This window comes from Chenopodium album, chromosome 9 (genome assembly GCF_948465745.1).
Source record: "Chenopodium album chromosome 9, dcCheAlbu1.1, whole genome shotgun sequence".
Taxonomy (NCBI): Eukaryota; Viridiplantae; Streptophyta; class Magnoliopsida; order Caryophyllales; family Amaranthaceae; genus Chenopodium; species Chenopodium album.
In genome coordinates, this window is record NC_137842.1 from 5,033,009 (window position 1) to 5,105,097 (window position 72,089).

The 72,089-nt window shown below is 34.6% G+C and overlaps 5 protein-coding genes, 1 long non-coding RNA gene and 1 other non-coding gene across 16 annotated transcripts; 3 read left to right on the forward strand and 4 right to left on the reverse strand.

Annotated features, from left to right (window-relative positions):
- The first annotated feature begins 4,454 nt into the window (after positions 1–4,454).
- On the forward strand, positions 4,455–11,033 carry LOC145558301 (F-box/kelch-repeat protein At3g23880-like). The gene is made up of 2 exons (XM_081619498.1): positions 4,455–7,969; positions 10,680–11,033. Coding segments are annotated over exons 1-2 (1,269 nt in total). The 5' UTR covers positions 4,455–6,702; the 3' UTR covers positions 10,682–11,033.
- A 2,237-nt stretch (positions 11,034–13,270) lies between these two features.
- Positions 13,271–17,930, reverse strand: LOC145559443 (pentatricopeptide repeat-containing protein At1g43980, mitochondrial-like). 8 transcript variants are annotated; one of them, XM_081620870.1, is made up of 5 exons: positions 17,802–17,930; positions 14,646–16,814; positions 14,436–14,468; positions 14,242–14,302; positions 13,271–13,629 (listed from the first exon to the last, which is right to left on the reverse strand). In XM_081620870.1, exon 2 carries the CDS (start codon positions 16,669–16,671, stop codon positions 14,734–14,736), a length of 1,938 nt encoding a protein of 645 aa, XP_081476996.1. In that variant the 5' UTR covers positions 16,672–16,814; positions 17,802–17,930; the 3' UTR covers positions 13,271–13,629; positions 14,242–14,302; positions 14,436–14,468; positions 14,646–14,733. The 8 variants fall into 8 exon arrangements, with proteins under 8 accessions (XP_081476996.1, XP_081476991.1, XP_081476994.1 ...); XM_081620865.1 differs by having other exon boundaries at positions 13,271–13,634; XM_081620868.1 differs by having other exon boundaries at positions 13,271–13,634; positions 14,242–14,351.
- A 2,945-nt stretch (positions 17,931–20,875) lies between these two features.
- On the forward strand, positions 20,876–26,895 carry LOC145559444 (heat shock protein 90-6, mitochondrial-like). Its single transcript, XM_081620871.1, has 19 exons — positions 20,876–21,038; positions 21,317–21,564; positions 22,146–22,271; positions 22,365–22,458; positions 22,548–22,631; positions 22,751–22,894; positions 22,988–23,101; positions 23,235–23,294; positions 23,421–23,495; positions 23,581–23,685; positions 23,831–23,971; positions 24,057–24,149; positions 24,263–24,340; positions 24,554–24,808; positions 24,936–25,038; positions 25,396–25,570; positions 25,662–25,767; positions 25,859–25,948; positions 26,470–26,895. The coding sequence occupies exons 1-19, from the start codon at positions 20,934–20,936 to the stop codon at positions 26,626–26,628; spliced, it is 2,355 nt and encodes a 784-aa protein (XP_081476997.1). The 5' UTR covers positions 20,876–20,933; the 3' UTR covers positions 26,629–26,895.
- Positions 26,896–31,432: 4,537 nt separating this feature from the next.
- Positions 31,433–32,095, reverse strand: LOC145557362 (uncharacterized). Its single transcript, XM_081618546.1, has one exon. It carries the CDS (start codon positions 32,093–32,095, stop codon positions 31,433–31,435), a length of 663 nt encoding a protein of 220 aa, XP_081474672.1.
- Positions 32,096–41,975: 9,880 nt separating this feature from the next.
- On the reverse strand, positions 41,976–42,082 carry LOC145560990 (small nucleolar RNA R71). Its single transcript, XR_014093576.1, has one exon. It is a non-coding gene; the product is annotated as a small nucleolar RNA R71 (small nucleolar RNA).
- An 8,183-nt stretch (positions 42,083–50,265) lies between these two features.
- LOC145558302 (OBERON-like protein) lies at positions 50,266–53,940 on the forward strand. Of its 3 annotated transcripts, XR_014092432.1 has the most exons (4): positions 50,266–50,499; positions 50,980–52,597; positions 53,062–53,748; positions 53,878–53,940. XR_014092432.1 is itself a non-coding variant. In XM_081619499.1 (3 exons), the coding sequence occupies exons 2-3, from the start codon at positions 51,109–51,111 to the stop codon at positions 53,670–53,672; spliced, it is 2,100 nt and encodes a 699-aa protein (XP_081475625.1). In that variant the 5' UTR covers positions 50,266–50,499; positions 50,980–51,108; the 3' UTR covers positions 53,673–53,940. The 3 variants fall into 3 exon arrangements, 2 of the variants coding, with proteins under 2 accessions (XP_081475625.1, XP_081475626.1); XM_081619499.1 differs by having other exon boundaries at positions 53,062–53,940; XM_081619500.1 differs by having other exon boundaries at positions 50,266–50,483; positions 53,062–53,940.
- Positions 53,941–66,172: 12,232 nt separating this feature from the next.
- Positions 66,173–67,392, reverse strand: LOC145559445 (uncharacterized). Its single transcript, XR_014092719.1, has 2 exons — positions 67,198–67,392; positions 66,173–66,428 (listed from the first exon to the last, which is right to left on the reverse strand). It is a non-coding gene; the product is annotated as an uncharacterized LOC145559445 (long non-coding RNA).
- Positions 67,393–72,089: the final 4,697 nt, after the last annotated feature.

Consider the following 72,089-nt stretch of genomic DNA (forward strand, 5'->3'; position numbering starts at 1 on the left):
GGGTTTTGGAAAAAACATTATGCCTATAGTATCCCCTTTCATATTTCTCATTCTTACTTTTCCAAATCTTTTATTCCTAACCATACCTACTTATATATTATCGTTGTGCCTAAAACATCGCGTACACTCTTATGGGGCACTTAAAAAACGAAGAGAGTGGCATTTTGGGGATATAGTGCGAGTGGGTCTACTATCATACTCCATATCATATTTTTTACTCCTACTGTTTTTTTTTTTTAATTTTATTTGCATCAATTTGACCAGCACATTTGTCGAGACACAACTTTGACCATTAATATCTTTAATTGTTAATTAGTAAAAATTATAACAAAAATATATTATGAAACTAGACATTATGACGAATCTAATGATATATTACATAATAGTCCATTTAGGAAAATTTGACATTTGCTACCAACGAAAACAACTTATTTACATTTACTATCGGTTTAATTTTTTATTTTATCTTATTACCATCCAAATCCCAAAGTTATAGTTATTACTACCCCTTAACGGAATCCATTAAGTGGACCATCACCTTCTCGGCTTCTCTTGTTCTTCACCCTTATTAATTCATTGATTTCATTCATCATAAAAATGCAACAACACTACCCATTAGTTGGGATTTATCCAGATGAATTTATCCAAAAATCCAATCCAGTATACCTACTGCATCTTAGGTAAATTAATGGGTGTCTTATAATTTTCTTTCAAAATTGCTTAACTATTTTTGAATTCTAATGGATTTTTACATTGCCATTTTCCAGATTATTAATCCCCTTTTGCTCCCACGAATTCAGAGACATGGAATTGCAGGTGCAGACAAAAGGGGTTTGTGTGTTTTGTGGTTTCCTTTGATATTCTGCAAATTTCTGAGTTTTTTATTATTTTTTTTATTTCTAAATTGGGACTTTATGAATTGGTTCAATACCCAAATCAAAAACTAGATTGGTTCAATACCCAAAAACATTTGTAAAGCAATACTCTTGTTTATATAATTGATCATAAGCTTTCATTTGTGTGTTTCGATTTTTTAATGGAGTGTTTTTGGAGGCGAAGCGAGGTTTGGCCAGTGACGAGGGCCAAATACTTTCAGCAAGTAATTAGTAATCACATAATAAGAAAGTTAATTAGAGTTTTGTATTATAATTGTATTGGTTAACAATTAAGAGTTGTAAAGTCTCGCCCCGAGTGTTCTAACCTGGTATTGCTTTCTTTGCAGTAGTAAACAGCTTGCTTGAATGTTGATTATTGACTAATTATACAAATTAAGAGAGACAAAAATAATCGCAATGGTTAATTGAATAAGCGAAGTGGTTTATTTATTACAACTAAGGGGATTGTAAGATAGTAGGAAATCCATAAATTCATTTATTCCATTTCCTGAAACATTAGTGCGACGTCTTCAATATGGAAGGTTAGCTAGTTAAAACATTTTCATTGTTTGACCTAGGGTTGTAATATGGAAGGTTAGCTAGTAAGAACATTTTCATGGTTTGACCTAGGGTTGTGGAAATCATATTTATGCTTTGCATTTATATCATGTTAAATGTCACTGAAAGAATCTTTGACTCTCGAGTATAATGGCTACTGTGTAGTTGCAGCATATTGTAATTTTAGAACTTGATTTTACTTGTTTAAGCATCAAGTGTGTTGTTTTTATTGAAGGTTAATCTGCCGGAGAAGTTGTTTCCAACCAGAACTGGAGTAGTTGATGATCAGTGGCAATCCACGAAGAGGTGCAGATGGCCTTGATTTCTTTTATGGAGATCATGGTAACCATTTTGTTAACAATGATGGATCAGATCTGCTACTACCTACTTGTGAGAAGTAGAGAGATCTCAGGCTTGGGTTTGATACTTCGATGAGCTGTTTGGTTACTCTTCTTAACCTGGAATATAATTGTAAGGTTTCGATACAAGGAATTGGAGGCGAAAACCAAATTTGAAGAGCTATTAAGGTACCCTACTTGTGATTAATTCAATTTGTGTGGTTTGTGTGCGTGTCTATTGTGATTGAAATTGGTGTAAATTCTTTTGTGTAGAATAATCAGTGTTGGTAATTTTCAGTATGGTAGTTAAATTTTGAACAATTTGTTTGTTAATTGTAACATTACCTGCATATGATTTGACTTATATGAGCTATGTCATTCCTCATCTCTTGGGTCCCTCTAATATTTCTTTCTTTTTCTCTTCTTGTTATATGATCTTCTTAATTATTGTACAACGCCTAACATTCTGCAATAATAAATAAATAAATACGTAAGTAAAGGTAGTAATATGTATCATAAATTTGTAATAGATAAGCTTATGAATGAATTTGGTTGCTTGTTTTGCACTTATATGTCAAGCTCTTTGAGTATGAGTTCACATATATTACCTAATTGTGAGTATAATTGTATTGCACAAGTTAAATTTCACACGTACTAGTATTAGATTCATGAGTTAGATTTTTTCCAATGAAATTGTTTATGGCAATTGGCAGCTGGAAATAACAATCTCATAAAAAGTATTAGAATAGGCCAATCAATGTAATCATCAAATCGGCTACCTCAATGTAATTAGGTTATCAAGCCACCTCAGTGAAAGTTTACTTATTGTTTATAATGAATTCAAATGCTTGGATTTAAGACGAAATATTTCTTTCATTCTTTTTATTTTCTTGAGTACTTGTGCTGATTGTTGTTTGGTCTACTGGGATTACTTTACAATTCTTGCCATCATTTCATGTTTAAACCAGGAAGCATTTAGTTAGAATTGTTTGATCGATTTCCTTAGTAGTCTGGCAACTTATCTCTCGTGCCAGAGAACATATTTTGCTGAAGTTGCTGAGTTAATGACATGTTTGATACTTGGACAAATGCATATGTTATATCTGAATTTACCCAATATAATATTCTGTATGTGTTATGGTTTATTTCTCTTTCCCTCCGTGTAGTTTCTTTTTGTTTGTTCAATTTTGTGGACTCATTGCTTGCCTTTTAACAAAGTCATTCATTTGTTATTCTTCTGTAAAATTTAGGAAATTCTGTTGTACTTATTTATTTATATTCATTCATCTATCTTACTTTTTTACATTTGTATTATGTGAGTGTTCCAGAAGAAGCGCTTTGTTTATGTTAGGAATATTTTGATGCGGTTAGTTGGTATGAAATGCTGTAAATTGACAGGATCAGGCCTTGTTTTTATCCTACCATGTTTGTTGGTGGTGCATTGTTCTACGCAAATCCAAGTGTTTTGGGATCTAGATGATCATAAGTAAAACCTTCTTTGGATTTGCCTAGGATCATTGGAATTTATTAATTACTTTTCAGGGTTGCTTGTTTTGTTTTTGGTGCATTTCATGTAACAAGCTTGTTTGGACCCGGAATGTAGGTATGAAAATCTTTATTAAATGATGTTTCAGATTCCAACCAACTCAATATGATGGATCCATTCGTAGCATCTGGATCAGAAATGCCTTTAGGGATTCCGGGACCTCTGAATATAGGTCCGTTTTCTGGAAACGCAAAGTAGCCCAATCTCTTTCGTGCTGCTTTCACAGCCCAAGAGAGAGCTCAGCAAGGCTATCATCTAAAGTATGACTTCCATGCTAAATACCATTAGCAATATCCTTGTTAAAAATTTTGTTAGATAAATAGATAATTGGAGGTTTTAATATCTTTTAGCTAAATGGGATGGGTTATAGGAGCTCTACTGAGCGTATTCCCCTTTAGGCTAAGCTGCAGGTTTCTATCATTACAGTAGTGATATTGAACAGATACGGTGGCTCTTTCTCCTGCTCTGACTAGACTTTGACGTATTTTAACATAAATTTTTCAGAAAAATATTATTATGTGGGATCTTGTTAGTTTCTTCTCAGTTTTAGTTTTCCAAATTTCTGCTTTATATTAGTTTTTTTTTCTTTTTTTCTTTTTTTAAAATTTTTTTTTTTTTTAATTTTACTGATACGCAATTAAAGATGTTTATAAATTAGATAATTGAAATAAGTTATGGCTTGGTGTGATATGCATCAGGTCTGGTCTAATGTGATTCGGTCTGATTCAAACATTAATAAGTAGCAAGCTCTTGAAATAAGGTAAATTTCTGAACCTCTGTGGGAGTTGTTCATTCCCAACTGTAATCATGCAGTTTTGGCCTCACCATCTCTGTTCATTAATCAACTTCTTACTTATGTATTGGTGCTGGGCTGGTGAAGGGTTTTAGATTTATCCAATCCCAAATTAAACAAACTATCACAAGTCTGCCAGCTCAACACTCAGCTCAGTGATTTTGTCTTAATTGATCTGATTTAGTTACCCGTTTAAATTCAAGCATAACTCAATACTATAATTTCATTGTTTTAAAAACCATTCATAAGTGTAGTATATGCTCTGAACAGGTCAGCAACAAAGACTATTATTACTTATTAAGGAGATGGGAAGGACAAAGGTGTGTAGCTGGCTTTATCTATCCATGTAATGCTAGATGTCTGCTTACATAAGCTCTTCAAGCAACTAAGTGTTCATATTTATTTGCGTCTTATTTGACTTATTCTTTCAGAACTTTGTTGTGGTGAAATAAATAAGCACATATTTAATTACAAAATGGCCTTGAAAATAAATGGAAGTGTAAATAGAGAATAAGGTTTAGGACTTTGTTACCTTTAGCTATTTTAAGATGTTTGTTTTAGAATTTGGAAAAATTGTAAAAAATAATACAACCTTTAAGCGGTCCGCCAAAAACAAGTCGACCTTTTGATTATTTCTGAATAATACTACCTTTATAGGGTATCCACTTAAAACAAGTTATGACCGGTTATTAACCTGACTAACAAGTTATGTGGGACACGTGTCATTAGTTTATTGGTATGAAATTAATTTAATTTTTATTTATTTAATTTTTAGTTTCATTATGATTTTTACTTTATTTTATTTATTTTTTAAAAAAAAAACCCCATCCCCACCCATTTTCCCCACCAGCCACCGCTGCCACCTTCTTCATTCCCAACGCCGGCCATGCCCATACCCCAGCGCTAACGGCGACGCCGACCCCGTTCCCCTTGTCGCGCGTACAACCAACCCCCTCCCCGATGCCCCCTTTCTCCCCCGACAAAACCTCCCCTGAAATCCATCCCCCAACCTCAAAAACCTTAACTGAAGCCGCCGTCGATGGTTGGGGAGGTCTGGTTTAGGTTTTTCGAGAGTGGGGGATGATTTTAGGGGGGTTTGTGGGTGAGGGAGAGGGGTTTCGGACTTTCGGGGAGGCAATTGGTGGGTAAGGGGAAGAGAGTGGTTAAGGGGAGGTCTGGTTTAGGTTTTTCGAGAGTGGGGGATGAATAAAGGTAGTATTATTCAGAAATAATCAAAAGGTCGACTTGTTTTTGGCGGACCTCTTAAAGGTTGTATTATTTTTGATAATTTTTCCTTAGAATTTTATATCTTTCTTAAAAAATTTGTCTTGAATAAGATTATGCATTTATACTTTTCTTGGAGTTTCCTCCTTGCATTAGTATTCAATATCATAATTTGTTATGGAGCGTTTTACCGTTTAGTTCGTAACAAGTACTTCCTCCGTTCTATTAATATTGCAACAAGGAGGAAATTACGCATCCCTATGCACATTTTATATGCTAAATATTTATAATTGTGTAAGAGTAAAAATTATAAAAAGTTGATATTGTGAAAGTATTTTATGAGACGAATCCAACAAGATCCCACATGACTATATTTTGCTTAACGAATGAATCATATTATATGGTCAAACTAGAGTGATGAATAGTGCAAAAAGTCCATTGTTGCAATATTAACAGAACGGAGGAAGTATATCATTAAGATCACATCGGCAAGGCCCTGTTCTTTTCACCTTTAAAGAAGTATATCATTAAGATTACATTTACAAGTATATCCAGTAAAAAATAATCTCAGTTTAGTAATAATGAGTTCAGGTCAGCAATAATAAGCTCAGCTCACATAATTTCAGTTCCGTAGAAATAAGTTTAGTTCAGTAAAAATAAGTTAAGATCAATAAAAATCAATCACTGTAAAGAATAATTTCAATTCAGCAAAAATATGGTGAAGTGAATAGGGTCTAGCTTTAAAGAAGAAATATAACAAAGAATTGATAAAAAAAAAATTAGTTTGGCAAAAATAATTTCAGCTCACTAAAATGAACTAAAAATAATTTAAGTTCGGCAAAAATAATTTCTCATCAGTAAAAATAATTTCAGTTAAGCAAAAATAAGGTGAAAAGTACAGGGCATAAAGTCAATTTTTTTCCACCTAATTAATATTTATTGCATATATATATTATGAAACCAATCTGATCATACCTGTGGTTTTGATATGGTAACATATCAATATGCTTTTATACTAGAAATGATTCATTCCCATTCTGACAAATTTATTAAATCAGTTAATATGAGCTGTATCATTTTGGATTCACTTTGATATGATTTAAAGTTTTTGGGGATGTTTTACTTAATGTAAATGGAGCCTTGATGACCTAAAGTCAAAAGGCATAGTGGACTAGGTTTTCAGGACACCCATTCTCTTCCAACTCCTTCATTTAGTTTCTGTGCCTTGGCTTATGCATAGCCCATCTTCATATTTTCTGTAGCCATTCTCTCACCTTTTTAAATCTGGTTTTGGATTCATCTACACCCCCATTCTCCTTGATCCCTGAAAATTAAAAAAAAATAAAAATAAAATTAAATATATAAAAAATGAGTGATATTCCAGAAGAATTGGTGCTGCAATTCCTGGTGAGATTGCCTACAAAGTCTCTGCTGCGATTCAGGTCTGTTTGCAAATCCTGGTTTTTGCTCATTAATAGTTCCAATTTCATTTCTTTACACAAACTTCACAACCATGCAATTGGTAACTATAATATTCTCTTTAGGCACTTCTGCAACACCCAAAAGAAAGAAATCTACTCTTTATATGATGAAAAGTGTAGTTTTAGTCCTTTTAGGACAATTGGGGAACTGGATTTTCCATTTGATAGGACTCAAGGGAGCTACTACACAATTGTAAGTTGTGTTAATGGCTTGATTTGCTTATGGGATGACACTAATGAACTCAACCCTGTGACTCTGTGGAACCCTGCCATCAGAAAGTCTTATCAGGTTCCATTTTATTGTAATGTGTCTGATAGTAGATCATCGGCTTGCCTAAAATTGTCTTTTGGGTTTGGCTTTGATGCTTTGGCTAATGACTATAAGATTTTGAGGATTGCCTTTTGCCTTTCTAGTTTCTCAGAAAGTAGGAGAGTTGACAGAAGGCCTTTGTCTTTTTTAACCAAACCTGTTGTATGCTCTGCTGACATTTTCTCACTGAATACTAAATCATGGAGATGTGTCAGTAATTTTGTGCCCTTGCAGCAACTAAGTGTTCCTGTTTTTGTTAATGGCGCTCTCCATTTCTTGACTCGCAAAGATGATAATCAGTGCTGTATCGTGTCATTTAGTCTGAATGCTGAGACTTTTTTGGAAATGGCATGTCCGCAGGGTGGGAAACTCAATATTGACTCAGATCATCGGATTGTGGGATCCTCTGGAACTATTTTCCTGCTCCACCAATTTCCTGGGTATCGATATGACATATGGGTCATGAAAGAGTATAATGTGGAAGAGTCGTGGACCAAACTACTCTCAATTGAGTTGGATATGCACCCTGTAATAGGATGGAAACACTTAATTAGCATCAATAGGAATGGAGGACTCATACTCTGTGGACCTGGTAGCTGGATTGGCTACCCGGTTGTGGAAGCTGTAGAAATAATGGATCTTCAGCCCCTGGGCTCATACTTTGCTCCACATGCAGAAGTCTATTCGGAAAGTCTGGTTCTATTGGGGGACGATAATTGTGTAACACATCTGCTACAAAATAATGGTGACAATATACAGGAGGAGCATAAAAAAGAAGAAACTGTGATTCGTCGTGTTCCTGGCAAGAGGAGGGGAAAGAGTGCACGATTGAATTCGATTATTTGTAAGCTTCTTTTTTCCTTGCTGGCTTTCTGGATTCTTGAACTTGCGTCAATTGGTAAAGTAATGTTTATGAGCTGATTGTCATAATCTGTGGTTTGTAATTTTGTACTACATGAAGTCTCTGCTCTAGTCATTCTATTCTGCTAGCATGTTGAGTCAATTTTTTTTTTTTTTTTTTTTTTTATATATGGACGAGTTAACTTGTTTTTCTTGATCATGTGTAGGTTTTTGCATTTACAGTCCCTATTTCTAGCAATTTTTAGTGCCTTTCTGACTGATATCCTTGCTTTATCCATATGTTTTGCTTATTTGCCATGTAAACTTGAAACATCTAGCTAGTTCTAATGTGCGTGACTGGTATTTGAGGTGTAATCTATTGTAAATTTCGAAACTGCATCTTCATTTATGCTTTTTCCAAATTGCTTGTCTTTGATATATAGTTGGTAATACTTTAGTAATCAGTGAAAATAGATTATTGCTTGAACATTTTTATTTTTTTGTCTGTATTAGAGCAGTAACTTTCTGAGTTGAAGTTATATATGACTGCTTTGTGAAAATATCGTAATTGAATATTAGAACACATATAAGTTAGTAACTCTAGTCTAGATTCCATTTGGGAAAGGTAAAAAAAAAAAGTTATTCTTGGAGGAAGGTGATTGAGAGTGATATGATTCATTGGGGTTCGAGGAAAATATGGTGTTGGACAGGGCAGAGTGGAGGGGAAAAGTTTAAGCAGAGGACATGAAACTCATTGTATACTCTTAATTTCTCTATGAATCTCCTTGTGTTTTGCAAAATTTTTTAATTCCTTTTGTAAGGCTTTCTCAAATCTCTTATGTGTTTTCCCTATCTTTTTATCTCCTCTTGGCCCTCTTTCATAAAACTTCACCAAGATATCTTTTGGGTTTCCAATTTACACTGCCTTTGCCTCTTGCTCTTCCACTTTCATTTAATCTTTTACTTTCTTTAACTTTCTTCATTACTTTTCTTGTTTCACTTTTGTGAACAGTTCCTTATGATGACTCATGTTAGCCAACCCCAAATCATTTGAGACTAATGCTTTATTTTTGTTATTAATGTCTGCGACCAACATATAACAATGCTAAAGAAAAATAGTCTTGGTAAGAAAATTTCTCATAAGAAAAGAGAAGAGATTGAATTTCTGTTGCTTTTAGGGCTTGAGTAATAGAATTGATTGACTAGGAGTGAGAAATTCAAATTATTTCACAGAATAAAATTCAATAAATTAACCTAAGCTGTCCTAAAAGGTATGTAATGAAAAAATTCCAGACTATTACACTTGCCCCTCTTATTCATTTATTTACTAATATATTTAATAATATCTATATACAATTGATGAATTGATCTAAACTTAGATCTGTTGTGCTCTTCTTTACCTAAGTTTATTTTGATGTTGATATCTTGAGATAAAGAGTTTTTCATGGATTCTTAAATAATTCAGCATCTCGGTTTCCCATTGTGGCTTTTGCAAAGCTGTAAGTAATAATTTGATTCACTGTTATTACTTACAAATCTTTATTCTTATTGTTGTATTGAAAGGCTGAACCTTATGCTCAAGTTTGAATTGCTAAAATACTTTTAATATTAAACTTAAATTAGAGGCAATAAATGGTCGGATAAAGTTCCTTTTTCAGTTGAAACAAATGAATTGCTGCCCGTGCATCATTAATAATTGAACTGCCTCTAAAGGAATTATTTTATTGTAAGATGATACCCTTGTTCACGTCACAGAAGATGAACAAAGGTCGCATACTCCCATTACTTGGCCGGTTTGCTCTGTACAGGTGCTCATATGTGTCTAATTAGCCTTGTAGTTTTCACAGTCTCTTAAATTTTGTTTTCTTGGATTCATGCAAGCTGTGGTTGGGTCAGTATTGTTGTCTACTGCCAGACCTATGACTACTATGTGGCCGTGTGCTGCAGCTGTTGTATTATTTCTACTATTACCGCAGCTATTGTATTATAAACTATGTCCACAGTGTTCCAGTGGGGCACAAGGGCTATATGGGTTAATTTCCTTACAACCTTACAATGAGTTATGAATGTATTTCTGAAATGATAATAAGAGAATTGACTAGTTTGTTACTGCTAGCTAAGGGTTTACTGGTAGCTTGGTAATGATTTGAAACTCTTGTATAATGAGGTTGCTTATGCTGTTGAACCAGATTCTCTTAGAAGTTAGATAGAAATCCTAAGAACAATGCTTTTGCAAGCTGCTTAGCCCTCACAACTTAGTAATAAGTTTGATCAATTTCAAAAGTTTATCTTCCCGTTTTAGTTTGTATTGTTATGGTATGATGGGCACTATATTTGTTTCCCATCAAGTGGTTTTCTAATCAGTATTTTACAGTTCTTTTCCAGTTTCCTTTCCAAGGGAACAGAAATAATTCAGGTGCCTAACTACATCTACGTTGTTACTAATGAGCATGTCTGGCATGCATGAGTCTATATAAAGATGTTGTAGCTTACTGGATACAGGAAGTTGTATGCTGGCTCTTTGCTGCTTGTTTATATATGTAGAAGTGTCTTCTTTTGTTATAGACTGTTTTTGTATCAAAATCTTCTTATCTGGTTGGATAAATTTATGGAAATATTGAATATTGTGTGTCATACCTAATAAAGTCAGCATAGTAAAGCAAAAAAATTGTGAAAGCCTGAAAGGTGCTCATGCTTTTCATGAAAATTCGCAGGAACTGAGATCGAGGCATGTTCATGGGGATATCAATCAGAGAGAAGGGTAATGGCATCAAATCTGGAGACTAGGATGTTGGTGTTGCCGCCGTAGTGGTTTATAACTGTTGTTACAGACTCTTTAGCAGCTTGTCATTTTCATTTGTTTTCAATAAGTTTTTTGCTTTAGTTCTCAGTACTCCAACCTCTACTGCAGCAGCCTTGGAGGTTTTAAACGTTGTTGCAAACTCTTAAGCAGCTTGTTATTTTCTTTTGTTGTGGTTTTGTTTTGTACTGTTGTTCTCGATACACTAATCGAGATTTTAGTATGAGTGAATGTTTTATTGGATTGCTTATCTAAATCAAATACTTTCCTGGTTTCCATTAGCATTTGAGTATCTGGTTTGTCAATTAGATGAAAATTTGCATTAAATTAAATCTGAAACACAACCAATATGCTGAGAGCTTTATAGGTCTTCACAAAAAATGAAAACTATAGCTTTACAATAGCATCTTATATAATATTTATTTTTATAATAGTGATTAATCAAAACTATTACCTACAAATAAGATGGATTTTAATGTTTTTACAAGTTATGCTTGTCATTGACTGGTGTGAAGGGCAAAATTTGTAGAACTGGTTGTGCTATGTGCATGCTAGTATGCTACAACTTAACTATTGTTTTGGCTCATTTGTTCATTTGGGAGAACTCCAAATGAGTATATATGTAAGTCAAATAATATTTTCTTGGAACCATGTGTATGTTACAATCACAAAATTGGTTTCTATAAGAGAGCAAATGGGTAATTAGTTCATTCATGGTCCTGTCAATAAAAAAAACTATAACCTATATATAGTATTGCTTTCAACGGCTATGCTGGTCAACTATGGGACTATGGACTAACAGTTGAGTTGATCTTTACAAAAACTATAACCTATATGGCTATATATAGCATTGCATCTGCAAGACTGCAACTCAACTGCCAATATATCTCAGGAAGGTTATGCCTGCCCATACAGTATTTTCCGCATTATGCTTGCTCCCGGCTATATATAGCATTGCATCTGCAAGACTGCAACTCAACTGCCAATATATCTCAGGAATGTTATGCCTGCCTATACAGTATTTGCCGCATTATGCTTGCTCCCCCCGCGGGCTGTCTCTTCTAAGGTTTGATCTAATTTCTCACTCTATAATGCTTTTCTGCTTGTAGAGTTTGACACAATGTAGTTCACCAAGGCACTCGTCTTGGCGGCCTTCATATACAATACTTTGACCAAATTCTGGAATTGCCGTTTGATAGTTGGCATTCTTGTCATGGATCTCACCATCCCCTACAATCTAGAGGGACAATAATGTTTTGTTTATTACTTGCAGTTTTAAATCATAATCCTCTAGATGGCTTAAATTGTTGGGAAGTAGAAAGCAAAATCATAGTTTTACTTGCATGAGTTGCATCCATTTAATGATTAATCTTTATTTTACACAAATTCATACCTTCTGATGATAAGCTGTGCTCTTCTGACACTATCTTCAGATGGAAATCCAACATCATCCCAATCCTGTAGTGTCTCATTTTTGCATATCATGATTGCTTGGAGGATTAGGGCACACGCGTCAATACTGATATAATTACAGGACGTTAGGTGTAGAGAAACATACAGACGACTATATACTAAACCAGGTGCATCTGACTTAACAGAGGGAAGCAAACATTTCAAAATGCAACATGCAGGGAGTGCAGTACCCAACTTTTTGCAGTCCCCTTTCACAACTCACTCTGATGTCTTTTACATTTATCAGACCTTAATGAAGCAATTGCCTTCCATTCACCTCACATGATTTGAACAGTCAATCCATTACCCAATAATGCAGTAAGGTATCTTGAGAAACGAATCTAGTTGAATAAGAAAATTTTATTCAAAAACATCTTTCCAACCAGCATTCCTTAATCAAGAATGTTTTAATGGTAGGGAGAACTAAGAGATTAGGCTCGCTCAACCAAGAATTAATTAAAGGTCATAACATTATTTCTCATAAGTACTAGTGCTAGATTGGGTGGTAGTCATGCAATTACTCAAGTGGCAAAGAAACTTAGTGAGGATTATTCATGTCATCTTACCTTTATAGGCTTATGTTGTTGAATTGCAGCTTTCAATGTTCTCGAGTGTTGTGAGATAAGCTTTAAATCACTTAGCTCTTCCTTTCTGGTCTCTAGGATTTTCCTGTGACCATTTTAAGTACGTACTTAACAACATCTCACAGGTTTTTTGAAGAGCATATTAACATTTCAAGGTATATTAGTAAGGGTACATTTGATACATAAGGAATTAATATCATCATATATGTTGTGATTGCTTCCATGATACGGAGTATGTTATATCTGATATTTGCTATATAAGAACTAAGACATTAAATCCTCTCCCACAAAGTAAAGATCACACGCCTGAATAATCTGATGAACGACAATACCAAGATAGAATCCAAGAAAAACTAGACATAAATGCATCAAGAAATGATCCAACCACGGCAATAGGCCAAAGGATAATGGCCAGATGCCCAGATCACCAAATGGAACACATACTGTCTCGAGAATAGCATTGATAAGATTATATAGAAACTGAGTCATATAAATCCAGTTACTTAATTGAAGATAGCAAATTGAAATTCCATTACATATTGTATATGTCAATCTGCTAGTGCAAGCACAAATTACAAAATAACTGAATGCCTTCTCATACTCTCCTCTCTAATTATATTTACATAATTTGCCTTCTTCTACATCTATCAATAGAGATTCTGATGGCACCCATTAAATGGTGTGGGAAACCTCAGTGTGTTGTGGCTGCTGCTCTGCTTGTTGCTGCTGCATTCTCTCAGTGTTTCCCTCTTGTGTTTTTCTTCTTTCATACATTAGAATCACAGGTGGCTTGGCTGGTACGGGTGGCTCGGTTGGCTCCATTAAATACTACACTATACACAACAAAAAGAGCTATAAGGTATCATAGATGTTGCTGAAAATTGAACTAACAAAAGGTATTAAGACAAAATCAGAACTCCAAAACATTTAACATGACAAACTGTAATTTCTGATAATGTGTAGCTTCTTAGAAAGCTAAATACTAATCACATGCATTCTCATAATAAAAACTAATAATCACATATTTTCTCCATTTTCTTTTAATTAACTCTCAAGGCACATTGTTTGAGGAAGAGATTCAATGCAAACGGAAATAATCAAGATAATTTTTACACATGGTACCTAACCCCTTCCCTACATTAAAATATTATGATAAAAGCACTCGCTTACCTTCTCTAACTACCTCCTAAAAGTACATACCTTGAGGTTGTGTAGCAAGTAAAAATGAAACAGAGGAAGTATAATATTTTTTTTTTTTTAAAAAAAAAAAAAGAAAAGGGCCTCATATTATCAAATTAGAAAAGGACGGATTCACATCAGGCCAAATGATCAAATCACATCCAGAATCAACATATTCGGTTGCCTGACTAGTCAACCCTCCAAAACCAAAAATCTCAACATCTAGAAAAGAGAAATGAAATAGCAAGCATCAAAACATACCTTACTAAATTACACATCATAAACCATTGAATAAAAGCCCTCAAATCATGAAGTTGAATAGCTGAGATTACAGAAATTTCGGACAATATTCAACATTAGCTGTGATGAATCTGATGATAGTAAACCAGAAAATGATTACCAAAAAAAATCAAAACTGGAAACACAAAATCGAGGAAGGCAAAAGTTACACTTACCAATACCTCAGCACTAAGCAGACCCAACAGTCCCTGTGCAAAAATCAGCAATGGTAGAAAGTACACACAAGAAAATATTTAAGCTTAATATGAATTAAAGAGAATAAACATACTGATACAAGGTCAAATTATTTAAAATTGGCAACAGATTTGCAGGGATTTTTTTATAATACCAGCATTGATACTAAAGAGGTCTATCACATGTCATACCAAGCATAGAATGCGTATTTGAATTCCCCGCGCAGTACGCCAGCCGCAAGTAGCATTGTTCTTTGTGGGATGAGCATATGAACACATCTCATAATACCATAACCATGTTTGCAATAGCATAAATATCTGTCTGATTAACTTCCATGATCATTGTTTCACCCTTCTCCCAAGTCATTAATCTGAGAATGGAGTAAATATCTCCGCCTGCATGTTGTTGCAGCTGTTCTCCTGTAAAGCTATATACATGATCTTTTATCACAATACAACTACATCCAACAACCTTCTCCGAGACAATCCTCTTCATGGCTTCCCTCACCCGAACTGCATCCTCCCACTGGCCCTTCATCTCATATACACGGCCTAAAACCACATAAGGTAGAGATAAATGTGGCTCCAACTCCATCAATCTCACAGCTACTTTCTCTGCAAGCCTCACATCTCCATGACTTACACAAGCATGAAGTAACAATTTCCAAATTGTTGAACTTGGTTCAAAAGGCATCAATTCAATAATTTCCATTGCATCATAGAGCCTACCATCTTGACACAACAGATCTACAAGGCAAGCATAATGCTCATTACAGGGTCTAACACCATAATACTCCTCCATTTTTGAAAATATAGCAATTCCTTCATTAACAAAACCTCCATAGCTACATGCTCGTAAAACACCAGTTAGCGATATTTGATCGGGCAATGGACCTCTTCTATGTAGTTCTTTGAAAGTGTTTATTGCCATAACTAATCTTCCATTAAGAGTCAAACCCATAATCATGGTATTCCAAGAAATCAAATCTGGCAAGGTCATACTCGCAAAAAATTTCATAGCACAATCGATCAACCCAAGTGTTGCATACATATGAATGAGTGAGCTACAAACAACACAATCAATCTCAAAACCTATTTTAACCACCAAAGAATGGATGTGAGTTCCTTGCACCACTTTCATACCACTAATGGAGGACAAAATACTGCTAAGGGTGAACTCTGTAGGCCTTATATCCTCCTTCAGCATGACCATGAGGAGTTGGATAGCACTCTCACTGATGTCATGAGATGTATAGCCTGATATCATGGAATTGCAATCTGCAGAATTGTGTCTGTCAAGCTCTTTGAAGAGTTGAACTGAATGCTCCAATCTGTTGCATTTCGAGAACAGGTCAATAATGGCACTTGAGATAATGGAATTGCTAAGAAAGCCAACCTTGATACAGAGAGCAAAAATCTGCTTACCCCTTTCTAAGTTTCGCAAATTCGTACAGCAAGTGATTACTGCAGAACATGTAAACTCATCAGGTGGAAACCCCAAGTATCTCATTGAAGAAAACTGATTAAGTGCTAATTCCCCAAATCCAGCTTTACAACAACCCACAATTAATGAATTCCAAGATATCAAATCCAAATGTTCCATACTCAAAAAAACACCAACAGCATAGTCAATTAGGCCAATCTTGCCATACATATCAATCAAAGAATTCCCTAGAACCAAGTTTGACCTGATTAAACCACTTCTAATCATCTTACCATGAAGCTCCTTGCCCAAGATGGCATCAAACACCAATGATGCGACAATTGAATAAGTATACCCGCTTGGCTTCACTCCCATATATTGCATTTCTCGGAATTTTTCCCACACACAATCACTATGTCCACATGAGGCATACCATGAAATCATAGTATTCCAACTAACAACATCTTGTTCAGGTATCCTCTCGAACAAGGACTGAGCGATCTCACTGTGGCCACAATTCAACAACCCCTTCAAGCAAATATTCCAAGATATAGTATTCTTCCTTGATATGTCACCAAATGCTTTAAGGATGTCATCAACAAATTGACACCGGGTATAAAGTTCAAGGCAGCGATTACCTAAAAATGTGTGACGATTAAATCCAACTTTTATTAACTGTCCATGGACCACTTTGGTTAAATTCAGTGACTTTGATGAGTGACAATGGTCAAGTAAGCGAGAGAAAAAGGTTAGTGTCCTGGGAATGGTATGTATCTGCTTTACCAAAGGGTACATACAAAACTCTCTCTTCAATTATAAACAACCATAGGGTCACTACATTTTCCTATATAGGCCCCTTGTATGTGGACAAGCAGTTTTTGAGATGCCATTACCAGAATAAAAACTAGCTGCAATCATCAACCACGTTACTTTCGGTGCTGTACACACAGAAACAACATTCCATAAGATTATCAATGTCAAATAATTTAAAGTTAAAGAATCGATTATTTTCAAGATAAATAAAACAACAGAGGTATCAGGAAAAATAAAAATATAAATCATATTGCAGCCAACTTTCTTAAAAACAGCAAAAAAGACCTTTCATAAAACAGAGAAAAAGCTTAATGACCAACATTCTTGGACTTGGAAACTCATAATAAACATGAATCCCTGTCAAAAAGGCAAGCATAGCTACTGACGAAAATTCTCATAATATTGGTCCAAAATGAAGAGTTGGGAGTGTCAATAATGAGGTAAAAATGTAAAATAAAGAGTTTGGGCAACATAGTTCATGACTTACATTAACCTTCAGTACAACAATTTCTACTAAAATTAGATAAACTCATGCTCATGAACTAATGACATATACCGTTCCATTACAATGGCACGCATTCCGTTACATATGGGGGTTTAAATGAGTTAAGAAACAAGAAAATTGAGACAAATACTTTACACCAGCCCCCTTCCAGTAAGACCAACGCCTACTCAATCTACACCAAAACCCCACCAAGCCAGCACCCTTAATATACCATACTCCGACCCGACTCTGAGCAATGGCAGGAGGGGCGGCCGCCCTAGGCCCAGCGACAAAATGTCCAATATCATATTTCCATTCTAGTATTATAGGATTCCACAAACACATTAGCAACCAAACTTGATTCAATTATCAAAATTAAGCTAAAAATTCGCATGATTTTAGGTAGAAAAAGGTCCAATTTCATAGTTCCATCCTAAAATTATAGGCAAATTTTCTTCTCTGACAACAAATTTGGTCGTTATGATCTTCCATAAGCTTAGTAATTACTTATAACTAATAGTTCACTAATCGACTTCAAATAGACTATAGTGACAATATAAAAAATGAAAGATGAACCCTAGTTTGTGAAATAAACATTCAATGAATACAAAAGGAAATAAGAGTTAACCTCAGAAGCTGCTTCAATGGAGGATAGAGATGTTCAGAAGTCGCCAAGTGAAGTGCGCTTCAAGACAGAGCGGGAAAATGAAGACAGATAGGTCTACGGTTCATCAGTTTTTGTTTACTTGTATACCCCCTATTCTCGGAGCTTTATCGATTTTGCATGAAAAAAGGTGTTATCTTGAACTAAGACATGACTCTACTGGTGAGAGATAGAGTAAGTAATAGCTCAAGTGGTTAGAACTTTTCTCCCGATTTCAGTTGATCTTGGGATCGATTCTCACCCCCACCCTTGTGGCTCTTTGGAAAATTCATCCACTATATGCCAAAGGTGTGCAACCTTGGTCGGATCCGGACAGTGGCGGATCCAGGATTTTTAAGGTGCTGGGTCACTGTCACCTATATCGATCATCACTCATCGACCGCATACCGGAGGTGGATGAATTTTGTGATAGACGATGAGTTTGTGGAGGAGGATGCTTGGGACTAAAGAAACTTGTTATATCATATGTTTTTTATGAAAATTAAGTCACAATTTCAATTTAATTACAAAATCCAATATTGTCAAAAATAGATTAATTCAATCTTTTTGCAACTTATCTATTCTACCCAAGTGGTTTTAGAATATTATAGCCAATTAAGTCACAATACCCAATTTAATTATACAAACATAATATATACAACACAAATTAGAAAAACAACTTAATGTAATGTCTCAACAACACAAAACATAACAACATTGAAGGATAATCAAATTAATCACATGATAATCAAATATCATAAGTTCATTATCATTTCAAAAGGAAAACCAAAAAAAAAAAAAAAAAATTCTATTTCTAGCTAATGCTACTACAATGAATTAAATGAAAAAAGAAGGAAAAAATTGAAATAATCACATGAAAATCAATAAATCACATAACCATAACATAGGAAGGAAAAAAAAAAACAAAAAAACAAAAAGATAAAAGGAATTCCAAAAAAAAAAAAAAAACAAAAACAAAAACAAAAAAACAAAAAGAATACAAAAATTACAAGTAATAAGGCTCGAACTCATGACTTGTGTGGCTAGGGCCTTGCTAATTGGGCTTTGTCCCAAACCCTCCAACCACTAAGCTACAAGATTGTATTGCTAACTTATAACCAAAAATAATGCTTATATCTTATTTTCCAATAGGTGTCATTTAAAAAAAAAAAAATTTTTTTTTTTTCTGCTAGGTCACGTGACCTAGCAGGACCAAGGCTAGATCCGCCACTGGATCCGGATGTAGGCTGTAGTCAGAGCTAAGCTTCGGTGTAGGATGTTGGTCAAAAAATAAATTAAACTACTAGGACGGTCAATGTGCGTGCAAGTGACACGTGTTTATAATGGATTCTATTAACAGATTCCATCCAAAAATCTACAAGGAGGTGGTGAAATCCAATTTTAGGGGTTTTTTTTTTTTTTTTTTGTGGTGTTATAATAAAAAGTTTTAAATTTTGTGGTATTATAATATAATTGGAAACTTTTTTGTGATGTTATTTTACACAATATCCATTATACAATTAATTAATATTTTTTTAAACAAATGAGCATATATTTTTTTTTCAACTCATTTGCATGAACACAAGCAATTATCTCTTTTCCATTAATTGATCCTTAATATTTAGGGATATGTTGTTTCATCTTTGATTTCCATTCTATTTTCCATTTTAAGGATTAAGGAGTGAACGGATGGTTTGTCCCTCAATCTCCCCCACAAGTAACTGGGTTTGTTCCTCACCCCACTTCTCCTGTGATAGGAGGGGCACATTCTGTATCTTACCCTACTAAAAATAACGGAATTTTCACCATAAACCACTGAGTTTTAACTTAATTTACCATATAACACCAAAAACGTTCTAATTCATCATATACCACTAAGTTGTTGTGCAATTTCACAAAATACATTTTTTGATAACTGCCGTTAGTCTGCCGTTTGGGGTATTTCACTAATTCACCATATACCCATGTTTATAAAGTTATTTCACCAGATACCATTAAATTGAAAGATATTTCATCGTATACCTAGAATTTGCAATGGCTATTTTAATTGTTGCATCTACTATTTTTCGCTGCTTCACTACTCTTTTCTTGAGCTCCGATCCTTCAACATGCTCTCATCTCCATGATATTGTGTGTCTATGCTTCCCCTGTTTTGAAATTCATAACCCGAAAGGACATTTTGCTCGACATTACCCTTGCAACATCGAAATTTCTCTCATATATCACACTTATAGTACAAAATTTATGGATATTTTGTCGAATCACGACTCTTTAATTTATTGCAAATTTCTTCCTACCTGTACAAGCTTTATTTGGCATTATTCTTATGTATGCATATTCGTAAAATGACGATGATGATTTTGAGTGTGTTGACATGTTTGCAAATGCTTGTAGAAGGGTGAAGTGTTGCTTTAATCCCTCAAATATTATGTTTATATACATAAACTATCCTTTATGACAATCAACGACTATTTTTTTTTTTTTAAATAACCGTTGTAATTTATGGGTATATAGTGAAATATCTTTTAATTTAATGGTATATGGTGAAATAACTTTATAAGCACAGGTATATGGTGAATTAGTAAAATACCCCAAACGACAAGCTAGCGGCAGACTAACGACAATTACCAAAAAAGGTACTTTGTGGTATTGCACAGAAACTCAATGATATATGGTGAATTAGAAAGTTTTAAGTGGTATATGGTGAATTAAATTAAAACTCAATGGTATACGTGAAAAAACCGAAAAAATAATAATAATAAAATCTTTGATTTCCATTTCAAAAACCTTTGTACATGCCTAAACACAATTTCATTATTTAAGATATTGTTTGGGTATCTTTTAAAAAAAAAAATAAATAAATAAATCATGAAATGACCAAATTACCCTCGGAGAGTGGAGTGAGAGTGGTAAACACCAACCATAAGTCAGCCCATCTCCAGAACCTTCTGCAAAGTCCTTAATTCCCTAAAGCCCTTGAACCCTACTAAAACCCTTGAACCCTACTAAAACCCTTGAACCCCATTTTCACTTCTTCCTCTTTCTATCCAAACTTTCATTTCAACAACTCTGTCACTCATCTGAAAATTTGAAATTCGTTGATTTTCTCAGTGAAAAATGCACCGTATTTCACGACGATCAGTCGCTACTATCCTCCGTCACGGTGGTTTCCGTCATCGGAATGCCGTCGTAGCTTCTTCAACTTCTCCTCTAATCATTTCTGTAAGTTTTTCTTCAATTTTTCGTCATTTTTATCATTTTTTGTGATTATTGCTTATTTATTGAATTGAATGTTTGTTGATTGTTGCAAAATGTGTAAATTTGAAGTATTTGTGATTCTGCAAATTGAAAAAATTTCAATTGTTTTTTGGAAATAATGAATTTCTGAAGCTAAGATAGTGAATAGAGTGTATGATTTGTTGATTTGCATTAGCTTGGAACTATATATGAACTGTGATCTACTATATGATGTGGCTAATATGAAATTACATTGCTCAAAGGATAATGAGGTGAAATCGGAACGTAGACAGTACTCGTCCTTGGTTTCGAGTAAATTTGATGCTCCTGGCTCGCATTTTAGTGGCATAGGCCGTCGCTACGAGTCCACGGCTGCAGCCTCTGACTCGTCTGCTGCTGGTGGTGCTCCTGCTGAGAAATACGAGTATCAGGCGGAGGTTAGCAGACTCATGGATCTTATTGTGAATAGCCTTTACAGTAACAAAGAGATTTTTTTGAGAGAGCTGATCAGGTGATTATCTTTGTACATTGTTTATGGATTTTTTTTGTATGTCTTAATGGAAAATTGAATTAGAAGTAACAGATTGTGGCGATTCTGATGCTTGACAATTCGTTGAATGTATGCTAGAGTAACTATGAAACTGTTCCCGAAAAACTACTATGCAGCTGTTGTATATAAAAATAGTTTTTGAAAATCTTTGTGAAAATTCGAGATAGATATCATTGATTTTGGTCATTCATTTGCTTGACAATTCATCGAATATGTGCTAAGAGTAACTAAAGCTGTTGTATTCAAAAAAATACTTCTTGAAAATATTTTGGTGAAAATTGGAGTAGAATTAATGGCATTTGGTCATCCATTCGCTTGACAGTTCATTGAATATGTGCCACAGTAACTAGGAAGCTCTTGTATTTTTTTCTTCCCTAAAGGAGTTTTTGTATTGGTTTGAAGATGTAGTAAATAATACGCCAATTGTTTTTATTGTAAACATGTAGTTAGTTGTGTGTGTAATAGAATTTATTTGTCTCTCGTAGGATTTCTCTGTAATTTAGATCTAATGACATATTTGTATATATTTTTTTGTTCTTCAGCAATGCAAGTGATGCTCTAGACAAGCTTCGGTTTCTTAGTGTTACTCAACCAGAGTTATCAAAGGACGTTGCGGAGCTTGATATTCGTGTCCAAGCTGACAAAGATAATGGGATCATCACAATAACGTATGGTTAACTGAAGGACTCATTATTATTAATTTCTAAATGCATTGTCCAACCGATTTCTTTCTAATCTTTGTTTTATCGCTTTTTCCACAGTGATACTGGAATTGGCATGACACGCGAAGAACTTGTAGATTGTCTTGGAACTATTGCACAAAGTGGAACAGCTAAATTTCTTAAGGCATTGAAGGTTAGGATATGTGCTAAGCTTTCACTCATGCTCTGGTTTTCACTCATAGAGTAGTATAATATATTTATTCAAGTTTTTTTATTTGGCAGGATAGTAAAGAATCTGGAGCAGACAACAATCTTATCGGTCAATTTGGAGTTGGGTTTTATTCAGCATTTTTAGTGTCTGATAAGGTAGAATATGAATTCCTACTGAAAAACCACTTCGTACTGTGGCTTTTTGCTTGCTGGATCTTTTGTGGTTCACTAACTCTTTATTTGTGCATTCATTAACTCTCTATTAATGCAAATAGGTGGTTGTTGCAACAAAGAGTCCCAAGTCTGACAAACAGTATGTGTGGGAGGGGGAAGCTAATGCCAGTACCTATATGATTAGAGAGGAGACAGATCCACAGAAGCTGTTACCTAGAGGAACCCGCATTACACTTTATCTGAAGGTGAATTGTGGAACTGTTACTGAACTTTATCATGTTCATTCCAATATCTTCTCACTAATAACCATTCTTTTGATGTATATATATTACTGTTAGGGTGATGCCAAAAATTTTGCTCATCCAGAGAGAATCCAGAAACTTCTTAAGAATTACTCACAATTTGTTTCCTTTCCGATATACACATGGGAAGAGAAGGGAACTGTAAAGGAGGTAATGAGACTTCATTATTCTGCCAGCTGTTATTTGAAATTATTGCTACTTGCATTGTATCCTGCTGTAGGAACATTAGGTTTTGTTTTCAGCACATTAGGATGCCTTTTGAACTAGCTTTAATTTATTTCAGGTTGAAGTGGATGAGGATCCTGCTGAAGCTAATAAAGATGGTGTAGAAGAGCAAACTGAGGTATATTTCTTGGTTCATTTGTGATTGTTGATCTATGAATTATGTTTGCATGTGAACAAGATATTTTATCCCTTTTTCTGGTAACCGTCAATATTTAACTATTACTCTTATACTATGCTTTTCCAGAAGAAGAAGAAGACCAAAAAGGTGGTTGAGAAACACTGGGATTGGGAGCTCATGAACGAGACTCAACCAATATGGGTGAGCATTTGTTGTTTTTTATTCTTTGTTATAGCAATGACTTTTTTATTTATTGGCTGATCATGCTCAACTCTTATAAATGTAGCTCCGGAATCCAAAGGAAGTTACTACTGAAGAGTACAATGAGTTTTACCGAAAGACCTTTGACGACTATTTAGATCCTCTAGCATCATCACACTTCACAACAGAGGTATACTCTCGGAAGCTAAAGAGCTGGATGTATACTATTCTGTATTTTTTTTATTTCTGTATGGGTTTTTACTTTACATTTAGGTTTTTGAACTTATTCAGTGTAAGTCTCATTTATGAGGTCTCTAATTTTTGTTTGGTTGCAGGGTGAAGTCGAATTCAGATCTGTCTTGTATGTTCCATCAGTATCGCCTCATGGAAATGATGATTTAATTAATAGTAAGACCAAAAATATAAAGCTCTATGTCAAAAGAGTCTTCATTTCAGATGACTTTGATGGAGAATTGGTAAGCTTTATGCTAGAATAATGTGTCTAGTTTATCAAATATGCTTTGTGATGAGTCTTAATATGTCCTTGTCACCTCTTGGTAGTTTCCTCGATATATGAGCTTTATAAAAGGTGTTGTGGATTCAAGTGACCTTCCTCTCAACGTCTCTCGTGAGATTCTCCAAGAAAGCCGAATTGTAAGGGTTTCTGTCTTTGTTTTTTAATTTTTTAAAAATAAAACTATAATTTACTCCACTATAATTGAAGATTTTAATAATATTTTTTCCAATCTATTTTTCATTGATTAAAGGTGAGAATTATGCGGAAACGATTGCTTAAGAAGGCCTTTGACATGATCCTTGGCATATCAATGAGTGAGAACAAAGATGTAAGTAAACAAAGATGAATTTAATTATGTTTTTTTTTTTCCTTTTCTGACTTGACTAATCATCTCTGACACTGGTCCATGTACTAGCCACTAGGTGCATATTTAACATACAATGATATCAATTTGTTAGACTGAACAACAATTCCTTGTCATGTAATTCCTTTTTCCAATTTCTTAAAATGATTTATGCCTTCTATCACTTCTTTATTGTAGGATTATGAGAAGTTCTGGGAGAACTTTGGCAAACACCTGAAATTGGGTTGCATCGAAGATCGTGATAATCACAAACGTATTGCACCTCTGCTACGATTCTTCTCATCTCAAAGTGAACAAGAGATGATAAGCTTAGATGAATATGTAGAAAACATGAAACCTGACCAGAAGGATATCTATTACATTGCTTCTGACAGTGTAACAAGTGCCAAAGATACACCTTTCCTTGAAAAGCTTTTGGAGAAGGATCTCGAGGTAGAAATCCCTCTTAACTTACTTATTCAGCTTTCAGTTCCTTCCTTGTAGTGGTTGCTATTTGTTGGCTTGGCATACTGGCATGGTTTACGTCAATGTAAACTGTTCGTCTGTTTACACTTAACAGGTACTCTTCTTAGTTGAACCCATTGATGAGGTTGCCATCCAGAATTTAAAGGCATACAAGGAGAAGAACTTTGTGGACATCAGCAAGGAAGGCTTAGACTTAGGTATGCACATTGGTGTCTCTCTCTCTCTCTCTGGCATGCTTCAACTTATAGTGGCTTGCTGATATCCCCATGGATCATCATTTGTGGTTTGGGGGGGGGGGGGGGGGGGGGATGGTGGGTGGGTGCATTTAGCATGCTAAGTATTATCAAGAGTAGGACCTTAGGTTTGAAGTGGAAACTCCTAGTGGCTTCCTATTACTCTATTAGCCCCATAGACCACCCCAACATTTGCCTGTTTTCTGGAGGGTGAGAAGGGGAAGTTATTAGGGTTTTTTTGCCCAATATTGTGGAATCTGATCAAGAGTTGCATTTGGTAAACAAAATTTATATAGAATTGCAATTTTGACATTGTTGCAGGAGGGGAAAATGCGGAGAAAGAAACAGAGGTGAAACAAGAATTTGGAAAAACTTGTGACTGGATTAAAAAGCGACTGGGTGATAAAGTTGCTAGTGTCCAAGTTTCTAATCGTTTGAGCTCTTCACCATGTGCTCTTGCATCTGGTAAATTCGGTTTTTCAGCTAATATGGAAAGGTTGGTGTTTTTTTCTTTTGGGGCATAGCTTTTCATTTTAATATCTTATTACCTATCAGTGGAAGATGAACAATGATATTGGCCTTTGCAGGTTGATGAAGGCACAAAATTCTAGCGGTTCAAGTCCTCTTGAATTCATGAAAAGTAGAAGGGTGCTTGAGATTAATCCTGACCATCTGATTATCAAAACTTTGCATGTACGTAAATTTGGTGAATATTTATGTGTTCTGACTGTATGTAGTGTGTATCTACTAGTGTTTAAGATTGATCGTCTCTTTTGCTCTACAGTCTGCGTACAAGAGTGGTTCAGAGGATGAAGAAGTTCTTAGAGCTGTTGATCTATTATATGATTCAGCACTAATCTCCAGTGGTTTCACTGTAAGTTAAATTGGATTCTTGTCTGGATGCATGTGTTTATTTTGGGCATTTTGTCTTGTTTGTGGATTTTCTTTTGGGTAAATTTAATGGATATAGTCAAACTCTCATCTGTTCTATCTCAAGTAAATATAAAAAAACGTACTTGTAATTAAAACCTGCCTTTTTTATTCAGAAAGTTTTTTTTTTTATTTTTTTTTTATATCAGAGATTCAGAGTTCTTCAAACAAAGCTCGGTGTATTCTTGTGTCTTTCGAGTGTGAACCCCATATAAGTGTTGCATGCATGTACATTAGTTTGTACTTTGTACAGTCCTTGTGATTACTATAGGATTATAATTTCGTAACAGAGGAGATTATTCTGAAGACATTTTTCTGCGTAGCCTACTAGCCTCCCCTTGAGAACTTACTAGTTTCATCATGTAGTCTTGTGCTGTCTGCAAGAGTTAATTTGTACAATATTTTTATTTTTATTTTTATTTTTATTTTTATTATATAGTTTCTTGACGGCATGTTTTTGTGCAGCCTGAAAACCCTGCAGAAGTTAGTGGAAGACTATATGATTTGTTGGGCGCAAGTTTATCAGAAAAATGGGGTTCATCACTTGATGCTCAGCAGCCACAGAATCCTGAGATAGTTGAAGCTGAGGTAGTCGAGCCAGTTGAAGCTGGTAATCAGAAATGAAGAGGACCAGACAGTTCGTAAAACTCTCTTATCGAAATAACATATTGATTTAGAATTGTCACTACACTGAAGCTATGCTTGAAATTGCGTAGATGATAGCTGGACAATTTTGAGTGTTCTGAGATTATGACCAACTTGAAAGATCTCAATTATAATATCGAAGTGTCTTCCTACATACATACTGATCTAATCGTATGTGAAATTTGTACTTTATGCTACTTTTCATCATAAAAATATAAGCGATTTTTTCAGTTGTTAGTTCTAAAATTGGATGATAAATGCATCTGATCATAGAAAAAATTAAGCCATTAATAAGTTTTATGTCTACACTACAATATACCAGGAAAATTTGATCAGTATTAACTATTAAGGTGATGCGATCTGGGCTATCTCATTGAAAATAGAAGCAAGTACCTAAGGCAGGAGATACCAAGATATGGACTACAGAAGTACAGATGGAATCTATCAAGCGGGAGTTTCTCCGGCTCTTTAGTGGGATTAAATTATTACTGTAATAGAGGTGACATGGTTAGCTTTTAGGGTCTCAAGTAATATAATGTAAGATGTTATAACGGATGCAAGAAAGATCAAATATTGAATGTAAAATTAACAAGAAAAACATACTTAGATTTACGTGGTTCATCAACAATGTGTTGACTATGTCCACGGGTAGGTGAGAGTAATAGTTTTATTGATCTTGGGGAATACAGATTACAGATTCATAACATATTTGAGACCAATTACAGAAATAGATTGATTGTCTCTCAGATTTATAATGTCTCTCTTAGATCTTAGAGATGAGAAATACACAAAAGACTCTCGAATTTCTGAATAACCACTCAACTTATCCAGTTAGGAGTAATCCTAAGGGGTATACATAGAGAACTCTCCAAAACATAAACTGAATTTGAGCCAAACCCAATCAATAACCAAATGAACCAAAACAACACGACTGTGTACCTTGAACCCACACGGCCGTGTGACATTTCTTGTAGTAGCGGAACTATACGATCTTGTACCATGAACCACATGGCCGTGTATATTGAAGAGTAAATAAAAACACTAATTACACGATCGTGTACAATGGACTACATGATCGTGTACTACTCGATCATCCATTCAAGGCATATTCCTACCATAAGATTAGATAGATTCAAACAAAATAAGTTTAGATTAGAAGTATTTCTTTTGGTCCAATATTCTTCCCTAGTTGGTGTTTAGAGAGCCACAAGGGCGGGGGTGAGAATCGATCCCAGGATCTCCTGGAATCGGGAGGGAAGCTCTAACCACTTGAGCTATCCATCACTCTCAATATTCTTCCCTAGTTATATAGATGTTACAATGATTATTAGAGTAGTGCTTATTAATTTCAAATTCCTATGGAGAATGTCTAGAGATGACTATAAGTTTGTCCAATTGGATTTCATGCAATATAATCTACATACCTAACATACTTTCAAAATATATTCACTTATTGGGGAAATATATAGTATACTTCATACTTTCAAAATATATATATATATATATATATATATATATATATATATATATATATATATATATATATATATATATATATATATATATATATATATATATTGACAAGACGAACAAACAAAGAAACAAACAACTAAAAAGACCAAAATAAAAACTGACGACGACGACCCTGGACAGCCAACCAATGAGCAGGAGCGACCCAACGACGAGGAACCTTCCTAAGCTCACAAGCTGAGAATCTTCGAATCAGATCTTTAATATCCTGAATCAACCAGCAGCAGGAGATATCCACAGTACCCCTGTCTTGAAGCAAAGATAATAAAGAGAAACAGTCCGTATAGATCAACAAACTTATAAAACCACGATGACCAGCAGAACGAAGAGCCCATAGCAATGCCTGCAACTCCGAGTGTAACGCAGAGGAAGAAAGAAAAGCTCTGGAACCCCCACCAATTACTAATTCCGAACTAGGTCTTCTAAAAACCCAATCTGCTCCTGCAGCATTATCATGAGCATTGAAAGCCCCATCAAAGATCAGACAAATATCAAAGGAAGAATCCCCGGAACCCTGAAGACAGCAAGAAAAACAAGAAGACTTCATGCCAGGAAAAACTCGAGATCTAGAGCCAGTGGTAGGAACTAAAGAAGAAGACTTAAAATCCTGAGATTCTAAGCCCCTCGACGTCCAATCCTGCATTGTGAGGAAAATAAACGCTGGAGAAATCACAGCTTGTCTAAAGATCTTATGATTACGAGCTATCCAAATTGCCCATAGAAACGAAATCAAAACCATTAAAGCTTCCCAAGACTTGGATCTTCGCAAAGACAACACCTTGTCAACAAACCAAACAGAAAAAGGTTGATCGTCACGAACCGCTAGGCTCTGAAGAATTGAATTGGCAGACCAAAGATTGTTGATAAAGGAACAGTCATGAAACAAATGATCAACCGTCTCCTGATCATTATGACAAAGAACACAATTTGAATCTACCGGTATTCCATGGGCTTGAAGAGTCCCAAATAAGGGTAAAGCATTATGAAGGAATTTCCAACAGAAGCATTGTAATTTTGGTAAAATAGGCAATTTCCAAAACACCTTCCACCATGCAGAGGAAAAGGGTAACATCCCATCAGAAGGACTAAGTTGACAAAGCATCATAGCATAGGCGGATTTGGTAGTAAAATTTCCATCTCTTGAAAATTTCCAGTACACAAAATCATTCATTGGTCTGGTCGGGCGTTCCAAAGCCAAAATGCGGTTTGAAGTAGAGGAATCAAAAAGCCTATGAACCAGAGCCATATCCCACGCGTAAGAACGCGGATTAATGATAGAAGAAACATGAGATGGAGGAGGTATCTCACAATTGTTACGAAAAGAGAGAGGTTCCCCTGGAACCCAAGCATCCTCAAGAATACGAACACGGGACCCAGAACCAACCTTCCAAGCTAAACCCTTTGACAGAACAGACAATCCTTGTAACAAACCACGGCAACCCCATGAAGATCCAGAAATTGAACTAGTGTGAACAGACCTCAGAGATGGATACTTCGCGAAAAGAAGCTTGGAAACCAGAAGTTGAGGATTGTGTTGTATGCGCCAACATTGCCTAGCCAAAAGAGCAGAATTGAAAGAATCCAAACGACGAATGCCTAAACCTCCCATTCCTTTTGGGAGATGCAGAAGCGTCTTGGAGCGTAAAGCTAGTCCCCGAGAATGAGGATCCGACTTCCACCAAAAACGAGCCAACAAATTATCAATCGTAGCACAGATTGAAGAAGGAACCTTAAATACCGAAAAAATATGGTTGAAAGAGGCAACAAAAATTGAGTTAATGATAACCAATTTGGCAGCCGAAGATAGGCGTAAAGAAGCCAAACATGACAGACGTTGAACAACCTTATCTATAAGGAATCCGAAATCAGCCACTTTACTACGACTTAACTCCACGGGTAAACCCAAATAAGATCCCAGAGAAGGTATAACCTGAAGTTTCAAACTCCGAGCAAGAAAATCACGATAATCCGTCGGAGTATTAGGACTAAAATTCACAGCGGATTTCTGGAGGCTAATCACCTGACCCGACAAGGAGCGGAATTCTGATATCAAAGTCATAAGATTAGCACAAGCATCAGGATTAACTTCCAAAAATAGTAAAGAATCATCAGCGAAAAACAGATGAGAAATCGAAGGGGCTCCTCTAGAAATCTTAATTCCTTTAAAAAGCAAGGAATGTTCCCCTCTGCGTAGCATACCTGAGAAGACTTCCATACATAACACAAACAAATAGGAGGATAAAGGGTCACCCTGTCGAAGACCACACTGAGGTTGGAAAGCCTTGAGAGGATTACCATTAACCAACACCTGAAAGGATACTGTGGAGACACACTGACGAATAATTTGAATCCAATATGGGGGAAACCCATAAGCCTGAAGCAAACGAAACAGGAAATCCCAATTAACCCTGTCATAGGCTTTATTCATGTCCAATTTAATAGCTGCGAAGAATTTCTTCTTAGCTTTCGTCTTATTCACATAGGTAAGAACCTCATGAGCTATTAACGCATTGTCCGATAGAAGACGACTTGGAACAAAGGCGTTCTGAAAATCGGCTACCAAACTAGGTAACACTTGTCGAAGACGACCCGTAAGACACTTCGTAATACATTTGTAGATCACATTACACAAGCCTATAGGACGAAATTGAGAAACAACTTCCGGACTATCCACCTTCGGAAGTAAAGCCAAGAATGTCCGATTCCAGTCTTTCAACAAATAACCATGAGCAAAAAAATGTTGAACGGCTGAAACCACCGAAGAACCCACTAAATCCCACATGTTCTTGAAAAAAGCAGAAGGAAATCCATCCGGACCAGGGGACTTACTATCTTCAATACTAAAAATTGCACTTCTAATATCCTCCGAAGAAAAAGGCTTCATGAGAAAGTTCCGCTGGTCAGAAGATAAAGTGGGTAATTGGAGACTATCCCACCATTCTGCATCATATGACGAGGCCGTATCTAAAGTTGTATAAAGGTCCTGGTAGAAGTCCGAAATAATTGAAGCAATTTGAACTGGTTCCCTATGCCAAGTTCCAGAAGAATCTCGAAGGCCCAAAATCTTATTCTTCCTTTTTCGAGATTGAACTGAGGAAAAGAGAAGACGAGAATGAGAATCCCCCTGTGCATCCCATTTAATCTTATCCCTTTGTAGCCAAAACATGTAAGCTGCTTGAGCTTATGCCACTTTTTCATTCTTAGTAGAAACAAACAAACAACGATCCACTCGGGAACAAAGAGAATCTGAAGCCTAAGTAACCTCAAACACTAATTGCTTCCAATTTATACCCCATGCTTTCTTGTGAGAGATGCACCAAGCAAGAAGACGGTCCCGAGCAACATAAAGTTTACGGGATAGAGAAAACATGGGAGATCCTGGAAAGAATAAGGAAAAAACGGAAGCAATGATATTATGCACCTCTAAAGCAGATAAACACCAAAGTTCAATTCGATAAGGACGTTTATGACAGTCCGAATCAGAAGTATCTGACATGATAATAGCTGCATGATCCGAAAACAAAATTGGTTGATGGATAAGGTGAGTGTCAGGGAAGTTGGCAAACCAAGAGGTGGAACCGTAGGCTCTATCCAGACGTTCAAAAATTGGATCAGAATTAATCCTATTATTAGTCCAGGTATACTTAGGACCAGAAAAAGGAACATCCACCAAATTCAAACCCATACGCCAATTTATGAAATCTAATTGACCAGGAATCGAGAAATTACCACCTAACTTATCCGAAAAAAACTCCACCTGATTAAAATCGCCAATGATTACCACATTCGAAATCGAATCCAAGATACTACTAATTAAATACCAGACCTCCAACCGATTAGCAACATGAGGCGAACCATACACAAACATCACATATTTTATTTCATCTCCTTGCACCAATTTACAGAGCAAAAACATTTTGAGACTTAAAAACCAGTTCTAGTCCTAAAGAAGTAAACCAACATATAAACACACCACCACTAAGCCCTATAGCATCAATGCCTGTATAACCCCAAAAAGGAAAAGAAGCTAGCTTTTGTACAACATTATCTACAGAAAGCATAGTTTCCAAAAGGCACACTATATCTACACTGTGAGAGCGGACTAGAGAGGAAATACAAGGAATTTTAGGGGAGTCCGCCTGTCCCAATCCCCTACAATTCCAAAGAGCTACTTTCATCCGAATTGTGGTGACCTTTCACGGGAGGTCACCGATCCCTCAGAGGAAACACGAGAATGAGAACTTGGGTTTGCCTTACTTTTCTTATAGGGCAGAAAACACGGTAAACAAATCGACTCTGAAGATGGTTGCTGCTGCTGATCATCTGGAAGAGGAGGAGCCGAGGGAGAAATTTCACCTCCCTGTCTCTTACGCGATCCTCTTTGTTTCACCCATTCCCACATTTTTTCACCACTCTTGCGCAGCTTCAACTTAGAATAAGATTTTAATTTACTCCCCATTTTACAGAGAGGATAACAGGTAGGAGTTTTGGGAGGAGAAGAAACCAAAATCTCCATGGATGGCGGAGAAAACGGCGGCGAACAGTCCATGGGAGTGACCGAATCAGACATGGAATACTCTTGATCAGGACCCGACGAGTCCGATTCACTTGAAGCCGAGTCTGCTATGATTGGCGGCGTACCCTCTGAAGACGGAGGGAACTCAAAAGCACCTGAAGATGAGTCAGCGACATAGCCTGAAAATTCAGAGTTGTATACTGGGAAAGAAGAAGAAAGAGATGGAGATGGTGAAACACAAGTATTCTGACCATCCCAATTACTTGGGCCTGCCCCAAAAGGATCAGCAAAAACCGGCCCAGAAGGCCCCATTGGTGGCGGGGAGAAATTCGAGATAGTTGGAGCTAGGTCGGGTACAACCTGATCCGAATCCGGAATAACATAATATCCTTGAAAATATGGATCTTCCTCAAGATTGGGCTAGCCCATAACGTTATGTGAAGGAGAGCTAACTGCTGAAGAGATAATACGGGATTGTAAGGCCCATCTTGATTCACGGCCCACTTGAGCTTGTTGCGGAATTAATTGATCCGAGCCCATGCTTGTTGAATGAGCTAAGCCTTGAAGATCAGAAGAGTCCAAATAATGCCACCAACCGTCACGTGAGTTTGAAGCTGAGTGATTTGCATCTGAAGGAGCTGATCTCAAATTAATCCCAGAATGCCAGCCAGGTCTGTCAAAATATGCATGTGTAACACGTGGAGAAGATGTGTCAACATGGTCTTGAGTCTCCAACTGTTCCCTAAGATAACGATTACTTCCTAAATTTTGCCGACGAACCTCATGCTCACGTCTGCGGTAAACACCAGGCGCCGACGGAGGAGAAAGACCAGGAAATGAATCAGCCAAAGCATGATCATGAGGTGTGGAACCAGACCTGGACTCGTCAGAAGGTAAAGGAAGGCCCAAACCGCCACTATCAAAGTCTGAGGGACGAGAATCAGCCGAATTCTCCATAGGGTCTTCCTCATCATAATTGCCAAAATATAGTTCTGTGGTCCAATTAGAGCGATTTGGGCGAATACCTCGAATAGCATTTGAATATAAACTAGTGTCGGTAGGACCATATAGCACACGAACGCCACTGTCGTGGAGCTGACGGAAGCGAGCTTCTAGATGGTAATTGATTGATGACTGTTCCGACACACAAAAATTCCTTACATGCCCGACAAAACCACACTTTTTGCAGAATCTAAAAATACCCTCGTATTTAAAACGAACCCACGTGACTTGATTATTAATAGTAGGGAAATAACAACCAGGAATCAAGGGCAACGATAAGTCAACTAAAATCTTAACGCGAGGGTTTGGTATGGGAAACTGACCATGAGTGTCGTCCACCATAGATACCTCTCCGACGTGAGAAAGAACAGTAGAAGCCACCTCCGGAGTAGAGTACCGAACTGGAAGACCTATCACTTGAACCCACATATCTACCAGATGTAGATTAAGATTAAGAGGAACGGAGTGGCCTCGAAGTCGTTGCAGTACAAAAATACCTCCTCGAAAATGAACCCATCCTCTAGAGTCAAGCTCTTCTGCGTCTTCTTGAGTACCACAAAAGAAAATAAAGTCTCGGCCATACGGATAAACCCGAACTGGAGCTCTCAAGTGCCAGAACCTAGAAACCATACGCTGAATCATAATAGAAGAGAAGTCATCTCTATCATCCCAACATCGTCCTATAACACTACAATTCCAGTTTAAGTCTAATTCATCCTCCATAAGAGGGGGAGGAATGAAATCCTCACCTATTATATGTGGGTAAACAAAGGTTGTAGGAACAAAATGAGGCATAATTAACAAACAACGAAGAAAATTAGAAAGCAACTAAGATCAGTCAGCAAGAGAGTAAGAAACAGTAAGAGAGGTTAGAAGAAAAGATAGGAGAAGGAAAAAGTTGAAAAGGAGTACTAGGTTGTGAGGTTTTCTCACTCTAAACTTTCTCTCTCTAGAGAGTTTTTGCTCATTTCTTCTGGCGGCTTTTAGTTTTATACTTTCAAAATATATTCACTTATTTATAATTTATGTGTAAGGGGCAATATACAGTATACTTCATTTTCACGTTGTGTGATAGAATGGTCACAAGGTATATTCTCACAATTTTAAATCTGTATAATTTTTAGGAAAATTTGTAAATTACCACCCATAAAGGGGTCCTATTTTAAAATTACCACCCATTAAATTAAAAAACATATCAGATTACCACCTTTTTTGAAATTCCGGTGGAAAATCCAGTTGAAGGCCCCACCTTATTAACTTCCTTCCTTTTTTTTTCATTTACCTCGACCTAACCTTCTGATTGAAATATTAAACTCAAAAAAACATCTTCTCTCATCAATTTCTTCAATGAATTCATCCAAAAGCATCAATCTTTCCCCATTTTCTTCCTTTAATTCTCTGTCAACTTTGCAACTACCCCTTAAGGATTGAATCAGAACCCTAACTTTTTTTTTTTCTGCAAATTGGGACCCTATTTGTACTTGCATTTGCTGTTGAAGTCGCCATCTTGGGGTGTTTTCTGGGGACCAAAAGCGCGTAGGTGAAACTCCTGTCAAATGGTGATGTCAATGGTGACGCCTGAGGTAAGCAATTGGGACCCTTTACAATTTCAGACATGTAGCCTAATTGCAAAAAAAAAAAAAAAAATCCCCAATTTTAAAGCCCCAAGAACCCTAATTCCAAAATTGCATAAAACCCCCAATTTTATTGCCCCAGGAACCCTAATTCCAAAATTTCAGACATGTACCTATTGCAATTTGAGTAAATTTGGATGAAATTTGGGGCAAAAGTTGTGAATTGATGTTGGATAATTTATAAAGAAAAAAAAAGAGGAGGGAAACATTCAAAAGAGTCAAATTCGCTGTTTTTAGCCGTTATGTGGGGCCCTCAAACGGATTTACCACCGGAATTACAGAAAAGGTGGTAATCTGAAAATTTTTTATATTTAATGGGTGGTTATTTAAAATAAAAGTTTTAATGGGTGGTAATTTCAAAACAGGATCCCTTTTTGGGTGGTAATTTACAAATTTTCCTAATTTTTATAATTACAAAATTAAAGTTAATTAGCTTTGCAAGAGTTGTGAAATGTAGAAGGTACAGGATAAGGTAATCTTGAAGTGCATGGTTCTTGATTGAAGAAAATTGTTGGCCAATTTAATTTGTTAGTGATTGCCGATTTTTGTTTCTTCTAGGAAGATTAATAGTTAAATAACTGTCACGATCTTTGGGCCCCAAAATGTGCGACGCGCTCTAGCCTTTTAGCGTTAAGAACGCTAACTTTGTGCGGGAGAGGGGCTTGTGAGCACAAAGCAACACAAGCGAGCAATCTCACGTCTATCGGGGCGGCGGAGTGCGGGTGGTCAGGGCTTGTGACGGCCGATACTTCAAGGCAGGCACAAGTAGGTCCGAACCACAAATTCTTAGTGCATCAAGTTGGTGTGGAGGGGAGCTATTGTACAAGTAAGATACAATATCTGTAAAGTTCAAACAACAATTGGTAGAAGGCTTAAGATTTCATTCAATAGGATTTATAAAATTATTTAACTATAACATCAATTTAACAATTAATATTAACAAAGAATTACATTTATTAAAAAAAAAAGGGAAATTATCAATGGTAACACTAAACTTTTTAGTTTTCTTAGTGGTAAATTGCAAAAATTCTTATTATCCTTGGTAAACTTTAATTTGTTATAATTTTCAATGGTGAACTTAATGACAAATTTTAACTAATTGTTTAACTATAGTTAGGTTTTTTATTTTTTATAATTTTTCCCAAAATAAAATTACCCATTTCACCAACAGTCAGCCACTCAGCCACTTCTCCCCCGCCGCACCCATGCCGGCGGCACGCCTCGCTTTCGCCGGCCTCCCTATGACACGCCTCTCCACCCCCTGAACCACCAGCCCCATACATACATTTGAATAAACAATTAGTAACAAAGATTGTGGGTTTGAACCCCAAAATTATCATTTGGGAATGTAATTGATTGTTTGCTCGAATTTAGAGCTCTTTGATTCGTACATACTTGAAGAATGTGCGAAAAAGTATTCTTCTTGGTGGTTGCTGCTTGTTTCAATTCACCAGTAGAAATTGAATTGATGAAATTAGATAATTAGAGTTTCGGGATGGTCGAAAATCATGGGTTTCTTCGATTTTTGAAGCTTTAGGTGCGACAGGGGTGGGGAATTGTTGTAATTAGTTGTCGAATTGCAGTTTGTGGGCTATTGGAGTGAGAATTGGTCCGGTTTGAAGGTGGTTTGGTGGCGAATCGGTGTAACTAACGGTGTTGTTGGTGGCGATTCAAAGGTGGTTTAGTGGTGTGGATGTGCAACAAGGTATGGCTGGTGGTAAATTGTGGTGGCTGAACTGGTGGTTGTTTGGTGTTTTTGTTGTTGTTGAAGAGGTGATGAGGAAGAAAGAGATGATGAAGATGATGATCTTGATGATGAGTGATGACATGTTGAGTTTGAGTTAGGATATTTTAGGGATTTGAGTGTATTAAGTGAGGATATTTTAGGAATTTTATTTTCATTTATTTAAAAATGTTAACCATGGTTAATAATTAACTAAATTGTTTCATTAAGTTCACCATTGAAAATTATAACAAATTAAAGTTTACCAAGGATAATAACAATTTTTGCAATTTACCATTGAGAAAATTAAAAAGTTTAGTGTTACAATTGAGAATTTCCCTTAAAAAAAAAAAAAAAAAAAAAAAAAAAAAAAAAAAAAAAAAAAAACCTATGTAGACATCAAGGTTTTTTTTTTTTTTTTTTTTTTTTTTTTTTTTTTTTTTTTAACAATGATGCCCGTAAGGTTGTAAAGGCTATTGATGTGTTAGACTTTGTAAATATGAAGAAAAAAAAATAGGAGCTATTGATTATTTAGAACCCATGCTATATACCACCCTATCATGTCCCTATTTTGTTGACACAGTTTGACATACACATTGGTTTGTACAAGGTTTTTTTTTTTTTTTTTTTTTTTTTTTTTTTTAACTTTAACTTTATTTTTTTATATATATAAATTAAATATTAAAAAATGAGTGAGCCAATCGTAGATTTATATTATACTATATAAGTAAGCTGAGGAAAATATGAAACATCAATTACTATTAAAAAAATATATATTAGCATGAGAATATGAGATTATTATAGAAGTAAGACTTTTCCTAATAATATTATCAGCATGAGAATATTATAGAAATATTAGTATGAGATTATTATAGAAATCTTGAACAATATTACGATAATTAGTTAATATAAAATTCATACATATTAGAGTATTTCATTAAGAGAATATTATAGACTATACATACTCTTCATGAAGAATTGACCAAAAAAAAAGGAAAGGAAAAATGGAGGAAATTTTTTTAGCTAGCGAATGACTTGTATCATCACTGGTTTCGCTTTTAGTTTTAAGTTATTGGTTGATTGTCTCACTACATATATTAGGCGAAATCAAAGTTGAATAGGTCGGATCATGTAAACCCATATGTCTTGTATGAAAATTCATACAAAATAGTGTCTTATTGATTTTTCATAAATAGAATTTTATGTATGGCCTGACTCACGTGTTGCACTATGCTAATAAAAGTCAGTCTCTTCGGCTTAATTTCAGTTCAGTTCATCTCAAATCAATTTAGTTCAGTTGAGTTCCTAATTTTCTTCTCTCATAAACAATTTAGTTCAGCTCATTCAAGTTCAGTTCAGTTCGGCTCGATCCAATCATTTCAATTCAGTTCAGTATATCAGAACAGACCCTAAGTAAGCTAATTGTCTTGTTTGTCTTAAATTTTTAAAATGATGTTGATGCACAAGCCACAATACAACAATGTGTTATGTGACTCTCTCGTGTTGTACTAGACTAATAAAATTCAAAGTATTTCATCTTTTAAAAAAATGAAATAACTATAAGAGGAATTTTTTTGTGTGGTTGACCACACGTTTAGTCGAAGTTACTCGGTTTGAACAACCCCTGATCGACTAACCCCTCAAGTTGCCCTTGACCAAACCCCTAAAGTAAATCCTGACTGAGTAACCCTTTGAGTAACCCCTGATCGAGTAACCTTTGACCGAATAATCCCGGTCAAACAGTGTGACCAGTCACATATAAAAATTTATGTAATAAAAAAATTTTTTTTTTGTAAATAACCACTCATAGATGTACCCTGTGTTGAACTAACCGCCCATTTTTTTTGAATTAAAAAATAACACCCTTATTTCACCAAACCAGTAGGTTTCACCACCCCTCCTATATTCCGACTTGTTTTCCGATTGAGGGCGCACGTGTCACCATCCTATCGATTTAAAATGACAAAATAAAGAAAAAAATTAAAATTAAATCAATTTTTTTTTTTTTTTTAAAAAAAAGAAGAAGGCAGGCATCCCTTCCCCTTCTCCTGCCACCGGGACAGCCAACCCCCACCCAAACCAACCTCTTGTCGGACCACCCATATCAGCCAACGTCGCCCTCTCCCCCTCCCCATTCACCTCCAGCGTCCAGCATAGCCTCCCCACCGACGCCCACTCTTCCCCCGACTGCCGGTAACCCCTAACTTAACCCTCCACCTTGACCACCGTTTGAAACTCGCATCAGTTGAAGCCCTAAAGAAGCACTAATCGTTGTCCCCACCCCTTACCTGAAGCTCATAACCCATTCCTGATCCCTTGCCTGAAAATTCTGATCTTTCGCCTAAAATTCAAACCCGAAATCCCCTATTAACCTGAAACTCCAACCCTCACTTGAAACCCTAACCCCGAAAGGCCGAAACTATCCTAAACCCTGGAGGTGGGTCGAAATTTTTAGGGGGGAAAGGAAGGGGCCGGAAACAAGGACGAAAAAAAAGGGAAGGATGCCATAAACAGAGACGGGGAAGGGAAAGGGTGCTGGAGGTAGCAGGTGATGTGTCCATTTTATATGGTATTTTACCCCTGTCCCTCGGTCATAATTAGTAGTGTTTTTGGCTCTTTAGAGCCACTTTTATTACTAATTGGTGTTTTCCAGTGTTTTCGTTGATTTGGTTGACTTTTGCAGTGATTTATGCTTTTGGAGTATTTTCCCCGAGATATTTTGAAGCAATCACGAGCATTGGAGAAACACGACCACTTTTGGAGCCCAAGACCGGTGAGAGCCGGTGATTAAGGGCTCGGTAATCGGGATACCGAGGTATATGGACCGAGTGATCAAGACCCTAAGTGGATATCCGGATTAGGCCGAAGAAATAAGCCCAATCGAAGCTCCGAGCCTCGAGGTGAAGCAAGGGCCCGATCAGGCATCTTAGCTCGATCGGACAAGGCGCGCAAGATGTGTGCTGGTGCGTGGCCAAAGGCGCGCCCGATCGGGTGAGCTGCTAGCTCGATCGGGCGCGGCTGTGAGAAGAGCAGTGCGAGAAAAAAGGCGCGCCCGATCGGGCGGCCTCTAGCCCGATCGGGCGCGTGTTTCTGGAAAAGCTCTTTTGTCGAGCAATTTGTTTCTAATTAGGAAGTTGTTTTAGTTTTGTTTTAAGTACGTTTTAGGAATGAATTTGACTTATCTCTTTTCTTAGACTTTCTCTCTCTACTTAGTCTTCTCTCTCTTAAACTCTCTCTAAACCTTTGTTCTTAATTCTTTCATTAATTCCAGATTTATTTTGGTAACGATTTCTCTTCCCTTAATCTTAGTTATTTATTTTATTCCTTTCATCATGATTTATTTTATTACCTTGATTAGTTTAGTTTTTAATATGTGTGAGTAGTTTAATTTCTAGGGTTTATGGGGATCTAATAAATAATATGAAGGGGTAATTTATTGTTGTTAATTATCAATGCTAGATTAATTTCCTATTGATTGATTTAATGCTCTGTGACTAGATTAGGCCTATCTTTTATGCATGAGTTTGACAATATTGATTCAAGAATCGAGAGATGAGAATTAATGTTTAGGTCTAGTTTCAATAGGCAAGTTAATTTATAAATGGTTAAGTCAAGATTCGAGAGATGAGATTTAATACCGGTAAATTAATTGTGTGATTGTAATATGTAGCGAGAGCCCTTTACAATTTGGTTAATTGATGCATTGATGATTGACTATTATTGATTATTGGTATTGCATGATGATTTCTTATTGGATTGTTTTAATGTTTTACAATTGCGGCTTGTAAAAGTATAGCAATATTAAATTGATGAATTGAGCAGATGTTAATTTGATATTAAAGGCTATTTTCAATAAGAACTTAGATCTAGTAAATTGCGAGAGCCTATTAGATCTATGTTGATTAATAAATTGCGAGAGCCTGTTAATCATGTTATTTACGCAATATCAATGATTGATTACTATGTTTTACCCTGAAGTATTATTTATTGGTGAACCTATGCCCTAGATCCTTTCATATATTGTTTTCTTCCCATTCTCAACCTTAGTATTTTAGTCTTTTACTTAATTATAAATATTGGTTACTTAAATAATTTTGATTATAATATTTAATTAGGAGTAAAAAGACTTGTTTCCCTGTGGAGATCGACCCTACTTCCCTATCTACCTTAGTTAGTGATTTAGGTAATTATTTTTTATTAGGGAATACGACTTTACCCTGTCAAAATTTGGCGCCGTTGCCGGGGAAACGGTTTTATTTTTATTTCTGATTGTTTTGTAGTCTAGATTATTTCCTTCTTTTTGTCTCAGAGAGCGTTAGTTCTCTGAGACAAATCTCATATTTGCTTCTAGTTTTTGTTTATGCCCAGGTGTTCCAGATCAGGTTACATCACATTCGATCCTGAGATCGAACGTTCCTTCCATAGACAGAAAAACTTCTACAAGCAAATCCTGGCGGATTCTGGTGATAATAACAATAATCACCGCGATCCTCCAACTGATTCTAGCGATTTAGAGGCATCATCAGACGCAGAATCAGAGATGACGGCTCCAAAGAAGCTTAGTGATTATTCACAACCAAAGCTTACGGATTTTCCACATCTCACCCCTACTCCGGCTCTTGATGGGGTTCAATTTGAAATTAAACCTCAATTTATAACGATGATAGAGAGGAAGCAATTCAGTGGAGCCAAGGGTGAAGACCCGAATCTTCACATTGCCGACTATTGTCAATATTGCAACACCATCAGGCAAGCCGGGGTCACTCAAGACCAAATCAGGGAGATTCTCTTTCCCTTCTCTTTAACTGGAAAAGCTAAATTGTGGTTTAATGGCTTAAATAGAACTACACTTGGTATAACTGACTGGGAAACTCTTGTTTTGAATTTCTATAACAAGTATTATCCTGCAGAGAGAACAGCAGTACTACGGAGTGCGATTCAGAACTTTGCCCAAGAAGCCGATGAGTCTTTATATGAGGCTTGGGAGAGGTTCAAGGACTTACAAAGAGAATGCCCTCACCATAATTTAGCGCAATGGCAGTTGATCCAAGCCTTTTATAACGGCATTGGAAATTCTTCTAGAATAATTTTAGACTCTGCAACTAGTGGGAGATTTATGAATCTTAATGTTGATGATGCAGGTCAGGTTATTGAAGATATGGCGATACACAATTCCCAATATGGGAATCCCAGAGGATTTGCTAACAAGGGGAAGCATAGTGTCGACTCTGTATCCTTTTTGCAAGCTCAACTGACTTCTATTTGCCAAAAATTAGATAATTTGAGCACTGCTAATGTAGCCAATGTTTCTGAGATTAATAATAATTCTAATGAGGCCTTCTGTGAAAATTGTGGTATTGTAGGTCATTGGGAGCATGATTGCAGGAGTTCCGTGGAGCAAGTTAATGTCTTCCAAGCTTATAGGCAGAATAACCCTTACTCCAACACTTACAATCCTGGGTATCGGAATCATCCATACCTTTCCTACCGGAGCACTAATGTTCAAAATCCACCACCACAAGAACCACAGGCGCCACAGCAACAGTAGCAGAAATATTATCATCCCAATGCTAGCCAGAAGAATCAACCACAACAACCCCCCTCATCTTCCGACCCTTCTTTGGCGGAAATTAGAGCAATGTTGGTCAATATGCAAAAGCACATGGAGAGCAGAGATGCGACAATTGATCAAATTCTAGCGCATAATAAAATTGTAGATAATCAAATTGCGCAACTCTCCGCTACTCTACAAGCACGCCAACAGGGAGCCCTGCCGGCACCGCCGACTAGGCCTACGGATCAAGCATTTGCAATTACTCTACGGAGTGGTTCAAACTATGAAGGGCCCTCTATGCCCAGAGTTGATGAACCTGTTTTATTAAATAATGCTAATCTTGATTCCATTAAACCAAACAATGTAGTTGATAGCCCTGCAGGGCTAAAGGATAATACTAACATATCTAATTCTACATTGCAGGGTACAACTCCAGAGAAGGTGGCTACTCCAGACAAGAATAAGAATGCTCCAAAGCCAATCATCAAACTCCCTTTCCCCAATCGTCAATTGAAGACAAACTTGGATAAGCAGTTTGGTAAGTTCCTGGAGGTGGTTAAAGATTTGAAGGTAACAGTCCCCTTTACTGAATTAATCACACAAATCCCCTCATATGAAAAATTTATGAAAGAAATTTTGACGAGAAAAAGGTCTATTAGTGAGGTAGAGACAGTAGCTTTCACTGCAGAGTGTAGTGTCGTACTTCAAAATAAGTCTCCACCTAAATTAAAAGATCCGGGTAGTTTTTCTATCCCTTGTCATATTGGCAATCTCTTGATTGATAATGCATCATATGATTTGGGTGCTAGTGTTAGCGTCATGCCATTATCTGTGTGTTCTAAGTTGAATATGGGTAAGTTAAAAGCTACCAATATAACTCTACAAATGGCCGACCGTTCTTTCAAATACCCCTTAGGTGTTTTAGAGGATGTCCCCGTTAGAGTAGGTAAATTTTATATACCTGTGGATTTTGTTGTTCTTGATATGGCTGAGGATATGCAAACCCCAATTATTTTGGGTAGACCATTCCTTAACACTGCAGGAGCAGTCATAGATGTAAGAAGTGGTAAGTTAACACTATCAGTAGGGGACGATAAAGTGGTCTTTAATCTGAATAATGCCCCTAAAAGCTCCATGACTGAGGAGAAATGTTTCAGTGTTAATGTGGTTGTAAATTATTCTAACAAGCCCCAAGCTCTTGAAAAAGATCCCTTGGAGGCGGTATCTTGTGTTGCATCCTTTTCAGATGAGATAGACAAATGGCAGAAGGAAGTCGATGCAATAGAAAGGGCACTTTACAATGTTGGTCTTGGTTTCGAGGATGAACAAGTGGAACCGATCGAGCAAGTTGTGCGAATCGAGCCTACGGTAAGTGTTCCGCCAGATCGAGTTGCAAGTGTTGAACGCAATGACAATTTGAAGCAACATTCGATCGAAGAAAGGTTTTTAGTGCATAGCATTGAAGATCCCCCAGTCCAAGTCAAGGAGGATCCACCAGATAAGGCGACTTGGCGTCCCACAGGTTATGTCAGGAAGCCGCATCGCAACCTAAACATCGCTAGACCGGGTGAGAAACCACCCGATCAAGCGTTAGGCCAAGGGTCCTAGAAATTGTACTTGGTAAGAAGGTCGTGCGGGACCTAGATAAACCAGCCGTATTTCATGCTTTCTAGACTAATTTTTCCTTTTCCTTATTTTTGATTTTTTAAAAAGAGGCGAGGAGAGTGATATTTCACCAGTTTTAAGTGTTGTTGTACAGGTATGAATTTGACAGGTATAAAGACTTAGAAAAATTTGAAGAAGAAAAGAAATCGGAGAAAAAGGGTTGCTCGGGCCCGATCGGGCGAGGCTCGCCCGATCGGGCGCGCAAGCAACCCAGAAATCAGCAGCAAATTCGCCCAACCGGGCGCGCAAGCAAGGTTGAATTCAGGGACTATTTTCGCCCGATCGGGCGCTTTTTTGGAAAATCGAGTGAAAAAGAAAAGATATGTCGGGCGAAGCTCGCCCGATCGGGCGAGAAAAGGGCGAAAATTTTGTTCGCGTTCGCGCCCGATCGGGCGGAGCTCGCCCGATCGGGCGCACAACTTGAGTTCTGGAATTTCCCACTTTCGCCCGATCGGGCGCGCCATCAGTCCGTCCCCCTTTTATTTTCTTTTCTCTTCTTTCTTTCCTCACTTTCTCCTTATTTCATCTTCTTCATTTCACTTTCTCTCTCTAAAACCTCCATTTTCAAACCTTCAACTTACACTTCAATCCAAGATCTCCTCCAATTCTTCCATCCAAACTCAAAAATTCTTACATATTCCATCCCCCCTCATCCTCCTCTACAATCTACACTAATTTTCCCCCATTTTCTCTCAAATTTTCTCAAACCCTAAGAGAGAGAAACCTCCAATTTACCACTATTTTACAAAGAAATGGCCTCAAAGCGTTCAAGGAACCAAAGGGGTGAGAGCTCAAGTGCACCACAACCAACAATCAACCCGGATCTTCAAATTCCGGGATGGGAGGAGGTTGTCATCACCTCGGAGGAGCAACGGGTTAGGATGGTCAACCTCATCGATCGTCAGGTAATCTCTACCCGTTTTATTCATCATCCCACATTAGCTAGGTTAGGCCTTGATAAATATGTGGAAAAATTGTTTAAGGGTATAGGCATGAGTGGTTTTTTTCAAATGTGCCATGATACATATGATTATTTAACATTGGAATTTATCTCAAGTTTTAATGTTATTAAAATGAACGCACTAATCACTCATGTACAATTCCGATTATTAAACAACGATGTGAGATTAACTCTAAAAGAATTTGGAAAGTTGTTTGATTTAAAATCGGATAAACCTATTGAGCCCTCTCAAGACCACACCGCCGTGGTCTATAAGAGGTTAACTGGGGAGGATTTAGTGAACCTCCAACATGCCAAAGGGACGTGGATTCAACATCCCGTCCCAAAGCTTTGGCAAAGATTTGTCGGCCTCACTATTTTTGGGAGGCATGAACCGGCAAATGTTCGGAGAGATGAATTGGAACTATTGGCATCCTATATAATTCCTAATGCTGAAAAATTGAACATACCCCATAGGATAGCCAATCACTTCCAAAGGGCGGCCAATGCGGCCGAGGCTAGTAGGTCTAGAGCACCTATTTATTTTGGGGGGTTAGTGACCCATATTGCTAGGAAACACCTAGGTTGGAACCCCGATGGACATAGGAAAGTTGTGGGATCGAACCTCATGGACCTACCCTATTTAGGGAGCTTGAACTGGGTGCAACCGGTGGGGAGTGATACTTGGTGGATTGTCCACCGACAATCGGGTAGGAGGGACCAAGCCTTTACCTTACCCAACCCCGCCTTGACCAAATTTGAGAGGGGGAAGCCCTCTTATACTTTCGAGATAAATGGTCAAGGTGAGGTTCAACCACCTCACCCCTCACCACAACCCCACTAATCCCCCATTCACCACTCACCACACTACCAACCACCCCCACCCTTCACCTATGGCATGCCCACTTCCTCGGTCGATTACAACGTCGACCCCAATTCCCCATATGACTTTTCGGCTTTTAGGAGCCAATTAGACCGCATTGAGACGGGGCAAGGGCGAGTTGAGGGCATGATGCAAAACCTAGACTCTAGGTTAAGCACCTTAGATGGGCGGATTGGTCTTATAGAGAGGAACCTAGGGAGGGGCCTTTACCCCATGTATGATGATTACGCCCGTCGGGGGGCTATTCCTCCCGATTCACTTACTCCCGATTGGTTCCAATACCCCCAAGGAGGGTATTCTCACCCCGGTGCATATGGTACTTACGTGGACTACTCTTCGGTCCACGGATATGGGGGTGATGCTCCTTATTGGGGTATGGGTGGGAATGTAGACCCTAACTACTATGCGGGTGGTTCGGGGTATGGAGGTGGTGGCTCTAGCCATGGAGGAGCCGGTTCTAGCCACGGCGGGGGCTATTCTAGGATGGATGAGGATGAGGAGTAGGCTACTCTCCCAAGTCAATGAGGGCATTGCTTGATTTGGCTTGGGGGGTGTTCTTTCACTTGGTAATTCTCTTCCTTTTCTCTCTTTATTTGCTTTCTAGTATAGTTTTTATTTGCTTTCCTAGTGTAGTTTTTATTGCTTTCTTATATATGAAAAATACAAATAAAATTGAAAAATAAAAAAAATTCAAAAATATGTTCAATGAATTATAAATTATGCTTCCCTGTGCCCCATACTTGAGAAAATTTGTTTTGATTCTTGGTATTTGATGATGAGCATTGTGGATTAGTTGATCATGATTTGATGTTTGATTGCCTTGAAACCTTAACATGCGTCAATTTTGTCCAACTACTTGTGAATATAGTGCTTGACTAGTTGATTTGGTTAGGAAATGTGTGATAGTTCCATAATTCCTGGTATGTCAATGAATTTGAGTATTGATTTGCAACTATGAGTAGTGTTTCATGACTTATTATTATGCACATGAGGAGGACGAAGGCGTTCATTCTTTTAGGTAGCCTTCAGAGTATTTAGATACATTTGTTCCCTTCTTGTTACCCATGTTGTTGCTTGTGCCCTTTTATTGTTTATTTAGCCACATTACAAGCCTATATGAGCCCCATTGGTTACTAGTCCCAAGCTTGGCTTGGGGGAGCTATTAGTTGGTGAGGTGATGGAGTTGTGGTGTGCATATTATTTGCACAATGTGGGAATAAAAGAAGAGTTATTGTTCTTTGATTTTTGATTGGAAAATATTGATGTTGTGTTTCAAAGTTGAAAATTCCAATATGAAATAAAAAGAAACAAAGAGCAAAAGAAAAAAAAATTAATGCTCAAATGTTCTATTTGAAGGTTGTTCTAAAAAAAAAAAAAAAGAGGAAAAAATTCAAGTTTGAAAAAAAAAAGAAAAAAGAATGAGTTCAAAGTTTGTTTTTCACTCAAAGTCCTACATTATTATATTTTTATGAGTGATTGTTGTGAGTGTTGGGATTGTTTATTTTGTTTGGAGTATATTTGGTGGATTGTTGTTTGGAGTTGGTTATGTTGGAGATGTGTATGATCATTATTTTTTATCATGGGTTTATTAGGATTTGGCTCCCTTAATGCATAGCTTTTCTCTCACATAATCCCAAATTTATCCTACCTTTACCCTAGCCTTACATTACAAGCTTAAAAGACCTTCCGACCTTGTGCATAGAAGTTATGTAAATGTGAAAGTGTTGTTTTTCAATGCAAGTTATGACTTGGCATATTTCGAGTCGACTAGTAGGATGAGCGTTCAATGTTTTTTTTTACACACGAGAGTGTGAGTTGGGAGGGCATTGTTCACATTAAAGGGGTGGTTGGAGAGCGATCGAGTACATCTTTTACTCGCCACATAAATGAGAGTTGAGTGTGTGAGCACTAGTCTTGAATTCTATATGCTCTTGTGGTTTGCTCTTTTTGACAATTGTTAGGGAAGAAAGGTAATTGGATGGACTTGATTGGTTGATTTTGAAGCATGTTTATTTGATTTATCCTGGATCGTTTGTGCTTGATTTGTACTTTTGGGGTGAAGCATATTTATTGATTCATTGATGAGGTCTTTGCTTAGGGACAAGCAAAGGTTTGGCTTGGGGGAGTTTGATGTGTCCATTTTATATGGTATTTTACCCCCGTCCCTCGGTCATAATTAGTAGTGTTTTTGGCTCTTTAGAGCCACTTTTATTACTAATTGGTGTTTTCCAGTGTTTTCGTTGATTTGGTTGACTTTTGCAGGGATTTATGCTTTTGGAGTATTTTCCCCGAGATATTTTGGAGCAATCACGAGCATTGGAGAAACACGACCACTTTTGGAGCTCAAGACCGGTGAGAGCCGGTGATTAAGGGCTCGATAATCGGGATACCGAGGTATATGGACCGAGTGATCAAGACCCTAAGTGGATATCCGGATTAGGCCGAAGAAATAAGCCCAATCGAAGCTCCGAGCCTCGAGGTGAAGCAAGGGCTCGATCGGGCAGCTTAGCTCGATCGGGAAAGGCGCGCAAGATGTGTGCTGGTGCGTGGCCAAAGGCGCGCCCGATCGGGTGAGCTGCTAGCTCGATCGGGCGCGGCTGTGAGAAGAGCAGTGCGAGAAAAAAGGCGCGCCCGATCGGGCGGCCTCTAGCCCGATCGGGCGCGTGTTTCTGGAAAAGCTCTTTTGTCGAGCAATTTGTTTCTAATTAGGAAGTTGTTTTAGTTTTGTTTTAAGTACGTTTTAGGAATGAATTTGACTTATCTCTTTTCTTAGACTTTCTCTCTCTACTTAGTCTTCTCTCTCTTAAACTCTCTCTAAACCTTTGTTCTTAATTCTTTCATTAATTCCAGATTTATTTTGGTAACGATTTCTCTTCCCTTAATCTTAGTTATTTATTTTATTCCTTTCATCATGATTTATTTTATTACCTTGATTAGTTTAGTTTTTAATATGTGTGAGTAGTTTAATTTCTAGGGTTTATGGGGATCTAATAAATAATATGAAGGGGTAATTTATTGTTGTTAATTATCAATGCTAGATTAATTTCCTATTGATTGATTTAATGCTCTGTGACTAGATTAGGCCTATCTTTTATGCATGAGTTTGACAATATTGATTCAAGAATCGAGAGATGAGAATTAATGTTTAGGTCTAGTTTCAATAGGCAAGTTAATTTATAAATGGTTAAGTCAAGATTCGAGAGATGAGATTTAATACCGGTAAATTAATTGTGTGATTGTAATACATAGCGAGAACCCTTTACAATTTGGTTAATTGATGCATTGATGATTGACTATTATTGATTATTGGTATTGCATGATGATTTCTTATTGGATTGTTTTAATGTTTTACAATTGCAGCTTGTAAAAGTATAACAATATTAAATTGATGAATTGAGCAGATGTTAATTTGATATTAAAGGCTATTTTCAATAAGAACTTAGATCTAGTAAATTGCGAGAGCCTGTTAGATCTATGTTGATTAATAAATTGCGAGAGCCTGTTAATCATGTTATTTATGCAATATCAATGATTGATTACTATGTTTTACCCTGAAGTATTATTTATTGGTGAACCTATGCCCTAGATCCTTTCATATATTGTTTTCTTCCCATTCTCAACCTTAGTATTTTAGTCTTTTACTTAATTATAAATATTGGTTACTTAAATAATTTAGATTATAATATTTAATTAGGAGTAAAAAGACTTGTTTCCCTGTGGAGATCGACCCTACTTCCCTATATACCTTAGTTAGTGATTTAGGTAATTATTTTTTATTAGGAAATACGACTTTACCCTGTCAGCAGGGCTGCCGGCTACCTGAGGTGGCAGGGATATGTTTTTAATTTTTTATATTAAAATCCTAACTCGAAAAAAATGGTCATTTTAATGGTAAGGGTGGTAAAATCTAGTGGTTTTACAAAACAGAGGTGGTATATTTTAATTTAAAAAAAATGAACTGTTAGTTCAACACATGGTACATTTTAAAGTGGTTATTTACAAAAAAAAAAAAAAAAAAAAAAAAAAAAAAAAAAAAAAAAAAAAAAAAAATCTATAAAAAAAAAATAGTAAAAATCATCAAATCATCATTATTGTATAAAAGGAGCTCTTGTTTAAGAAGAAAGAGGGCATTTTGCATTTATGAAATTAATGGTTTCTTTAAGAACGAGAAACCAGGCAACCGGTGAAAGCGGTAAAGAGAAAGAGAGAGAGTCTTGAATTTTCAACACGGTTTTACTTTGTTAGCAACCGGCAACGGATACTTTCTAACATATTTTGCTCACTCATTAGACTTTTCATCTTCGTCAATGCTTAGTTAGCTCCCCAAACATTTTTCTCCCAAATTCATCCTCTCAATTTTTCCGGCTCAACCCCCCCTTTTTTTAAGGTTTTTCTCTCTCCTGGTACTTCTCTATCTTTCTCTCTGCTCTGATTTTGCTCAATTTTTGTTCAATTTCTCAATTTTCCGACGAATTATTACACTTTTTTTGCTGTTTTTTTTTTTTTTTTTTTGTGTTCAGATTTTGATCTGGAATTTGTTTTAGTTTACATTTCTGTTTGATTGAACTGTTATTGTTCTGATTTCGCTTGAACTAATCTCTGAATCGTTGAAATTAATGAGAAAAACGTTTGACCTAAATCTTGATTTTTTATCCTTAATTAGGAATCTTTCGATTAGTTTGATTTTATTGATGTTTTATTAATTTGTATTGCTTTAATGGTTGCGATTGGGAGTAATTTGATTTTGTTCAGCTGGGAATTTGAGTTTATAATTAGCAAAATTAGTATGCTTATGTGTTTGTTGATGAATTACAATTTAAGAGTATAATTTAGATGTTTGAGTTGGGAGTATAAATGTGATAGGTTTTTTCAATTGAAATCAGGAGCTGGTTGATTACTTCTTGTTTTGGAGGTGTTCTGTTTGAAAACGTTGATTGAGCATCGGATGAGCACGATTTGAAGGCAATCGTCTCTGAGTAGTCGTAGTATCAGTTGTTGTTGTCGTCGTCGTCATGTTGGTACAGAATCAGGGACAGGAGTCGCCTACTGAGAGTGCCAGTTCACGTGATACGTCACCTACTGCTGATGGAATTGTGGCGAATAATCGGGAGAATGAGAGTTATGGTAATGATTATTCACGAGATACATCACCTACTGCGGATGGATTTGTGATGAAGAAGCGGGAGAATGGGAGGAATGGTAACGATTGTTTTGAGCAAGCCGGTTCACGTGCTACGTCATCTACTGCTAATGGAATTGTGGCGAAGAAGCGGGATAATGAGAGGAATGGTAATGATTATTCACGATATACATCTCCTACTGCAGATGGATTCGTGATGAAGAAGCGGGAGAATGGGAGGAATGATAATGATTGTTCTGAGCAAGCTGGTTCACGTGATACGTCACCTACTGCTAATGGAATTGTGAGGAAGAAGCGGGAGAATGGGAGGAATGATAATGATTGTTCTGAGCAAGCTGGTTCACGTGATACATCACCTACTGCTAATGGAATTGTGGGGAAGAAGCGCGAGAATGAGAGGAATGGTAATGATTATTCACGAGATAGATCACCAACTGCAAATGGATTCGTGATGACAAAGCGGGAGAATGAGAGGAATGATAATGATTGTTTTGAGCAATCAGTGGTTCGGAGGGGGATCTTTACGGGAGATAAGATTACTCTCCGTACCATATCTGAAGAAAGGGTCGATGTCATCTCTGAGAAAATGCAGGTTCTTCCGGATGAATACCTTGAAGAGCTGAAGAATGGCCTGCGTGTTGTTCTTGAAGGAAATGGTGGCTCACAACAGCGGGAGGAATTTTTAGGCTTGCAGAAGCTTGTTCAAAGTAGGTCGGACTTAACTCCTAAGATGTTGCGAAGAGCCCACCGTGTGCAACTTGAAGTTCTTGTTGCCATGAAGATGGGAATCCAGGCTTTCTTGCATCCTAATGTCTGTCTTTCTCAAACTTCTCTCATTGAAATATTTGGCTATAAGAGATGTCGAAATATTGCGTGCCAAAACCAGCTTCCTGTGGATGACTGTACCTGTGATGTGTGCACAAATAAGAGTGGTTTCTGTAATGTTTGTATGTGTGTAATATGTACTAAGTTTGACTTTGAAGTGAATACATGCCGATGGATTGGTTGTGACTTATGTTCACACTGGACCCATACAGATTGTGCAATACGTGATGGATTAATCTGTATGGGTACATCTGCTAGGGTTGGGACTGGACAAGCTGAGATGTTGTTTAGGTGTAGGGCTTGCAATAGGACTTCTGAACTTTTAGGTTGGGTTAAAGATGTGTTCCAGCATTGTGCCCCCTCTTGGAGCAGGACAGCTCTTATGACGGAACTTGACATAGTTGAACGCATTTTCCGTGGAAGTGAAGATGTTAAAGGTAGGAAACTATTCTGGAAGTGTGAGGAACTTGTAGAAAAAATGAAGAGTGGACTACCTGAGTCTGCAGCTTGCAGGGCGATCCTGATGTTCTTCCAAGGTACCTGCTTTATCTAATTCTCATTAGATTTTATCCATATGAAACTTGGATATGCTTGACTATGAGTATTGAATCTACAATATACTATTGAATGTGTTATAAAAAGGACTGAAGAAAAATGGGAAAAAAAAAAAAAGGTTTATTAGTTGATTTTGCTTCAAAAGAGAATGGTAATGATGTGTTTTAAAACCTCTCTCCATTTTTTCTTGTTGTTTCACAATTTTTTGCACCATGCTATTACAATATTCCAATATTTACAAAGTACTTCGTATTAAGTTTAATGTCTCTATACATCATAGCTGAAAGAATGCTATAGTTTGTCCAAAGAAGAAGGGTATTGTCCTTTATATCAACTTTTGCTGATGCCCTGTTCTAGTCGCTTTGTATTCATAATTAATAAAGATGTTGAATCTTATAATAAAAACCATAAAACATACTATTAAATGATCTTCCCTTGTTTGAAGAGCTCGATGCGGATCCGTCGAGAAATGCAGGAATAGGGGAAGGTGGAAGACTGTTAGCACCACAGGAAGCCTGCAAACAAATTGCAGAAGTTGTACAGGAAGCTATAAGGAAAATGGAGATGGTGGCTGAAGAAAAGCTAAGGATGTTGAAGAAAGCCCGCCTTAATCTTGAAACTTGTGACCGTGAGCTTGAAGACAAAGCTAGGGAAGCAGCAGAGCTGAAGCTTGAAAGGCAGAGAAGGAAGCAACAGATAGATGAGCTCGAAAGCATTGTGAAACTTAAACAGGCAGAAGCTGACATGTTCCAGCTTAAGGCTGATGAGACTAGACGAGAAGCTGAGATGCTCCAGAAAATTGCTCTTGCCAAATCAGAGAAATCAGAAGAAGACTATCGCACTAGATACCTCAAACTTAAGCTGAGCGAAGCAGAGGCAGAAAAGCAATACCTATTCCAGAAGATGAAATCTCAGGATAGTTCTCGTGCTACGCATGGCAATGATGTGAATGATTCTTCACATATGTTCTCTAATGCACTAAAAAATGTGTACAATGTTTCATCCAGTGCTGATTGCCAGACCAGTGAGAGGAACTCTGGAAGAAAGAATTCATGAATATGATATAGTGATCTCTCGTATGAATGGTAAAGAATAGATGCCATGCCTAGGACATGTCGAGGTTCAATTGCAGGTACTGGTTTTATTCTATAACTTCTTGCATTTTTTAACTGGCAGTTGTACTAAAGTAGGAAGTGGTGAATGTACAAGGTCTTGTTTTACTTATTCTCATCGTGATGTCGATTTCTGTGTTTCTTTTCAGCATAATTTGCTGGCTGTGATGGATTAACTAGTTTATTGTATGTTATATAGTGCTGTTGTTGTATTTCATTCCCATCCTAATTTGTGTGTATAATGCACATACAGGGTGACTCCAAAATAACTTCTCAATATGTTTGACTATTTAATTAAGGCCTGTTCTGGTCCAACTAATTTTTTATATGGTAAATTAGATATAACGTCATGTCTGGTTTTGTTTAATCTGAATCTTTCTTGTAATTTTATTTAAATTTAAGAAACACAACTAGTTAGTTTGTAAAATAAGGTGAAGAGAGCATATAGTCAAAGCCATGGTGCAAAGATGTTTTTCGTGAAGTTTTTGCATATACGAGTAGCGAAATTGTGTAGATGTTAAGTTGGATTTAAACTAGACATGGATTCCAAGGAATTCAAATAACTAGTACGATTAACCTGCGCTGGACTTTATATGAAGATTGAGAGCCAATTTTTTTTTTTTTTAGAAAAGTCTGAATCAAATAGCTCAAAATGCACCCTTAAATATGAGACCATGACATAGATTTTACATTATCACATGCTACTGATACTTCCTCTGTCTAAAAGAACAACCCTTTTGGCTAAATTTTAGTCACAAAATGTTCATCCCGTTCACATTAAAATCCCGTCAATTTACAATAATATTTAAGCAAAATTAGCTTCCCTATGTAAATTTTGTTTTTTATATTTATTTTTAGGGAAATTATCATTGATACACCTCAAGTTCCGACTTTTATCAATGGTACCATTACATTGTTTTTAATTATCAACGGTACATTCATGGTTTGGGCTTCTTAACTACCGTGATTAATATGTTAAAAAAAAGTTAATAACGTTCTAATGATACCTTCTTAAGTCATTAAATAAATGAAAAGTCTAAAATACCCTCTCTTTTTTTTTTTTTTTTTACTTTTCCCCCCAACTTTTCCCTCGGACCTTTTAATTTCCCACCAAAACACGAACTTTGCCTCCTGTAAATATGGTTCTTCTTCAACCTCACTTCTCTTTGACTTTGTCTCCTATAATATTATAAGCAAATATTGAGTATATATTAAAGCTAAAACAGGGCAAAATTAAACCAAAGTGCATAATTATACCATGTAATTAAACCAAAGTGCATAATTCACGCTCATAACTACACTAGACATTGAAAATATGCAAACAATAATTTAATCACTTAAACATAATTCACATATTCAAGAAATTCACAAAATTTCGCAACAATATACAACAATAATTCAATAAATATGCTAAAAACAGATCATAATATAGATTTTTTGAGATAAAATATCAAGAATGGTAGTGATAAATACCTTCTAATTAAAGTCGATTTCCCTTATTTGCACTCGCAATACTGGAATTTTCTCTGGATGAAAACCCTAGCTTTCGTGTTCTTCAATTCAAGCGCAAGATATGTATGAATGAAACAGAGTACGTGATAAATGAATGCAGAAGAAGGAAGTCTAATCATCATAATTGGAAGGGGGGTTTAATTATGGCAGAAGGAGGAAAAAAGGGCTTTTAAAGAAGGGTATTGTAGTCTTTGTCATTTTTTATTAACCTTAACTTATAACATTAGAACGTTATTAACTTTTTTTTAACATATTAATCACGGTAGTTAAGAAGCCCAAACCATGGATGTACCGTTGATAATTAAAAATATAGTAATGGTACCATTGATAAAAGTCGGAACTTGAGGTGTACCAATGATAATTTCCCTTATTTTTATTACTCTCCCTCTCTCTCTCTCTACTTTTTTGCAAATTCCATGTAAATTTACCTTTTCAATATACTTTTACTAGATGAAGCCCGTGCGATACACGGTTTGTTTGATTTTTTTAAAATATTTTTTTTTTATTTATGAGCCTAAAATTTGTTATATATTTAGATAAAATTCCTAATATTAAAAGATAATATATAATATTTAATTAATTTAAACTTAAAAATCTCATTTAATTCTAAAAGAAATTAATAATCTCTTATTTAATTTGCTACTACTAAGATTTATAATCCTACATGGCGCGCTGAGAAAATTAGATCTTACGTGGCTCTCTAAAAACTCGGGAAAAACTCCCTTTTATATATATATATATACTAGTTTTGTGCCCGTGCGATGCCCGGATTGTTTATTAAATTTAAAGATATATTTTAATGTATATGTCAAATTTTAAAACATATCATTGATACAAAATTAGTTAGGAATTGACGTGTTTTTGTGACGATTTAAACTTGTAGACATGTAATGACAAATAATAATAATAATATTGGTGATTTTTTTTTTTACCTTGTCTGAAATGACTCGTGACCCGACCTGATTGACAGGTCTACACACAGTAATAAAATTATATTAGATTGTGAAGTATATTATTTTAATTGATTAGAATATATTATAAATCATGGATGTGGTACATTTTGAACTAATTTCTTCGCTCCAAAAAAATATTATGATACAAAAAATAAATTTATATGATAATTTATGACAGTAATAATCTATTTTTTTTAATAAAATTATAATTCAATTTATACATATGAAATATTGGTACTTTATCAAAAATAAAACTCTAAATTAACAATTTTATCCTAAAATTCTATCCAAATTTGATTGAAAAAAAAAATTCTAAACTATCTTTTTTATCCTACAAATTATTGATAGATTTAGATGGATTTTATAAGATAAAAACATTAGTTAAAAATTCCATTTTCAATCAAATTAGGATAGAATTTTAGAATAAGTTTGTTGTTTAGAGTTTTATTTTCGATAAAATACCAAATAATAAACTTATAATTAGGCCACAAGACAACATTATCATTTAGCGTTTTAACTTTTCGCCTAGTGTCGTAGCACGTTGGATAATATAGATAGACTTTGTAGCAAAAAAAATTAATTTAGAATTCTATTTTCAATCAAATTGAATTATAAAATAGTTTTATCTTAAAAGTCTATAAACAACCCGGGCATCGCACGGGGCACAAAACTAGTATATATATAAAGGGGAGTTTTTTCCCGAGTTTTTAGAGAGCCACGTAGGATTTAATTTTTTCAGCGCGCCATGTAGGATAATAAATTTTAGTGATAGCCAATTAAATGCGAGATTATTAATTTCTTTTAGATTTAAATATTTTAAATGACACGTAAGCAAAATTGACGAATGAGATTTTCCGGTTTAAATTAATTGAATATTATCATTTGGTATCAGAAATTTTATCTAAATATATAACAAATTTTAGCACATAAATATAATGTTAAAAAAGTTATTTAAAAAGTTCAAATAAATCATGCATTGCACAGGCTTAATTGTAGCCAACCAAATAAAAGATTATTATTTTCTTTTAGAATTCTATATAATTCTATCCTACGTGGCACGACACTTGGGGAAAAGTTGGAACGCTAAGTGTCGCTATCTCGTCGTCTGGCTAAAAGTTTAGCTTTATATTTTCTATCCAAATTTGATTGAAAATAAATTTCTAAACTACCTTTTTTATCCTACAAATTGAATTCTATATAATTCTATCCTACGTGGCACAACACTTGGCGAAAAGTTAGAACGCCAAGTGTCGCTGTCTCGTCGCCTGACTAAAAGTTTAGCTTTATATATTAGTTATATGATATGATATGATATGATATGATGATTAGATTAGTCGTTGGTTTAGGGACAGCGGAAGTATTAAACTAATGACATTTTAATCATGTGTCAAAATCGAAAGATGTAGGATGGTTTAAGATTAGAGTACAAAATGGAACATATGATGTCAAATTGCAGTTGGTTGCTCCCTGAATCTGTATCATCAGACAAAGGTCATCATATATTAATACGGAGTATAATTGAAAAGTCATCATCAACCAACCACTAATAAAGCAAATTCAAATCTTCTTAGTTGCAAATCTTTTACTTAATCTTGTATAATCTTATCTCTATTACCTACTAACATACTTCTATGTTATTAAACTAGATAAAATACTCACTTTGTGTTTTTTCATACTTTTTTTTAAAAAAAATCAATATATCCATTGTTAGGGTTTGAACTCTTTAAATAATTTTCAATTCAGTTCTTAATTTCCTTCTCTCATAAAATATTGAGTTTAATTTAGTTCAATTTAGTTCTGTTCAGCTCCAATAAGTTCAGATTCAATTCAATTCAATTCAGTTCAGCTCGGCTCAGTTCAGTCAATCAGAACAGGCCCTTAGTTCAGCTCGGCTCAGTTCAGTCAATCAGAACAGGCCCTTACTATACTCTATTTTCTACACGTTTTGAAATCTTACCGTACCTCTTTTCCCACTATATTTACGTCTTACGATTAGAAACCTGAAAGTTCAATATGAATCCTATTGTGCATTTTGTGCGCCTTGTAAACCGTGGGCCGCATAATGTTGTATTCATAGACGTGTTTTGGGCCTTGTACAATATTTGGTCTTGAGTTGACAATTTTGTTTTAGTCAGCATTTTCTGCTTTGGTTTAGTGGTATTGTTTGCGCCAATGAGATCAAAACTCATAAGCTCGTACTCTTACTAGACATGTCTTAGTGTCGGTAGGTTGGCAAGGTTTTTTTTTTCGTGTCGGACCGTGTCGTGTTTTTGTATAAAGGTTAGGAGCTGCCCCAGCCGCGAAGCGGCAAGATATGGACGTATAGTATGATTCAAGGGCTTGCTCGCATATCTTCAAGAACCCCTTTTGAGTATATGCACTTTCTAAACATGGTGGTGTTACAAATTTATGATAACGATAGTTTTCCAAAGAAAGTACAGTGTGTAATGCAATAACATACCATTTCTGTTTGTCCAAAAAAAAAAATACCATTTCTGTTGCCATGTTTTGTTAAAGAAGAATAATGAAATTACAATTTTAAAAATAATTTTCTATTAAAGTGTTTACAACATACGGTTTCTGGCCATTCTATTTTAATAATTGTTGGCTTTTACGACTTTTAATTGTTATTATCCATAGTAGGTGTTAATAATTTAATATGGTATGGATGTGAAAGTGTATAAGGACCAAATTATGGAGTAGTTTATATAGAGAAATATTAGAATAATGGTAGGGATAAACCGATAAAAGAATCGTAAACAGTCATACTCTATAAGAAATAAAAATGAAGTACAAGAATGTTAACTACTCTGCATTACAATACTTATATTGTACTTCGGTATTGGTTTGCTTAGACTATATATCTAGCTTGTATAAGTTATATTATCGTATTGTCTTGTTAGATTAATTCAAATTTATCAATTACTATGTTAGATTAAGTTATATTATACTTGTAGTATCTTTAAATAGCGAGCACTCATACACCATCTTACAATTTTATTTTTTATTTTATTTTTTTAAAAAAAAAAATCCTTTATTAGGAGTCACTTGTAAGTAATTATAAGGTACAAAAAGGAAGGAAATAATCATTACGTAGAGGACATATTAGTAGCCTCCCTTAAAAACTTATCCCAAATTGTGACAAACTTTAGGAAGACTATTCAATGGCTACAATAAAATTGTGGCTATTGTAATTAGTTTTAATCTTGACCCTATATTTTAAATAATCAATCTTGCCCATTCATTCAGTTGACTTCAAATTTGACCAAGAAATGAAAAAAAAAAAAAAAAAAAAAAAAAAACTGTTTTCAGTTTCTAAAACCAGAAAACTGAAACTTTGCCCCTTGCCATTGACGATTCTCCAATCTCCATTAAAAACCAACATTTGCTTTTGGTTTATTAACAATAACTTTGCATCAAATATATATATAAAAAAAATTGAATCAGCCTCCATAATAGAAAATACTCCGTAAGAAAAAAGGGAGGGAAAAAAAAAATGAAGATAAAGATATAAAAATTGTGAGATTTGTCTCTAGTTTTCAAGAAACCAATCATTTGACGTTAAAGGTAATAAATCCATGAAAATATCAATTAAGATAGATCATTCCTCTGTAAAAGTTTAATCCTTCAACTAAATTTTCCATTATTAAAAAAGATGAAATTTTGTTATTTTATTTGATTTTTATTTTTATTTTTTTTAATAAGTGTATTTTAAATTCAACTAAATGGATGAATGTGATGAATTTTGTTAATTGGAGGGTTGAGATTTACTCAGTTACAATGGCCACAATTTTATTGTAGCCATTTGAAAACTGTCCCAAACTTTATTTGGACAATAAGGGCTCACAAATTCACAATGAAAGTTACATCATCCAATACAATGTCTTTAAAATAAATGAAAGGTTTTATTCCTTTCAAAAATAGCTAAATTGAGACTACTTTTTTTATATTAAGCAAGTAGGTGAGGTCCCCCCAACAATTGGTAGCTAGCGTATAAAAAATCAAGATTTTTCAACAATATAATTATATGCCCATTTCAGTAAACAACAAAAACATTCTTACTTGGGCTAACCTACTCTCAACGTCACAAGATCATTTGTTTCAAGTCTTGTGTTTTCTTGTAAACATTGTACTTGTATCTTCTTTAAGTGCCAATTTGTATTTATTATATATGCATGCGATGGTAACTTTACATCGTATGAGTATGAGTGATAATATTTTCGTATACACGTTTTAGGGTTTGTTCCGATTGACTGAACTCAGCTGAACTGAACTGAACTGAACTGAGCTGAACTGAACTGAACTGAACAAAACTTATTAATTAGTGATTTTTAACTACGGATTAGTGATCTTTGATTATTTATTGATTATTTATTGATTATTTATTACTATACATATGTGTATATACAAATGTACATATTAAAATATTTATGAAAAATATACTATATAATTATAATTATAAAATGTATGGAAAATATATTAAAAACTTGAAACCTCTAAACATTTTAAACACATATACTATTTATTATTATTATTATTTATTGATGATTATTATTATTATTTATTGATTATTATTATTAGTATTATTATTTCAATTATTATTGTTATTATTATTATTATTATTATTATTATTATTATTATTATTATTATTATTATTATTGTTAATAATAATAATAATAATAATAATAATAATAATAATATTGTTTTTGTTGTTGTTGTCGTTGTAATAAGAGCTTAAAAGAATGAAATTTGGCTTTATATCATTAGCAATATCATTAGACATAAATTAAGGGTCTGTTCTGTTCCGTTGAAATTCAGTTCAGTTCAGTTCAGTTCAGTTCAGTTCAGTTCAGCTCAGTTCAGTTCAGTTCAGCTCAGTTCAGTTCAGTTCAGTTCAGTTCAGTTCAATTCAGTTCAGTTCAGTTCAGTTCAGCTCAGCTCTTAATTTATGTCTAATGATATTGCTAATGATATAAATCCAAATTTCATTCTTTTAAGCTCTTATTACAACGACAACAACAACAACAACAACAACAACAACAACAACAACAACAACAACAACAACAACAACAACAACAACAACAACAACAACAACAACAACAACAACAACAACAACAACAACAACAACAACAACAACAACAACAACAACAACAACAACAACAACAACAACAACAACAACAACAACAACAACAACAACAACAACAACAACAACAACAACAACAACAACAACAACAACAACAACAACAACAACAACAACAACAACAACAACAACAACAACAACAACAACAACAACAACAACAACAACAACAACAACAACAACAACAACAACAACAACAACAACAACAACAACAACAACAATAATAATAATAATAATAATAATAATATTAACAATAATAATAATAATAACAATAATAATTGAAATAATAATAATAATACTAATAATAATAATCAATAAATAATAATAATAATAATAATAATAATAATAATAATAATAATAATAATAATTGAAATAATAATAATAATACTAATAATAATAATCAATAAATAATAATAATAATCATCAATAAATAATAATAATAATAACAATAATAATAATAATAATAATAATAATCAATAAATAATAATAATAATCATCAATAAATAATAATAATAATAACAATAATAATAATAATAATAATAATAATAATAATAATAATAATAATAATAATAATAATAATAATAATCAATAAATAATAATAATAATTATCAATAATTAATAATAATAATAATAACAATAATAATATTGATACAATTCATTGTTCAAATGGTTCTATTTTTTTGAAACATATTTCTAATGTTAATCTCATTGAGAAAATTAGGGCCTGTTCCGATTGACTGAACTCAGCTGAACTGAACTGAACTGAACTGAACCGAGCTGAACTGAATTGAACTGAACTGAACTGAACTGAACTGAACTGAACTGAACTGAACTGAACTGAACTGAACCGAGCTGAACTGAACTGAACTGAACTGAACTGAACTGAACTGAACTGAACTTATTAATTAGTGATTTTTAACCACGGATTAGTGATCTTTGATTATTTATTGATATTTATTACTATACATATGTGTATATACAAATGTACATATTAAAATATTTACGAAAAATATACTATATAATTATAATTATAAAATGTATGGAAAATATATTATAAAATGTATGGAAAATATATTAAAAACTTGAAACCTCTAAACATTTTAAACACATATACTATTTAATTTAAAAATAAAATAGTATTAGGACAAAAGAACACAAAACACTTACATGTATCTAACCCATTTAAACAAATTTTAAATAAAATATTATATATATATATATATATATATATATATATATATATATATATATATATAAACTAACTGACTATGAAAATTAGTTTAAGTTGTGTAGTACTCTAATTTTCTCAATGAGATTAACATTAGAAATATGTTTCAAAAAAATAGAACCATTTGAACAATGAATTGTATCAATATTATTATTGTTATTATTATTATTATTAATTATTGATAATTATTATTATTATTTATTGATTATTATTATTAGTATTATTATTATTATTATTATTATTGTTATTATTATTATTATTTATTGATGATTATTATTATTATTTATTGATTATTATTATTAGTATTATTATTATTATTTCAATTATTATTGTTATTATTATTATTATTATTATTTTTTAATATTATTATTATTATTATTATTATTATTATTATTATTATTATTATTATTTTTGTTGTTGTTGTCGTTGTAATAAGAGCTTAAAAGAATGAAATTTGGCTTTATATCATTAGCAATATCATTAGACATAAATTAAGAGCTGAGCTGAACTGAACTGAACTGAACTGAACTAAGCTGAACTGAACTAAACTAAACTAAACTGAACTGAACTGAATTGAATTTCAACGGAACAGAACAGGCCCTTAGAGTACTACACAACTTAAACTAATTTTCATAGTCAGTTAGTTTTTTTTTTTTTTTTATATATATATATAATATTTTATTTAAAATTTGTTTAAATGGGTTAGATACATGTAAGTGTTTTGTGTTCTTTTGTCCTAATACTATTTTATTTTTAAATTAAATAGTATATGTGTTTAAAATGTTTAGAGGTTTCAAGTTTTTAATATATTTTCCATACATTTTATAATTATAATTATATAGTATATTTTTCGTAAATATTTTAATATGTACATTTGTATATACACATATGTATAGTAATAAATATCAATAAATAATCAAAGATCACTAATCCGTAGTTAAAAATCACTAATTAATAAGTTCAGTTCAGTTCAGCTCGGTTCAGCTCGGTTCAGTTCAGTTCAGTTCAGTTCAGTTCAGCTCGGTTCAGTTCAGTTCAGTTCAGTTCAGTTCAGCTGAGTTCAGTCAATCGGAACAGACCCTTAGTGTACAATAAAAATTAAGTCTGATATTTATTATTTCGGATTTTTTATATTTATAATTTACTTATTTTCTTATTATGAAATTATTTAAAATAATATATCAAAGTATTATCTATAATTAAAAAAAATGTAAGGTTTTAAAACTAATTTTTATATGTTCTAAATTGATGATTTTGTTAAATCAATGTTAATATCCGACTACGATAATTGTAACCGTAATATGAGCATATTGCCTAGATTACTAGGCGTGGTCTTAATTGGTTAGTTGAAGAAGGGAAATCTCATGGAAATGGATTGTACTTGCCAGAGATGGTTGTTACTAGCTTAGTATACTCACATACTATTAGATAGAATATAGAAAGAGATGAGGATGCATAAGAGATTAAATAAAATTGACCAATGAGAGTGGTACATACATAAAGAACACTAGTATAGGCATGATTTGAACTTATATTATGCTTTGTCAAAAAAGTGGAAAGGCACAAAATTTTCATGAAGCACATTTTATTCAAGGGCTTTTACAAACCACATATATAAGAAATGAAGTTTTCATGAAAAAGGTAAGGACAATATGAGATGCATATCTTGAGAAAATACTTCGTATAAGATAATTTAATTTAATGTCCGGATTAGATTACCTATCATCCCTAAAAAGTTAATATTGACGACTTGATGTGAGATAAAACTTAACAAGGCTTTTTAATTTTGAGTTTATGAATGAAGGGATATATTCCGGATACAGGTTCCTTATTGTTCTTGATTAAAACCTATCTAAATTATATGACGAGTTGACTTAGGCCCTTTAAAAAAAAATTAAGATAAATTCATATGTATTATCATTTTTCAAACAATTTAAACACAAACAACTTTATTTAGACAAAATAAGTTTATTCTTTGTAGATTAGGTGCAATTTATATACTAGTATAAAAGTTTAGATAAGATATATTTAAACAAAATAAGGGCATGTTCACTTTAGCTTAATTTCAGTTCAGTTCAGCTCCAATCAGTTGAGCTCCTAATTTCCTTCTCTCATAAAATATTCATTTCAGTTTAGCTGATTTCAGTTCAATTCTGCTCCAATCAATTCTGTTCCAATCAATTCTGTTCAGTAAATATGAACAGGCTCTAAGTCGAACAGAATGAACCATTAAAATTTCGAACAAAGATAACATTTTCTACTATTCCGAAGGAACCTATCTAAAAAAGCAGTGAAAAGAATAGTTCGTTGAAAATCACACGAACACAAGTCATTCATTCAAGCTAGCTAGGACTCTAGGAGGAATATAAATATGGAACCAAATATATGGGATCAGCTTTTGTTCTAAAATTGGGAGGGTGTAAACTGGAAAGAATCATTCAAAAAAGGCTCCCTTTTTCCCGTATAAAAAGCATATAGTAAAATGAAAGTACTTCTTATAAAATTATTATCATAAAAAAAAAATGCATGGTTATGTACTTATGTATGTAGCTTTATCGGTAGCATTAATAGAGTACAGTAACACATAATCAGATGCTAAAAGCATATTAATTAGTAGCACGCCGCTGAACCTTTCACAAAATTTTGAGTCACTTTTTCTTGTTTTTTGCATTAAAAGTTGCAAATTATTTTGACTCGCATTTATGTTCATGACTTGTTCATTTTCTCTTACTTATTCACTAACCTTCTTAGGTTTATTATTTCTAGTAATGTAAAGCATTAGTATATTATTCCATCTTTTGCAAAATAATGGGGAAAAAAATACTTGATTTTATCGAGGGAATCATTTGATGAGTTTTTATTCGATTCATTTTAATGTATGTGTATATATTTAATGTTTATTTACAAGTTGCATATTAGAGATAACCCATATATATATATATATATATATATATATATATATATATATATATATATATATATATATATATATATATATATATATATAGAATGATGAGATGAATATTCTTGGATATGCAGGAATCATGATCATGATTTTATTTTTACTAGATTCATATAATGTTAAATGATCAATTTAATCAAAAGTTGTTGAATGAAGTTTATCATACAAAATAACACATGTAAGCGTTTCACGTTGATAAAAGTTGAGAGAGATATGGTTTAGGGATGGAACCTCCTTTGGTCTTGTGAAGTGATTAAGTGAACTATCTCTCTTGGTGACGGATGCGGCCCAAACTTATATTTAACAGCTAGACCCACAATTTGGACCCATGGTTTGAATTGGATGAAAAAAAAAATCTCTAAATTAGACACTACGTGAAAAAATGAATTTGGCACCGGTTCAAATTCGGCCTAAGGCACCGGTTTGAACTGGTGCCTATGTGGGGGGTGCCAAAAAGGGGTTTAAAAAGGCACCGGTTCAAACCGGTGCCAAAAATCGAAATTGGCACCGGTAAGGCCCACAGAAAATTATTTCAAAGTTTTTGGCACCGGTTAACGGTGCCAAAAAAAACCCCAAAAATCTTTTTTTTTTTTTTTTTTTTTTGTTGTTGTCATTTTTCACTTAAAAATCAAATTGACTAAAATAAATAAGAACAACAACATATTAATCGAATATCATTGAATATAACCGAAATTTACAGTATATAATCAAGAAAAAATTACAATATACAAATTATAAAATTAAACAATTACAACATATAAATAAATAAAAAAGAACTACAATATAAATCAAAAAAAAAATTACAACATCACAATAAAAAAAAAAAAAAAAAAAAAAAACCCAAACATCTAAATCAATATTTTTGATTCTTGATTCTTGATTCTTCAATTATGTGCAATATTTTGGGCCTGCAAAGCAAATACTATACCTGCGCCAATTAGTTCATCCAACAAAATCAATTAAAATGTATTAGCTGCGAAATTAGTTAAAAACCCAGAAATTAAAAAAAAATCGAAAAAATTAAAATCGAAAAAAAATTAAAACCCAGAAAATCGAAAAAATTAAAATCGAAAATTAGTTAAAACCCAGAAAATACAGAAAATGAAGAAAAAATTAAATTAAAACCCAGAAAATTAAAAAAAAAATCCAAAAAAAATTAAAATCGAAAATTAGTTAAAAACACAGAAAATTAAAAAAAAATTGAAAAAATTAAAATCGGAAAAAAAATTAAAACCCAGAAAATCGAAAAAATAAAATCGAATATTAGTTAAAACCCAGAAAATCGAGAAAATCCAGAAAATGAAGAAAAAATTAAATTAAAACCCAGAAAATCGAAAAAAATTAAAACCCAGAAAATTAAAAAAAAAAATAAAAAAAATTAAAATCGAAAATTAGTTAAAATCGAAAAACAAATAATAATCGAAAAATGAATCAAAATCGAAAAACAATAATAATACCCAGAAATGAAATCGAAAAACAAAACCCAAAAATGAAATCGAAAAACAATTACCCAGAAATGAAATCGAAAAACAAATACCCAAAAATGAAATCGAAAACAAATACCCATAATTCGAAGAAAAATAAATCAAAATCGAAAAAAAAAACCTATTAAAATCGAATAAAAATGAACAGAAATCAAAAATAATAATCAAAATAAAATAAAATAAAAAAAAATACCAAGAAATCGATTGAAAGAAGTGAGGACGGTGTTGCATGTTGGAAGGAGATGAGGGAGAAGGAGATGAGGGAAGAGAAATAGAAGGAGGATGGAGTAGGAGATCGAGAAAGAGGAGGAGAGGAGAGAGAAAGAGGAAGAGAGGAGGAGAGGAGGAAAGAGAAAGAGAAACGGCTGATTGAGTTAATGTGTTAGGGTTGGGGGGCTTTTATATGGGCCGGTTTTTTTTTTTTTTTTTAAATATTTAATGGCACCGGTTCACTTCAAACCGGTGCCTTTTTATGTTTATGCCACCGGTTTGAAGTGAACCGGTGCCATATATCCTGGTTCAACCTTCCCACCAAATTTTAAGGCCATTTTTGGCACGGGTTTGGACTGAACCGGTGCCAATTAGGGGGTGCCTTTTTGATTTTTTCTACTAGTGAGAGAGTCTTGATACCATGTTAAACTCATACAAATAATTAGGAGAAAACGGTTTAACGTGCCTTTATAATTAATCACATATATATAGGCTTACAACATTAACCTAACTTACCAAAAAACTCCTAACAAGATAAATACAAATATATTCACATATATATATCCAACTTAACATAAATATATCTAACATTTCTATTGCTATATGATTTTTTGGGATGTAACATCATTTGGTCTTGTGAAGGGTAACGGGTGCGACCTAAAGCCATATTTAATAAAATTACATTTAAGATGGTAGTTAACAATTAATTATTATTTTTTATTAAAAAAAAGAAATTGAGACAAAGAAAATATATAGGGTCTATTCTTATTGACTGAATTGGGCTGAACTGATCTAAACTAAACTTATTAGAACTGAAGTGAACTGAATATTTTATGGGAGAAGGAAATTAGAAGCTGAACTAAACTAAACTTATTAGAACTAAACTGAAAGTAATCTGATGAGAATAGGGCCTACGTATATACGTAATATATATTTCAACTCAAAATTAATAATCACGATTGCATTCATACGGACTACGGAGTACTAGATAGAATGACATGCGTGCAATGAATTTAGCATTTTAGGCCATTACTCTAATCATGGCCCATCGGCTAAATTTAGTTGTAGTTTTAAAATACCTGTCCACACCCAATTTTTATACATACATTGAGATTTAAAAAATCTTATCACAAATAATTCAAAAGTTTCGTTTGTGTAGGGATGACAATGGGGCGGGTCGGATGCGAATGATGGTACATCCATACCCATACCCGCTTAAAAATCTTATACCCATCCCCGCCCCACCACCCGTGGCGGGTACAATATCCACATCCATACCCGCCCCACCGGGTACAAGATAGGATCCATCTCCGCCCCATCACCCACTTGGATATTCATACTTATCTCATACCCGCCCCAAAAATCGTCCCAAACCCTTTTTCATGAAACTCTATTGTATCACATTAATGGCGATTATATCAAATTAGGTTAAGAAAATTGGAACTTTCACTATTCAAGCTTATTAGGTCTTAGGGGGTATCAAGTTTCATAAATTCTCAACTCTTCTAAAAGAAATATGGTGCGGGTATAAGATGGGTATGGGCGGGGCGGATATGTGGCGGGTCTACTCTAAAATCCATACCCGCCCTATCACCCATGGCGGGTACACATTTTATACCCATCCCCGCCCACCTCCCTCCATCCCCGCCCCAATTGGGCGGGTCTCCCATTTAACCCGACCCACTGCCATCCCTACATATGTGGTTGGCCACACCGTGCGGTCAACAACAATTTTTTTAATTTTTTTCTCTCTCCTCTTTTCTTCTTCTCCAAGCTCAGATAAAAGACATCTTGATTTTCTCTCTCCTCAAACACTTTTTACACTCCCATCATCTTCTCTCTTAAAACCATCAATTTTTCTCTAAAGTCCATTATAACTACTCCAAAATTCAAGCAATTTTGTTCTACTTTTTCTCAAATTCAACGAATTTTAGTCAAACTTACATATAAACAAGTTAAAGTGACCAATTTGATTAGAATTTTTGCAAATACGAACCCTATTATGACTCGTACATAAATTTGTTTTCAGATGTAAAGATAAGTTATACTCCAAAGAGAAGATTTTGCGTGAGACCGTTTCACGTGAGTCCGGATTATAATGAACACACCCATCCGCCACTCATTTCATCGTTGGCCGATCTCTGCCCTCTCGGCCACCACCACCACCTTCGCCCCCGTCGTTTCATGTCCTTTTCCGTCATTGACAAAACCCAGCAACCCGAACAACCAATCAATGAAATGAAAGACCCGAATTCATACCTCTAAGGTTCAGTTCTTTAAGGGAAAGAACTAATGATATTCTCAGTGTTGTTGCGTCGCTTCTCTTCGGTGATGCTTGTGGCGCTCTTACTGGTGGAACCATGTACTTGATTTGGTCCTTGTTCAATCACCGACATGGATCTTACTTGATGTGTAATCAGACATTTCTTTGTTTTGTGGGTAATCAGATATTCTTAGTGATTAGTAAAAAAATATTAATTAATTTTAGTATTTTTTTTAATCAAAAATAAGATTTTGTTAGTCAGGTTTAAGTTAATTTTCATCAGGAATTAGATATTTTTAGTCAGGAATAAAATCATTCTAGTTAGGAATAAGTTAATTTTCATCAGGAATTAGATATTTTTGGTCCGGAATAAGATCATTTTAGTTAGGAATAAAATCATTTAGTCAGGAATAAGTTAATTTTCATCATGAATTAGATTTTTTTTCTGTTTTATGGTCGGACTCACGTGAGTCCGTTCTACCCAATACTTTTACTTTAAGGAGATCTCATAATTATGTTTGTTTGTTTTTTTTTTCCTCCCCCTAATTTTTTTTTTTTTTTTTTTTTTTTTTGACAAGATGAAAAGGATTTCATTAATGAAATATAGTCAAACGATACATACAAACAATTTCGAGGAAATCTAAAATTCCAACATAAATACAGTTCTCCTTAAAACTAGTTACATCGCAGATTCGATCAATATTTGCCTTTATAAAAATCTTCATCCTAAGAAATACAATCTGTGAGTTAGCACTAAATCGGCTTGAGATCCACGAATGAATACTTGTTTGGGTAAAAAAAACTCATATGGCCTTCTAGATATTTTTGGAGATTGTGAAACCCTAAATCTTCAATCTTTGGCAGATGAACAAAAAATAAATTAAACCTAACAGAATAAACACCACCATAAAGATGTAATCCTTTATTTAAAGCAATTAAAAAGTTTTTTGGGCTTACCACCGGTAAAACACACCGGTGAAAGCCCCTACAAAAATTTACAATTAAGACCAGAAGAAAAAAGATGAAAGGGAAAGAGAGAAGGAGAAGATTGAAGGAAAACCTTCAAAAAAAAGTAGAGAAAATCTAGCAATGGAGCCAAGAAAAACCCTTCAAAAGGAGAAACCCTAGAGGGATCCAAAAAATCCTCCCAAGGAGAAAACCTAGAGGGAACCTCATTAAAATTTTCCTCCCTCTAATCATATATATACCTTATCCTCATTGTATGACTATTTGAGAATTTTTACCTTGGCTCATCACTTGAGTTGCTTTGATATTTATTTAGATCATAATATTAAGATGATGTTTAAAGCCTTAGGATTGATTTTATATTATACTATCTAAATTATAAAGGAGGTGTTTGGTTATGTATTAGTTTGCAAGTGGAATGAGTTGAGATCTGAAATGGAAGCATCATGCATGATATGAGTTTAAAATTCCAATTATGTTTAATTCACCATATAATTTTGCTTAGATGATATGATTTGAAATTATTTTTTTGATATGATTTTTTTGTCTTATTTACATAAATTTTAACTTTATATGTACGCTATTCATAAGTGAAAATAAAAATGTATCAACTGAGATTTTATTAAATTTGTATTAATAATGTATTTTTCAAACATTTAATATTTATAATTCTTTTTATTAGGATATTAAAGATGTCTAGCAATAAAAAAATTGCAAATATTGTAATATGATAAGTTATCACTTGAACTATTTTTTTTCTTCTAATTTGATCTTTAATAAGTAAGAATACATTGAAATTAAGCGAACTAAAGCCCTTTTCTTTAGAGCTGCTCTGCTCTGCCCTGCTGAAATCTGCTATGCTCTGCTCTGCTCTGCTCTGCTCTGCTCTGGGTTAATATCAATTAATAATATCAATAAACCAATAATTAATAATACTTAATAATTAAAGTGCATAATAATTAAAGTACATATTTAAAAATTATAATAATTAAAAATTCACAATACAAATTTTTTAATATTTATTAATAATAATGTTTAACAATTTCTAAATACATATTGATCTTAATAATAACACATAATACATGTTTTTTTTTTGGGAATAGTAATACTACATTATTATAATAATAGTGAAAAATAATGATATAAAAAGGAAGATATTTTACTAATTTGTTACTTTTTTTATGTAAAGAAATTAAAAAAGTAAATTGAATTAATTAATAATTAAATCTAACACTACAATGTTGTAATAATTTGAATATGTAATAATTTGAATATTTTAAACCATTATCGTCTTTTATCTATTCACTATAAACATATGTTAACGTGGTACACATCTATTTATGTTTTCATTCACACATCAATTATAATAGTGGTAGTAGTAGTAGTAATAATAATAATAATAATAATAATAATAATAATAATAATAATAGTGGTAGTAGTAGTGGTACTACTACTAATAATAATAATAATAATAATAATAATGGTAGTACAATGCGATAATGATAGTAATAGTAGTTAAATTAAATAGTAACAATAATAATAATAGGGATTCTTTTGATTTATGTTTGCAGGCTTGGTATTTAGATGACGGCACTATTATTGGTGACACCTTAGTGGTAGGAAAGGTTTTGGAGTTGATTTTGGCT

Bases quoted from the DNA above. Each gene is read 5' to 3' on its own strand.
- LOC145557362 (XM_081618546.1), bottom strand. From the start codon at position 32,095: ATGTTTTTGCTCTGTAAATTGGTGCAAGGAGATGAAATAAAATATGTG.
- LOC145559444 (XM_081620871.1), top strand. From the start codon at position 20,934: ATGCACCGTATTTCACGACGATCAGTCGCTACTATCCTCCGTCACGGT. The intron at 22,272-22,364 runs GTATGGTTAACT...CTTTTTCCACAG, and splicing joins AATGGGATCATCACAATAAC to TGATACTGGAATTGGCATGA. The intron at 25,768-25,858 runs GTACGTAAATTT...TTTGCTCTACAG, and splicing joins TGATTATCAAAACTTTGCAT to TCTGCGTACAAGAGTGGTTC.
- LOC145559443 (XM_081620870.1), bottom strand. From the start codon at position 16,671: ATGTACCCTTTGGTAAAGCAGATACATACCATTCCCAGGACACTAACC.
- LOC145558301 (XM_081619498.1), top strand. From the start codon at position 6,703: ATGAGTGATATTCCAGAAGAATTGGTGCTGCAATTCCTGGTGAGATTG.
- LOC145558302 (XM_081619499.1), top strand. From the start codon at position 51,109: ATGTTGGTACAGAATCAGGGACAGGAGTCGCCTACTGAGAGTGCCAGT. The intron at 52,598-53,061 runs GTACCTGCTTTA...CCTTGTTTGAAG, and splicing joins GATCCTGATGTTCTTCCAAG to AGCTCGATGCGGATCCGTCG.